The sequence below is a fragment of the Megalobrama amblycephala genome, linkage group LG2 (assembly GCF_018812025.1).
Source record: "Megalobrama amblycephala isolate DHTTF-2021 linkage group LG2, ASM1881202v1, whole genome shotgun sequence".
Taxonomy (NCBI): domain Eukaryota; kingdom Metazoa; phylum Chordata; class Actinopteri; order Cypriniformes; family Xenocyprididae; genus Megalobrama; species Megalobrama amblycephala.
This window is the reverse complement of record NC_063045.1, coordinates 4,919,003-4,991,091: the sequence shown is the minus strand read 5'-3', so window position 1 is coordinate 4,991,091 and position 72,089 is coordinate 4,919,003. Positions and strand designations below refer to the sequence as shown.

General features: G+C 37.6%; 2 protein-coding genes and 1 pseudogene across 18 annotated transcripts; 2 read left to right on the top strand and 1 right to left on the bottom strand.

Moving 5' to 3' along the window:
* Positions 1-15,697: 15,697 nt before the first annotated feature.
* Positions 15,698-59,205, bottom strand: LOC125263253 (NACHT, LRR and PYD domains-containing protein 3-like). 8 transcript variants are annotated; one of them, XM_048182237.1, is made up of 9 exons: positions 59,058-59,205; positions 58,348-58,498; positions 37,806-39,725; positions 29,620-29,793; positions 29,341-29,514; positions 29,062-29,235; positions 25,933-26,106; positions 25,803-25,849; positions 15,698-16,245 (listed from the first exon to the last, which is right to left on the bottom strand). In XM_048182237.1, exons 2-9 carry the CDS (start codon positions 58,476-58,478, stop codon positions 15,698-15,700), a joined length of 3,342 nt encoding a protein of 1,113 aa, XP_048038194.1. In that variant the 5' UTR covers positions 58,479-58,498; positions 59,058-59,205. The 8 variants fall into 8 exon arrangements, 7 of the variants coding, with proteins under 7 accessions (XP_048038194.1, XP_048038196.1, XP_048038195.1 ...); XM_048182239.1 differs by having other exon boundaries at positions 29,620-29,754; XM_048182238.1 differs by having other exon boundaries at positions 58,348-58,483; positions 59,058-59,189.
* On the top strand, positions 33,089-51,198 carry LOC125263254. Of its 10 annotated transcripts, XM_048182246.1 has the most exons (10): positions 33,089-33,364; positions 41,207-41,259; positions 41,833-41,869; positions 45,277-45,302; positions 48,195-48,272; positions 48,579-48,690; positions 49,390-49,515; positions 50,503-50,559; positions 50,646-50,678; positions 50,916-51,194. In XM_048182246.1, the coding sequence occupies exons 4-10, from the start codon at positions 45,288-45,290 to the stop codon at positions 51,011-51,013; spliced, it is 519 nt and encodes a 172-aa protein (XP_048038203.1). In that variant the 5' UTR covers positions 33,089-33,364; positions 41,207-41,259; positions 41,833-41,869; positions 45,277-45,287; the 3' UTR covers positions 51,014-51,194. The 10 variants fall into 10 exon arrangements, 5 of the variants coding, with proteins under 5 accessions (XP_048038203.1, XP_048038202.1, XP_048038204.1 ...); XM_048182247.1 differs by lacking the exons at positions 33,089-33,364; positions 41,207-41,259; positions 41,833-41,869 and adding an exon at positions 42,206-42,924; XM_048182248.1 differs by lacking the exons at positions 33,089-33,364; positions 41,207-41,259; positions 41,833-41,869 and adding an exon at positions 42,935-43,830.
* Positions 59,206-68,442: 9,237 nt separating the features above from the next.
* Positions 68,443-72,089, top strand: part of LOC125262597 — a 9,774-nt pseudogene continuing 6,127 nt past the window's right edge.

The window sequence follows — 72,089 nt, the reverse complement described above, 5'->3', positions numbered from 1 at the left end:
TACCATGTTGTATTGGACAGAACTGTCTAGGAAGAAACCACTAAAATAAAAATTTTTTTGTCCATTTTGGAACTGCCATGCTTCTGTAACAAAGCTCCATCAATACAGATCACTGAAAAATACACACTTTCTATATGGTCATGTCAAACTTCTCCAAATTTCACCTCCACATGAAAATCAAGGGAATTCTGTTATCATCAAAATGGTTTTTTTTTGTGCAGATTCCTATTGAAATGACGGAACTTTCACAGAAAAATGGAAAGTGTGACCTATTTCACAAGACACTGAAAAACAGCTTACTCTTTGTTTTGTGTGGTTCCTCCAAGTCCTTGTCATTCAGCTGCAGTTTTTTATCATTCTTGTCTGTTATAAACAAATGAGCACAACTGAGAAGACTTTCAATATATGCCATATTCAGTAAAAGCATAGAATACTGACTAAATGATTACCAGTAATTGTGTCACATGTATTTAACAAAGATTAACAGGTGAAACAACAACAAAAGAGATCTTTTCACTTCCTTTTCTTCTCAGGATATAAAAATATAATATAACATGTATAGGATATAAAAATAATAAAAAGCATGCAAATCATAAAAGCACTGCATGGAATGCACTCTCTTTACAAGTACAACAATATCAGAAGTTTTCTTAATCCTTTTTCATTTAAATCGTATTACCTTTTGGAGGTTGTTGATTTTTGTGTTGTCCAACTCCAGCAGTGGACTTCTTTGATTTGTCTGGACACATAAATGATTATTCAATAACAACTCCTAAATATCAGCAAGCACACTCATTTTTTTTCTTCCAGTAATATTTAGCCTTTTCTAGCTTTCCCATCGTTCCCTTTCAGACTGTTGTGAATTAAATTATATTAATAATAGTCAGAGTGTTCTCCAATAATGTCAGCAGTAACAGTTTAAACAATCTTTATTGTCCTGTACACTTTCAGAATATGTTGCCCATAATGCTTTGCAAGACTGAGAGCATGCTGGAAGGAGGAGAATAGTGAACGACGCACACATGTGCACTTCACAAGTGAATTCCTTCTTGTATAACACTGCACAAAACTACAATAAACAGCTCTTTTGTTTTTAATTCAAGTGGTCACTGGTCATTATTGCCTGCTAAGCAAAGAAGACAGACTACATACCTGCTGAATTTGAAGGTGAATCTGAAGCATCATTTTCAGTCATTTCTTTCTCGTTCTCAGAGTCTGATCCATCACTGTCCATCAGTACTGTCTCTAGAAAACACAGACACCACACAAACTAAATAATTAGGAAGCAAACTAAATATTTTTTAAACAGCTACATTCAATAAATGTCTATGACCAACAGTGGTGTTCCTGCTGATTGTAACATGGTATTTGAGATTTTTCAATCAGCTTTATTTTTTCATTGGCATCTGCCAAATAAATAAATAATAAATAAAAAAATATGGAAGAAAATGTGTAAATGAGTTTACTTGGTTATTTACTCAGGCTTGTTTTACCTTGTGGATCAATCTGGATCTCATCGAGATTCCTTCCTTTGAATTCAGATAGCTGTCCTCGTTCCATGGCCATAAGAACTTTACTTATCTTGGCCAGCTGTAATGTACCTTCAGGTAGCCGATAGTACTGTCGATGGACCCTGATGTCGTGCCCTAGGAAGTCAGCAAGATCATCCATTTCATTGTCCTTTAAGTTAAGGACCTTGGACATGGTGGCCATGTGCTTCCTCAGTCTTGTGGAGGATAATGCCGCTGGGTGTTCTGCTCCACAGCTTTGAGCGATCTGACGAATAACATCTGATCCTCTGAAGTGACTGAGTGCTTGTGGTCTTCCAAACATGAACATGTTCTCATCGAGCACATCACAGTTATGGCGAGTCCATCGATGTCACCATATCTGGTGTGAGAAGAATGGGGACCTTTCGTCCACGTTTGCCTCTTATTTCAATCCTCTGGAAATACTTGCAAAGTGACTTCTCAAGGTCTGATAAAGCAAGCTCTACATCTGGATGAGTCGAGGAGGTGTCCCTCAATATAAAAGAATTAAGGGACATCTTGGATACCTCTCCTTCCCTTCTACGATTAAAAAGTATCACCTGACAGAGTGTCACCTTCGCAAGTTCTGCCCAGTGCTTGATACTTGGTTCTTCTTCAAGTTTTGTCTGATACTCCTTACTCTGGCTGTCAAGATACTGGTGCATTTTCTTCACATCTTCAGCAAAGGGAAGAAGTTGTGGAGAGTTTCATTTTGCTTCACTCAAATTTTGGAGGGCCTGGGACGACACGCACTCACTCCATTTAGTGTCGCAGATTTGTTTAAAGGCCTGCACATTGCTAAGTGTATTCTTATCACCGGACATCATTGCCTCACATTCAATAACGTTAGCCATCTTTTTGAGGTTATGCCCTAACTTCAGGGCTAAAGATGGAGCTTTGTACGTGCTTGTTTCCTCATTCAAGCCAGCCACACTGTGAACCGCTTCGATGACACGAGGAAAATTAGCCGATGAATTAGAGGCGTTTAAACCCCCTGCACCAAGAACTACAGAAGTAGAACTAGAGGAATATTGGCTTTAATCACTCAAGTTTACCTTTTATAATTAAGTGTTTTATATAAAATGGATGTTCTTATGAAATATTAATAACATTAAAACATCCTAAAGACTTACTTTTACATTTTTAAATGACCGTTCCAGTAAAGATGTTGTGGTGAGGTGTAAGTAAATCAGAGGACACTTAATGTGGGAACTAGAAACTTTTATTTTCAAGTTTCAATTGATGACCTTGCTATTTATGAGTTACTTTAAAATGTCACGCCATCTTAACCATACTTACATATTATTGTAATATCTACTCAAAATACAACAAGTGGATCAATCCACAGCCCACAACAAACTTCAGTGTCCATTTAATTATTCAGTGGTGACCATAACAAGCTGTGTTATTTACAGGAATAACCATTTCTTTACTGTTGGGGATTCAGAGACGTCAAAAACGACAAAACACTTTGAAGGACATCCACTCCAGCTGTCCTCCTGAACCAGCGAGTGTATTAATGTGTGCATCCAGTCGCTCTAAGGCAACACTGTCCAATGAGAAGCGACTTTGAGGAACATCTACTTCCTCTGGCCACTCAAACACTGGTGCCTCCTGCGAGCTTGATTCTGCTGCTGGTGTCTGAAGAACAGTTTCATTTGCTGGTCCAGCTGTTCTGCCAAACATCTCTTCCATTGCAGTGGATTGCTGTCCTTGTTGTTCCAGACAGCCTCGAACAAAAATCTGCATGGGTGTCTGGTGTTGTTCAGTTCTCAGCCCATGGTTGTTCCACTGTCGAGTAAATGCTGATAAATGCCTGTTGATCCTTGGCACATACACAAAGTGAAGAGCCCCTATGTGCATTTCATTGTCTATGTCCAAGATACCTTCAGTCTCCAGGAAGTGGAATAGATTGTAATATACACTGGTCAGCCCCCGCCACGTCACCCCAGAGCCTCTCAATTCTTTGGTTGTGAACACTCCTGCCTCTTATTGCGCTGCCTCTCCCTGAGCCCCTGAAAATGTTCTTCATCACACAGACATCATGGTTTTCTCCTCCATGATCTGTTCTGACCCTAGAAGGCACTCCATACCTGGCCACAGCATTCAAAAAGGAAGTGATTACAGTGCTGCTGCAGTTGATGTTTGAGGCATGGAGAAAGACTATGAGACGACTTTAGCCATCTAAACCACCATGAATGACAATTCTCCATCTAAAACATAAAATAGAAAAAGAGAAAAAAAATAATTTAATTAAAAAAAAAAGTTATTGAAAAGCCTTACAAAAAGTTCATAGTATTTTTGTTTTTATACTATGGAAGTCAATGACTACCAGCATTCTTTTAAATGTATTCTTGTGTGTTCAAAGAAAGGAACTCATTCAGGTGTTGAACAAGTTAAGGGTAAGTAAATGTGATGAATTTCATGAGTGAACTATCCCTTTAACATTTTATCGTCTTTTGCTGTAAAACCAGCCAAATCTTGTTTTTTTCCCCCCAGAAACTCTTTAGTTTACACAGTACTTACAAATCCCTGTCATTGCCACTATAATCATTTTCCTTAGAAAGGGCAGAATCATGAGGTTGACGTTTCCTTTTGCCAGTGACAAACTATGACAGGTTCATCACACACAATCTTGTTTAGTTCATTTTTGAATGGATAAAAACTAGGGCGTGTAATATTGAAAAATTACATAAATATTTTCTGGAGTTTTATTGTTATTTAGATGACATGTTGCTTAGTGTGTTATTGTGCTGGTACCTTGACAAATAATCTAGACACAATAGGGTTGTTATCCAGCAAATTAAACCAAGTAAAAAAAAAGTTAGCAATACGGGGGAAACCGATATCTACCTTATCAATTTGTGGTTGCCATCTAGGTGCCACAGGGAGTTTGGACCAGCAACACTGTACAACCTTCTGTGTGGTCTTTGTGACATGACCCGTAGTGCTGCTGCCCTTGGGTTGATTCGAACCAAGCTCCTGCGTACTGTGCATTTGTACACGAATTCCAGCTGCCCGCAACTGTGCCCTGACACCCTTGATCCCAGATGGTCTTCTCCAGCAACAATGTCTGTGATCAATGCATCGAGGTCAACATCGGTTACTTCAGAATATGCCAGAGAGCGATTCAAACTGAACCTCCTGAAACAAATATGTAAACATAAGTGTTATTGCTTATCAAAGTAATGTTGAACAATTCACTCTAAATGCTCTTTTCATGCATGAAAATAAAAACATAAAACCGAACTTACTTCATGCAGTGTTTGACTGTAGTCAGAGAAACCTGCAGAATCTCTGCTATTGAAGGAAGACTAAAACCACATGACTTCAGGAAATGAAGTTGCTCTCGAGTGATGCTGTAATGGGTGAAGCTCGATCACCACCACAGGTAAGTGGAGCCTGATAACTGGAACTGGCTGCATGCAACAATGACACTATTGTATCCCTATCCTTTGTTTTAGGACACTAGAGGTTATACAATATTAGGCCAAAAGAAAGAAAAGGATTTTAAATGTACCAAGATGTTTAAAGGGTTAGTTCATCCAAAAATTAAAATTCTGTCATTTATTACTCTCCCTCATGTCGTTTCACACCCGTAAAACCTTCGTTAATCTTCAGAACACAAATTAAGATATTTTTGATGAAATCCGATGGCTCAGTGAGGCCTCCATAGGGAGCAATGACATTTCCTCTCTCAAGATCCATTAATGTACTAAAAACATATTTAAATCAGTTCATGTGAGTACATTGGTTCAATATTAATATTATAAAGCGACGAGAATATTTTTGGAGCGCCAAAAAAACAAAATAACGACTTATTTAGTGATGGCCAATTTCAAAACACTGCTTCAGGAAGCTTCGGATCATAAATGAATCAGCGTGTCGAATCAGCTGTTCGGAGCGCCAAAGTCACATGATTTCAGCAGTTTGACACGCGATCCGAACCGCTGATTCAAAACAAAAGATTCAAAACGCTCCGAAGCTTCATGAAGCAGTGTTTTAAAATCACCCATCACTAGATATTGTTTTTTTGAAGCACAAAAATTATTCTTGTCTCTTTATAATATTAAGACAGATCCACTGAACTCACATGAACTGATTCAAATATGTTTTTAGCAGCTTTATCCCTCTATGGTATGCATTATGTTCTAACCATGAAGTATTTTTTCAAATAAGTTTTTATTGCATGAAATAGCTTCAGTTATGAAATCCAAAAAGGATTTTTGAGGGGGAACTTAGGGAAACGTTGTCATATGGCAACTCTGTACCACAATGGAAAACGGTCAAAAAAGTAGTTTTTCTATAAAATTATGATTTTCTTTTGTATTTAAATGCACATTTCTTTTAGAAACTGATAGTTATTTATACATAAATACAACTATACTACAAAAAACACTTTAAAATAAATAAATAAGTGCAATCATATTGTTGATGCAGTTATCTATAAAAAATCCCAATGGGGAAAAGCTGCAGTTCCACTGTGGTACAGAGCTGCCATAAGAAACCTTGATATTTTCTCAATTTACAGTAAAACTCTGTTGGACAAAGTTGATTTGTGATTAAAACTTTATAATCTACTTATCAAAGATGCTGAAAAAAATCCCCTCTGAGAAGAGATGTGTAGAAATTAGTTAAATAGAGCAATTTCTGGAGCACTTCTACAGCGTCTTCAGTGGGAAAGAGAGTGTTTAAGGGACATACAAATGTCATGGGAATTAACAACAGCACATCATTCGCAACTTTAAGGCCTTTTAATTCCCATAGTACAATATATTGTGTTTGTTCTGAATAACAAGGACATGAGTAGAAATGAATTGTGGCCATATGGCAGCTCTGTACCATAGAGGGTTCTGGATCTTGAGAGTTTCAATGGCTTTGCTCTCAATGCAGGCCTCACTGAGCCATCAGATTTCATCAAAAATATTTTAATTTGTGTTCTGAAGATGATCGAAGGTCTTACGGGTGTGGAACAACATGAGGGTGAGTAATTAATGACATTATTTTCATTTTGGGTTCATTTTAACCCTTTAATCTCCTCTAAGTTACACAAATGTGCCAACAGGTGGCAGTATAGCACCAAATATAACTGATGGGGTGCAGCATATATCCACCTTACTGTGTTAGTTCATATTGGGACAGAGAGAGTGAAGATCTCACTTCTTCATGATCTCTTTCATTTGTGTGTGTAAGTAATGAACTTAACTAATGTTAAATGTTTGAATATGATTATTTTGGGTCAAAGTATGTCTGTTATCGTTACGTTCTGCTGGATTCATGATCACAGTTTCACGACTGCAATAGTGTTCGGTGTGATTCTGGACTTATTGTGTATTAAAACTGATATTGATGTCACTGTATAGTGTTCTGTGTGACCTTATTGTGAATCTTTAAGATGCCATTTTAATCATCACAGTTTCAGTGTTCGTTTACTTCACTGTGTCACTCAATGTATATTGATAAGAAATATGAGCTGTGTAAAGATGTGTAGATCATTTAATTCAGTGATAGTGTGTAACCTATTGTGTTTTCTACATTTCTTTGTAGGAAACACACACACACACACACACACACACACACACACACACACACACACACACACTACAAAGATTTCACTATTAAAACCAAGTGATACATTTTCCTCTTTTATTTAAAGAAAAATGTGTGCAATTTTGAGGCTTGATTTGAGGAACAAAATATGGAAAGAAGGCTAGCCTTTTATTTTAAGAGAATTATTTCAGTTATACAGCTTTATTTATTGACACCATTTGAAAGTGAACCTATGCTGGTCCAGGACCAGTTTATGAGCAGCACTTGACCAGCTCAAACCAGTTTCAAATCCTCCCTTAACCAGCAGATGCTGTTTGTTTAAACAGTGTCTGTCACATGATCACTTCAAAACAAACTCATGACTGAGATTGAGAGACAAAGCATTATGATCAAGTTCTGGTGTGAAACTGCACTGATTAAAGCAGAACTAAGCAGGATTTGCGAAGCTCCCCCTGCAGGTTCCTTCAGTGAATCACACTGTCGTAAATGCTCCAAGCGCAGCTCTGGACTACAACGCTCACCAGCGCAGTACACTGTCAATAGTATGTAAATCTTTCAAAAGGAAATGAATACTCAACTTGGACAACAGTCAGGAGCAACACATGCCTTGGCATTAGCTTTGAAATCTTGTATTGGTCTAAAGTGAAGCCAGTCGCTGACGCAATGTAAACAATATTCTGGGAATTTACTATACTATTGAAACTACCGGTTGAACTGCAGTTGTCTCACATAAAGCCCGTACATGACAAATAGAGAAACACTCATCAATCCCACCACTTAGTAACATAGCAGGTGAATTAGCATGCTTGCATCTCTGCGAGCCGATAAGCTAAGTACATGACATAACAGTGGTTATATCTCGAAGAACATGAAATAACAATAGATCTAATGGAAATAGTAAGAAAATAAAGTTGTTTGGCAAAGTTACTTACAAGTTCAACAACATAAAAGCCACGTCAGAATCGGTTTAAAGTCCTTCGCTCTGTTTCAGTTGACGCCATTCCGTTAAAGCTGGTCCAAGGTTGACTCGAGAATGAGCTCTCTCTTGGTCTAGTTCACGTTTTCTCTTCCGAGTATCTTCGGACAATGGTTTCCTCTGTTTTTTAGTGGCTCCGCTATGACTGATGATGAAATACATGTCGTTTTGGTATGATCGAAGTGAGATCATACTGTGTGGGGTCGCTATGTGTACACTCACCTAAAGGATTATTAGGAACACCTGTTCAATTTCTCATTAATACAATTATCTAATCAACCAATCACATGGCAGTTGCTTCAATGCATTTAGGGCATGTATTTATAATGCATTTATTCTCCTGAACTCCAAACTGAATGTCAGAATGGGAAAGAAAGTTGATTTAAGCAATTTTGAGCGTGGCATGGTTGTTGGTGCCAGACGGGCCGGTCTGAGTATTTCACAATCTGCTCAGTTACTGGGATTTTCACGCACAACCATTTCTAGGGTTTACAAAGAATGGTGTGAAAAGGGAAAAACATCCAGTATGCGGCAGTCCTGTGGGCGAAAATGCCTTGTTGATGCTAGAGGTCAGAGGAGAATGGGCCGACTGATTCAAGCTGATAGAAGAGCAACTTTGACTGAAATAACCACTCATTACAACCGAGGTATGCAGCAAAGCATTTGTGAAGCCACAACACGCACAACCTTGAGGCGGATGGGCTACAACAGCAGAAGACCCCACCGGGTACCACTCATCTCCACTACAAATAGGAAAAAGAGGCTACAATTTGCACAAGCTCACCAAAATTGGACAGTTGAAGACTGGAAAAATGTTGCCTGGTCTGATGAGTCTTGATTTCTGTTGAGACATTCAGATGGTAGAGTCAGAATTTGGCGTAAACAGAATGAGAACATGGATCCATCATGCCTTGTTACCACTGTGCAGGCTGGTGGTGGTGGTGTAATGGTGTGGGGGATGTTTTCTTGGCACACTTTAGGCCCCTTAGTGCCAATTGGGCATCGTTTAAATGTCACGGCCTACCTGAGCATTGTTTCTGACCATGCCCATCCCTTTATGACCACCATGTACCCATCCTCTGATGGCTACTTCCAGCAGGATAATGCACCATGTCACAAAGCTCGAATCATTTCAAATTAGTTTCTTGAACATGACAATGAGTTCACTGTACTACAATGGCCCCCACAGTCACCAGATCTCAACCCAATAGAGCATCTTTGGGATGTGGTGGAACGGGAGCTTCGTGCCCTGGATGTGCATCCCACAAATCTCCATCAACTGCAAGATACTATCCTATCAATATGGGCCAACATTTCTAAAGAATCAATGCCACGTAGAATTAAGGCAGTTCTGAAGGCGAAAGGGGGTCAAACACAGTATTAGTATGGTGTTCCTTTAGGTGAGTGTATATTGAATTGCCGTAAAGCATTTTGTCACTCTCGTGTGAACGTGAACATGAGGCGAGATTGTATCGGTTCGCCGCAGCTCAACTTGCAAGTGCTGTATTCTGGTGTAGACGTGCCAGAGGGGGTTAGTGGATGCCTCAAACACACCACTACAAGTCAATTAACCATCGTAAGGACTTTGAAAACTATTTATGAAGGTAAAAAAAGTTACTTAGTTCTGCTTTAATGAGCGTTTGAGATCGTTCCTCATTACTGTTCGACACACACAAGCTTTTAGCAAGTATGACTGCTTTTATATGTCAGATATTAGGATCTTTCTCACAGAAACTTATTCATGAACATGTTTTTATGTGATAAAATGATCTTTCTCAATGACACAGAAAATTTAAGCAGTTTTTTATATCTTGCATTTTATATTTAGTTTGTGTTTTATTTATGGTTACAGTATAAACAAGACAGAATAAAAGCATGTTTGACAACAAAAAATGCTTTATTCATTATGATCTTAACCTGAAAAAGGCAGTACATGTTGTGATTAAGTCATTTTCATTAATAGAAATAAGTGAATTTATTTGTGAGACAAAAAATTAAAAAAGCACATAAGTGTAGAGTTTATGATGTAATTTACAGATGTACAATTTAAGATGGAAATTATTCATGTGACCCTTTAAAAACAAATATTAAATATGAGTAATCTTATTATATTTTTGCTGTTACAACAGTGAACGTTTTCCTACACACTGATATGAATAAAATACTTCAAATGATAATTGAAAGTCAGTCTCGGGTAAACCATCATCCTTAAAACCATCGCCGGCTGAGAAAAGTTAGTTTTTTAAATAAAAATAAAGAAATAAAGCAGAAAGAAGTCGCACTGCAACAATCAAGACACAAGCCATAATCACATCAACTGCAGACACTGTTGAGCAATTTACAGTCAAGAAATGAATTAATACAATTATTATATTTGATTTACTGACAATAGGAATAAAAGTAACATCACAATAAATAAATACACACACACAAGTCAACAACACATGAAACAACGCTTTATTCAAACTTATTGATCTAACAATCACGTGTTTACAGTCCTGCTGCATCTCGACACGTCAGAATCTCACGAGAATCGGTACGTCACCCGGGTAATTCTCGCTACTCTTTTATGATCACTGAGGTTTCTGACACACTTATTCTCTTGCCTACTGCTTTTCTCCTACTATATAGTAGAGAAGTAGATGGTTTCAGACTCTTTCAGTCAGAGTGTCTCAACTCTCATATTTAATGGCTCTGACGAATAGTTGTTCTCACTGTCCAATGACACCGCGTGTTACATTTACAGTGACAGAGGATTGGCTCTTCAGACTGAGGTGAAAGTTGATTGGTTGCTCCACGTGTGTCCTGACCAATGGCGTTTTAAACTCAATTGACAAATGGATAAAGAAAAGCAATTGACCAATGCTTTTTAAAAAGAGATTTAAAATTATTTATTAATGTACTTTTTATTGTTCTATTAATCTATGTTTTAAAACATGAATCAAATAAACAGTTTTAAGTTTGTGTATTTATTCAAACATGTAAAAACGTCCATTAATGTTTGAATGATTAAATTGATGAATTGATTGTTGATGTTATTTTTCAGTGGGTTAGTGGATCTAAATCTGTAAGTGTCACTCCTGCTCCTCATAACGACACCACATGACACAATATACATGAACACTGAGTTCAACATTTATTACAATATTTCAACATTTATTTCATCATGTGATTTTGAGTCATTTGGTCCTCCATACAGTATTGACACAAATACTTCAGCTACAGTCATATTTGCATTATATCTCAGTTAATATCTGTTCAGATCACTTCAGCAAACTGCACATTTTCACGTTTTAGTGAATAAAATAACTGAATTATGATCCATAATAATTCAACAGTAGTTAAAGTAAATATATTTAATGAAGTGAGATGATGAATGTCATATTTGATGATGTCAGAATGATCATATTTCACACGATGATTCATATTCATCATCAATTCATATCTGATTCATGATTGGAGCACAAACACTAGAGGAACATCACATGACTGATGACAGTCACATGTTCTTCATCAATTTATTGTGTCGTGATATTTAAGTATTAATGTAATGAACAGACTCTATAACATCTGATTCATCATCAGCTCAAAGCATTATGGGTAGAGTCTCACTGTCATTGATTCATTATCAGCTCATAGCATTAAGGGTAGAGTCTCTCTGTTCTGATTCATCAAATCAGTTTCACTGATGATCCATAATAAACTCTAAACCCAGGATAGAGCGGTTGACTGAATGTGGTCTGGACTGTGTGGATGAGGCTCTGCTCAAAGCATTATGGGTAGAGTCTCTCTGTTCTGATTCATCAGCTCAAAGCATTATGGGTAGAGTCTCTCTGTTCTGTCTCTGTTCAAAGCATTATGGGTAGAGTCAGCTCATTATGGGTAGAGTTCTGATTCATCATCAGCTCAAAGCATTATGGGTAGAGTCTCTCTGTTCTGATTCATCAACAGCTCAAAGCATTATGGGTAGAGTCTCTCTGTTCATCATCAGCTCAAAGCATTATGGGTAGAGTCTCTCTGTTCTGATTCATCAACAGCTCATTATGGGTGATCATCATCAGCTCAAAGCATTATGGGTAGAGTCTCTCTGTTCTGATTCATCAGCTCAAAGCATTATGGGTAGAGTCTCTCTGTTCTGATTCATCATCAGCTCAAAGCATTATGGGTAGAGTCTCTCTGTTCTGATTCATCATTCAGCTCAAAGCATTATGGGTAGAGTCTCTCTGTTCTGATTCATCAGCTCAAAGCATTATGGGTAGAGTCTCTGTTCTGATTCATCATCGGCTCAAAGCATTATGGGTAGAGTCTCTGTTCTGATTCATCATCGGCTCAAAGCATTATGGGTAGATCTGTTCTGCTCAAAGCATTATGGGTAGAGTCTCTCTGTTCTGATTCATCATTGGCTCAAAGCATTATGGGTAGAGTCTCTGTTCTGATTCATCATTGGCTCAAAGCATTATGGGTAGAGTCTCTCTGTTCTGATTCATCATCGGCTCAAAGCATTATGGGTAGAGTCTCTGTTCTGATTCATTAACAGCTCAAAGCATTATGGGTAGAGTCTCTCTGTTCTGATTCATTAACAGCTCAAAGCATTATGGGTAGAGTCTCTGTTCTGATTCATCATCAGCTCAAAGCATTATGGGTAGAGTCTCTCTGTTCTGATTCATCAACAGCTCAAAGCATTATGGGTAGAGTCTCTGTTCATCAGATTCATCATCAGCTCAAAGCATTATGGGTAGAGTCTCTCTGTTCTGATTCATCATCGGCTCAAAGCATTATGGGTAAGTCTCTGTTCTGTCAGCTCAAAGCATTATGGGTAGAGTCTCTCTGTTCTGATTCATCATCGGCTCAAAGCATTATGGGTAGAGTCTCTGTTCTGATTCATAACAGCTCAAAGCATTATGGGTAGAGTCTCTCTGTTCTGATTCATCATAACAGCTCAAAGCATTATGGGTAGAGTCTCTGTTCTGATTCATCATCAGCTCAAAGCATTATGGGTAGAGTCTCTCTGTTCTGATTCATCATCAAAGCATTATGGGTAGAGCTCAAAGCATTATGGGTAGAGTCTCTCTGTTCTGATTCATCATCGGCTCAAAGCATTATGGGTAGAGTCTCTCTGTTCTGATTCATCATCGGCTCAAAGCATTATGGGTAGAGTCTCTCTGTTCTGATTCATCATCGGCTCAAAGCATTATGGGTAGAGTCTCTCTGTTCTGATTCATCATCGGCTCAAAGCATTATGGGTAGAGTCTCTGTTCTGATTCATTATGGGTAGATCATCATCAGCTCAAAGCATTATGGGTAGAGTCTCTCTGATTCATCATTCAAAGCATTATGGGTGATCATCATCAGCTCAAAGCATTATGGGTAGAGTCTCTCTGTTCTGATTCATTCATCAGCTCAAAGCATTATGGGTAGAGTCTCTCTGTTCTGATTCATGTCAGCTCAAAGCATTATGGGTAGATTCATCATCAGCTCAAAGCATTATGGGTAGAGTCTCTGTTCTGATTCATCGTCAGCTCAAAGCATTATGGGTAGAGTCTAGAGTCTCTCTGTTCTGATTCATCATTGGCTCAAAGCATTATGGGTAGAGTCTCACTGTTCTGATTCATCATCGGCTCAAAGCATTATGGGTAGAGTCTCTGTTCTGATTCATCATTAGCTCAAAGCATTATGGGTAGAGTCTCTGTTCTGATTCATCATTAGCTCAAAGCATTATGGGTAGAGTCTCTCTGTTCAAAGCATTATGGGTGAGTCTCTCTGTTCATCATCAGCTCAAAGCATTATGGGTAGAGTCTCTCTGTTGTGATTCATCATCAGCTCAAAGCATTATGGGTAGAGTCTCTCTGTTCTGATTCATCATCGGCTCAAAGCATTATGGGTAGAGTCTCTCTGTTCTGATTCATCAAAGCATTATGGGTAGATCGGCTCAAAGCATTATGGGTAGAGTCTCTCTGTTCTGATTCATCAACAGCTCAAAGCATTATGGGTAGAGTCTCATATCAGCTCAGAGCATTATGGGTATAGTCTCTCTGTTCTGATTCATCAACAGCTCAAAGCATTATGGGTAGAGTCTCTCTGTTCTGATTCATCATCAGCTCAAAGCATTATGGGTAGAGTCTCTGTTCTGATTCATCATCGGCTCAAAGCATTATGGGTAGAGTCTCTGTTCTGATTCATCATCAGCTCAAAGCATTATGGGTAGAGTCTCTCTGTTCTGATTCATCATCGGCTCAAAGCATTATGGGTAGAGTCTCATCATCAGCTCAAAGCATTATGGGTAGAGTCTCTCTGTTCTGATTCATCAGTCAGCTCAAAGCATTATGGGTAGAGTCTCACTGTTCTGATTCATCATCGGATCAAAGCATTATGGGTAGAGTCTCTCTGTTCTGATTCATCGTCAGCTCAAAGCATTATGGGTAGCGTCTCATCATCAGCTCAAAGCATTATGGGTAGAGTCTCTGTTCTGATTCATCGTCAGCTCAAAGCATTATGGGTAGAGTCTCATTGTTCTGATTCATCATTGGCTCAAAGCATTATGGGTAGAGTCTCACTGTTCTGATTCATCATCGGCTCAAAGCATTATGGGTAGAGTCTCTGTTCTGATTCATCATTAGCTCAAAGCATTATGGGTAGAGTCTCTGTTCTGATTCATCATTAGCTCAAAGCATTATGGGTAGAGTCTCTCTGTTCTGATTCATCATCAGCTCAAAGCATTATGGGTAGAGTCTCTCTGTTGTGATTCATCATCAGCTCAAAGCATTATGGGTAGAGTCTCTCTGTTCTGATTCATCATCGGCTCAAAGCATTATGGGTAGAGTCTCTCTGTTCTGATTCATCATCGGCTCAAAGCATTATGGGTAGAGTCTCTCTGTTCTGATTCATCAACAGCTCAAAGCATTATGGGTAGAGTCTCATCATCAGCTCAAAGCATTATGGGTAGAGTCTCTCTGTTCTGATTCATCAACAGCTCAAAGCATTATGGGTAGAGTCTCTCTGTTCTGATTCATCATTGGCTCAAAGCATTATGGGTAGAGTCTCTGTTCTGATTCATCATCGGCTCAAAGCATTATGGGTAGAGTCTCTCTCTCTGTTCTGATTCATCATCAGCTCAAAGCATTATGGGTAGATCTCATCATTAGCTCAAAGCATTATGGGTAGAGTCTCACTGTTCTGATTCATCATCGGCTCAAAGCATTATGGGTAGAGTCTCTCTGTTCTGATTCATCATCGGCTCAAAGCATTATGGGTAGAGTCTCTCTGTTCTGATTCATCATCAGCTCAAAGCATTATGGGTAGAGTCTCTCTGTTCTGATTCATCATCAGCTCAAAGCATTATGGGTAGAGTCTCATCATCAGCTCAAAGCATTACGGGTAGAGTCTCTCTGTTCTGATTCATCATCAGCTCAAAGCATTATGGGTAGAGTCTCTCTGTTCTGATTCATCATCAGCTCAAAGCATTATGGGTTGAGTCTCTCTGTTCTGATTCATCAACAGCTCAAAGCATTATGGGTAGAGTCTCATCATCAGCTCAAAAGCATTATGGGTAGAGTCTCTCTGTTCTGATTCATCGTCAGCTCAAAGCATTATGGGTAGAGTCTCATCTGTTCTGATTCATCATCGGCTCAAAGCATTATGGGTATCACAGTTTCACTGATGATCCAGTAGGAACCCCAAACCCAGGATAGAGTGGTTGAGTGAATGTGGTCTGGACTGTGTGGATGTGGATCATTGTGTCTCCAGAGACGCTGTAGAAGGACAGAGTTCCTGCACTGTGATCCACATACACTCCTACTCTATAGTGTTTCTGCTTATTCACTGTTCTGCTGATGATGGGCTTTACAGGGAGAACAGTCAGTATGTTATTGTGTATGAATGAGTAACTGTAGGGAGAGCAGGTCAAATTCCAGGACTGATCATTACCTCCAAACACACACTCATCACCCCGTCCCTTCCTGCTGATGCTCTTATATGACACTGATATAAACACACCAACACTGCACTCAATCTCCCAGTAACAGCGTCGATCACTCACACTCTCTCTACACAACACCTGAGGACTCTCATCAAATCTGTCTGGATGATCAGGATACGACTGGAATGTGACAGTGTTAGTAATCACTGTGTTCCTCTCAGACAGACGGAGGCGTTTATTCACTGTGTTCAGATCCAGAGTGATCTGATGGGAATCTGATGGAGATAAAACACATCACAATCAGGAATCATAAATCTGTCCATCTTTTAATCTACACTGTAAACATGATTTCTGCTGCTTGTTAAATGAACTTCATTAAAATGAGTTAAACCACACAATTACTGCACATTCTGTCCTGATTTAATCGAGTAAATCCACTTAAACACGTCAAACTGAAGTTCACTTCATCATTTGTGTTGAACGAACTGAAACTGGGCAGTTCCCAGCATGGTTTGCTCTGGTCTGGATCTATTCCAGAATCTTGAGTTCAGATCTGACGAGTTCATGTAGGATTCGTCTCAGATCTGAACTTGATTTAGGATCTTCTCGTCTCTCACAGAATCTCATCTGTAGTTGTGAATCTTAAAACCTCCATCAGTTTGGTGATCGACTCTCAGGTCTGTTACCAAGAGCAGCTGCTGTGAAGAAACGCTCCAGATTAAAATGGAGGATCAAAACAGCTGTGCTTTAATGAAGTTTTGATCAAAGCCTGTCACTGTATTTCATGAGTCTGTCATTATTCATCAGTGTTTTGTGTCAAAGTGTTCAGAAAGTCTTTCCATCGCTGATCTTCATAGTTCATCATTAACTCTTTCCTGCCAAACACAGAATTTTCCAGGTTTCCATGTTTTCACTGTTACACATCATCTGAATGAGTACAGACTCTGCTTGATTAAAACTCATTTTTAAAACTCGTGATTTTGATCATGAATCATCATCTGTCTGCGTCGATTATCTTTTCATCTTCCAATCTCCAGCGGAACCACTTCAAAATAAAAGTCCCGATAGGAATAATAACTCAAATGGCGGAAAAAAATTTAAAAAACAAAATAAGTACATGATGGATCCGAAATGGTCAATATTCATATTCATGCACTTTTATTAATATTCATTTTTAATCATTTATGGCTAATGATTTATCAGTTTTACTTTTGCTTTCATATATTTATGTACTCATACTTTATAGATTAATTCTTATCATATTTTCAAGGATTTACTTGTTATTGTACCCTTATGGTTATTTTATATTTAAGAGTATGTTATGTTCAATTGTTCTTCAAGTGTTCCAGTGTGACAGCCAGGTCATGCTGACACGTTTGTGGTTAGACATTGGACGCCTGCCAAGTACTGGAGAAGTGATGTTTTTCAGAATTATTGCTCATTTGAATCTGATCAAAATATGTCTGCTGACATTTGCAAAATTCCCTATAGGGGATAAAACAACTATTTTTGACACTGGATCAGTAGATGACGTAATGGGTGAAATTAACCTTTTCTTTTAGAACAAAAACATCAATTTGAGTGGGATGTAAATTTCCCTATATGCTCATGGTACAGTATAAAGCTGACCGGGTCATTAATAATTTGGCTTTTTCCCTCCTTTGCTCTCCTTGGCTCCTACTTCTTGTCTCTTATCTGCAAATGTCTTAATTATTGCTCTTTTTGATCTTCATCTATTAGATACAATACTCTTGATTTTACAATACTCTAAATTTTATTATTAACTATTGACTAATACTTTATGATGGTTATTTTACCTTTTGGTTTTATTAAGTATTTTCATTATCGATTAAAGTTTGCGTGTGAGGCTAAATTTAATTGTAATGAATAAATAATTTTTCATCAACTTTATCTACTGCCTGGATCTCATTTTCACAAGTTTTTGCATCAGTACACAAATAATACTAAAACACACACTTAATTAATACTGATATAGTGTGGGGGGGGGGGGGGGGGGAACTATACTAAATAATGAATTAGTTTTAATAATTAAATAATGATTTTTGTTTCAAATAATACTTAATATGACACCAGTGGGGTTGTGTGTGTTTCTGTCGAGTTAGGATGCTTCTGTAATACACTTTTGGGTTCTGGAAACTGCCATGGCCACCAAACAGGGACAGGATCTGAAGTTAGGACTGATGTAATATGTGTGTTGGATTTTGTGGTTTAAGCTGAATATACCAGCTACGGGCACATTTAATGAGGACAGGGGTCATGTCCTTGAATTAGATTTCATTTTTTCCCAGAAATTCCTAATTGGCACCATGTCCTTAATCCCACAAAATGATTTTACAGACCCTGCGTCCCAATACCCATTTACTAAATAGTGTGTGAGATTAAAGTTTCACCCAAAAATGAAGTTTCTGTCATAACTCTCCCCCATGTCTCCACACCCGTAAGACCTTCATTATCTTGACACAAATTAAGATATTTTTGATGAAGTCTGAGTTAAGACTTATGATTTAAACTCATAAACTGGTTTAAGTTTATGACTGTCCATAGACAGCAATATAATCAACACTCAAGGTCCAGAAAGCACTAAAGACATCATTAAAACAGTCTGTCGAGCGGCTTGATAAATTTGACGTAGAAATGATGAAAGCTCACAGAGATCAACAGAGGCATTAATGTAATATGGTCACGAGTTTATTTTCAGAGAAGAGAGCTTTAGTTTGCATTTCTTTATTAATGACAGTAGAAAGATGAATGTTAAGTGCTTCTTTATATTTCACTGCTGAACTGAAAAAGCCACAAACTAGAGGAGAGGATTGTTTATAAAGTCGTTCAGACATTTCGTTTTCATCACTCTAAGTTCATAGGTGAACCAAGGAAAGGAGTGGATGGACGGGAAGTTCAGTTTTTAATGAGCAAGGTCATCCGATGATCAAATGATTCATTAAGTTAAAGGTCTCATCAGGGGTCAGGAGGTTAATGAGGAAGGAAGAGGGGAAGCAGCAATAGAAACAGAAAAATTATAGCGGTTACAGATTTCAGGTACAGTAAGATACAGTAGTTTTAGTTTTTGCTTTACAAGAGGAAGAGAAAAACCAAAGACAATAAATTTTGACAGAGATGCCCAATTCATGACCCTGAGCACCAACATTGTAAATACCAATAGAACAAAATCAAGAGTATGAGAATGTAAGTGTGTGGGGAAATCAATGTGCTGATGGTATTAGGGATGGGCATTTTTCCAAAATATTGTATTCGAATATTTGGGCTCGTAAAAAACTAATATTCGAATATTCGTTTATTTAAATGAGGTTAAACGAGAAAGACGTTATTGTTTTATATTTCATCAATATTTTGTAACCATTTCTGAACAAGCTTACGTTTAGGCAATATACACAACAAGCTTACATTATGTCTTAAGGTTTTCTTTTAGTTCAAAGCATTAAACAATATGTGTAAACAGAAAATATTAAGAACAAAAGCATTTAATCTCAAGCAGCACGAGCGGGAAAAATACTAATAAAGCAGACAGCGCCAGTTATTGTACAAAACGTACATAATACACTCGAGTCAGTATATGATTATCGTGTTTATATTGTTTCACATGTTCATGTTGGAAAAACAATAATATCCACATGCTCGGGTCAGAAAACAGCCGTGCTGACAGACGTTACAGAGACCCAAAGATAATACATAACTGTATGCTAAGCTAAGTTTCTAACAGTAGCACTGTTTTCTGTTCGTAAATATATCTCCCTCGACGAAACTTAAAGGAAGCATACGTCTCAAAATCATTTTGCTATCAGATAAGTTATCAACTTTGCTCACTCGGGGATATCTTACAGCTGCGCTTACCTGATTTTATGTGCTTTCTCATCATGGTGTTGATATTATGATAACTCGGTTTCATTAATTAATTTGATCAAAAGTAATTCCATTTTGTAAGATCATTTTCATCTAAGTCAGTGGTTCCCAAACTTTTTATCTTGGAGTACCCCCTGAAGGGATTACCATCCTTCTGGTACCCCCTCTCTTCCACTTCGACTGCAGTCACACCTTTGCCATTAAGGGACAATAATTTGCCCCCTAAATTGATTTTCCAGTGCATTTTTTTACCTTTATGAATAACTTTATAAAATAAATAATGTTTTAAATAAAAAATGTTCAATAGAGAAATATGCAATGATGGTAAAACTAAGTAAAACTTTTAAATATTAAACTAAAACTGCCAGTAGGTGGCAGCAAGTCACTGTTTTTATGAGTGAATCATCGAGTCATTCATTCAGTAACGAATGGCTGTGAATGAATCATTGAATCATTGACTCTCACGATTCGTTCAAAGCCGCAGAATTGTTCACGAAACACAGGCGTGTGTTGTAGTTCTGCTGTGGTTTTCGTCAGAACTATTATTTCACTGCAAAATAGAGTAAATACTGAGTACTGTGTTTAAAATGTAGGCTACAATTTTATTTTTTTTGACCTGTTGTATAATAATGTCACGTTTGCAGTCATTGGATATTTGGGAACAATTGCATTCTTGCTCGTTATCATCATTAAATACAAGAACTCACACAAGGTATGTTTTTGTATCGGAGAAAGTTTGAGTCTTAAATCGAAATGAATCCATTATCTGTGTCTGTATTTGTTCATGCGAGTAATGCTAAATCTCCACTTTTACAAAGGTGCATTGTCGAGAACGGCAGTAATTTAGCCGATTTAAGCAGCAGACTGCGCACAATCAATCATATGCATGCTGCTTGTGGATACAGTCATTTTTGACTGCAAATGATGAGGTAATCTGATTAAATGTACTGGATTTACGACATTTTGGCAATTAGAAATACATGCTAGATTTTAATATTATTTTAAGGTAGAATTAAATGAACTACTCAGCATTTTGTTCGCGTACCCCCTATTGTCACCTCACGTACCCCCAGGGGTACGCGTACCCCAGTTTGGGAACCACTGATCTAAGTAATTCCAAACTTTGCGAGGCAGACGACATTATGTGACTATCAAATAAAATAAACTTGTTAAACACGCTCCACAGCGCCACCCGGTGCATTTAGTTATAACTGCGAGTTTTAGTGCTTAGGATTTATAATGGATTCACTGCATTTATGGCCAGCAAAGCAACATAGTAAAATTCAAATAGTATTTTTATTTTTCGAATATTAATTACAGAACGAATATTTGACTATTTGTGCACATCCCTAGATGGGATACATCAAAATAATCCAACACAGACATAAAGTCTTTTTCAGAAGTACAATCAGAATCGACATGTATGTTAAAGTCACCTAGAATTATGATTCTGTCATGCTAGACACATGTGAGAGAGAGAAGTTCAGTCAATTCAGAGAGAAAGTTTGTGTTATACTCTTCTATAAATCAACAGAATCAGAAGTGCAGCAGGGCTTAAATCCTGAGCCTGAACTTTGGAATTCTGAAAATAATTTTCCTTCAAACTCCAAAAAAAAAAAAATCAATATATATATATATATATATATATATATATATATATATATCGGACGAACCGTAGCCGTGATAAACATTTCATATACATCTATTTCTCATGGCCATAAGTTGTGTAAATGTGTAAACAACCTGCGCTACCATAGCAACCTGGAATTATCAGAAATGGACACGACTATAATAATATTTTTTAATTTAGAAAAAGAATTAAGAAATTATTATATTAACATAACATATTATATTGCGCGCAATGTTGCTTAGACAGCATTCAAATGAAGTTTATCAATAAATGTTTAAATGTTGTACATTTTTTTTTTAATCTCATCTAACAGTCTTTTAAATCCATTCACTGATCATTTATTTTTTATTTAAAGGTGCCCTCGAATGAAAAATTGAATTTATCTTGGCATAGTTGAATAACAAGAGTTCAGTACATGGAAAAGACATACACTGAGTTTCAAACCCCATTGCTTCCTCTTTCTTATGTAAATCTCATTTGTTTAAAAGACTTCCGGAAAACACGCGGATCTCAACATAACACCGACTGTTACGTAACAGTCGGGATCATTAATATGTACGCCCCAAATATTTGCATATGCCAGCCCATGTTCGAGCATAAGACAAGGAAAGGCAGTATTAACGTCTGGATCTGTGCACAGACAAGGTAAGCAAGCAAGAACAACAGCGAAAAATGGCAGATGGAGCAATAATAACTGACATGATCCATGATAACATGATATTTTTAGTGATATTTGTAAATTGTGTTTCTAAATGTTTCGTTAGCATGTTGTTAATGTACTGTTAAATGAGGTTAAAGTTACCATTGTTTATTACTGTGTTCACGGAGACAAGAGCAGTCGCTATTTTCTTTTTTAAACACTTGCAGTCTGTATAATTCATAAACACAACTTCATTCTTTATAAATCTCTCCAACAGTGTAGCATTAGCCGTTAGTCACAGAGTATAGCCTCAAACTCACACAGAATCAAACGTTAACATCAAAATAAATACTTTACTCACATAATTCGAAGCATGCACACCGCATGCATGACGAACATCTTGTAAAGATCCATTTGAGGGTTATATTAGCTGTGTGAACTTTGTAAATGCGCTGTAATATAGTCGAGAGCTCGTGAGGCAGGGGGCACACGAATTAAAGGGGCGGCGCGTTGAAAAAATCAGTGTATAGTTAATGATGCCCCAAAATAGGCAGTTAAAAAAATTAATAAAAAAAATCTATGGGGTATTTTGCGCTGAAACTTCACAGACACATTCAGGAGACACCTTAGACTTATATTACATTTTGTGAAAAAGCATTCTTGGGCACCTTTAATGTTTATATTATTATTTGTTACATTTGTACATTTATTTGCTTTATTTTCCCCTTCATTTCCCATATTACTGTAAATGCCCATTCATGGCAATAAAGTTTTGAGTTTATGATTGTTTCTGTAGCCTATTTCTGACTACAGTAGCTTAAATGAGCGTCTGTTTTTTACTTGTAGCCCCTCGTGCCTGTGAAATATTTAGTTTATTACTCGTATATAACCCATGAAAGCTTTATTTATGATTTTATTTTATTTCTGTAGACACACAGGAATTTTACAGGAAGTTCATTTATGGGAATTTATATAGGTTAATAATCATTCCTTAATTCCACCCTTATTTTCATTCTTAATTAAAAATATATTTCATTTCTGAAAATTCCAGTTTGCTATGGTTGCACAGGTTGTTTACATATTTAACTCGTAGCAACGAGAAATAGATGTCGTTCTCCCACCATTTGATCTCGAGGCCACGACTTTACATCACATGGCCACGACAAAATGAACAGAACATGTCCCCTCACGGTCACCGTAGTTTAAAGTCACCTATTGTTATGATTCTGTCATGCTGGTCACATGTGAGAGTGAGAAGTTCAGTCAATTCAGAGAGAAAGTTTGTGTTATACTCTTCTATAAATCAACAGAATCAGAAGTGCAGCAGGACTAGCGAGTTTAAATGATAGACATTCAAAGCTAGAAACATCAATAACATCATATTTGATCATTTTATAATTGTTCTTAAAGAGCACAGCCAGACCACCACCTCTGCCAGTGAGACGAGGTCTTGTCAGAGAACTATATCCAGGTGGGGTTAAAGGTTAAGCTCAATGAAATCATCAGACATTTGCCAGGTTTCAGTTAGAAATAGTAAATCCAGATTTCTCTCAACTATAATGTCATTCAGCAGCGTTCGCTTGCCTGTCAAGCAGCGAGTGTTCAAAAGAGCACAGTTGTGTCTCTGGTTAAAGGGATGGTTCACCCAAAAATGAAAATTACCCCATGATTTACTCACCCTCAAGCCATCCTAGGTGTATATGACATTATTCTCTCAGACGAATACATTCAGAGTTATATTAAATAATGTCCAATGTTTATAATGGGAGTGGATGGTGGCCCAAATTTGAAGCCTAAATAATTGCAAAATAATTGGGGTCGAAGCAGCAGGCAGGCAGCAGGCAGAAAACAATAGTTCATGAAACAATGCAAAGGGTCAGAGATAGGCAGCAATAATCCACAAGAGAGAGAACAGTCCAAGGTCAAACACAGTAATCCAACAAGCGAAAATAGAATGCTCAGAAATGTCAGCCAGGGCAAGAACAAGACTTTGCAACGTGTCTGTGTGAAATGGCCTCTTAAATAGTTCAGGTAACAAGGTGCAGCTGGGCTTGTGATCAGAGCCAGGTACGGGGCTTCTGGGAAATGGAGTGAAAGTCATTATTTCGGTGATGGCGACCTCTGGTGACGATCGGGAGGAACCACAGAGGCCGGATTCATTACACCATCATACGCGCGTTCATGAGAAAGTGGCGTCCCAGCTTATGATGTAAGACATAGGGACGGGAATTTTTCTGAAATATTGTATTAGAATATTTGGGCTCATAAAAAAACTAATATATTCAAATCATTTAAATGACGTTAAAAGAGAAAGACGTTATTTTTTATATTCATCAAGTTTTTGTAATCATTTCTGAACAAGCTTACAATTAGGCAATATACACAACAAGCTTACATTATATCTTAAGCTTTTCTTTTAGTTCAAAGCATTAAACAATATGTGCAAACAAAATATATAAAGAACAAAAATTATTTAAAGCTCAAGCAGCACAAACGGGAAAAACACTAATAACCCAGCAAACACGGGACGTCCCCCGGACGTTGTGAACGTCCATTTAGGTCCGCAGTAGGTCCGCTTTGTAACGTTCGCTGGCAGACGTTCTGAGGACATTCAAGTCCTTGCCAGTTTGCAAAAGTCCTACTGACGTCCCTCATCTGGTATATCCTTAACAACATTTGCAAAAACCAGTCGCCCATGCGTTGCCTTTTATCAACAGACCTGACACCTTTTGCAACTCAGACAAAGGACAAATTAAACTAAACCTATTGGATTTAAAATGGGTCATGTTCCTTAAAAATCCCTTTAAATATGATAATGGATTTTACAGAAACCATGACTGTTTTGTTGTGCAGGTTGATATTATGGTTTTACTGCAAGTAAAAATAGTAGGTCTATTTGAATTCGGGTCATTCTACAGAAACGTCCACTTTTGGTATGACAAAATGTCTTGCAATGTATTTCTTTTTCTAACATTTAGACTACATTATTATATTACACATTGACTTTATGAATACAAATGGCAGCATAATGAATTTTTATATATTTATTTGCATTTATTTAAAGACAGCATGTACCCTTTTTTTTTTTTTGGTCACTGGTTACTTTATTCTCTGGCATTTTAAAACGTGTTTATGAAATATTATTTCTCAATTTTTTTCAGCTCATGCACTAAGAGTTACAGAATAATAATGATAATGCAAAAAATAAGGAGATTGTGTGTGTTTTTTTTCTATCAGGTTAGTTAAAAGTGTGATTGAATGATGTTAAAGGTGCCCTAGAACTTTTTTTTAAAAGATGTAATATAAGTCTAAGGTGTCCCCTGAATGTGTCTGTGAAGTTTCAGCTCAAAATACCCCATAGATTTTTTTTAATTCATTTTTTTAACTGCCTATTTTGGGGCATCATTAAATATGAGCCGATTCATGCTGCGGCCCCTTTAAATCTGGCGCTTTAAAACCACCACTGCTTTGTTCATTCAGAACGCAGAAACAATATTCTCATGTCCCACACATTCGGCCACCTCCAACAGCACATCTTCCACAGGCTCTCCAGCATTCATGACACACCTGATGCTGTGACGGAGTGACAGAGATGACGCCTACACACTCACGTGTGATGCCATCTCAGTGTGTGTGTGTGTGTGTGTGTGTGAGTTTGAGAGAGTGTGTGTTTGTAGACCTACACTTTCGTAGTCCTGCTGTCATCATGACCTCTCCTCCATGATCCACACTATGAACACACAAACACACATTAACGTAGATCTGCATCATTCACACACACGTTCAGTTTGTCATTATTAGTGTTTGACATACTTGAGTATCTGCAGTTTATAGTTTGAATCCTCCAGTTTGAGGTTGAGCAGCTGCACTCCTGATCGTCCTGGGTGATTGTAGCTCAGATCCAGCTCTCTCAGGTGTGAGGGGTTTGAACTCAGAGCTGAAGACACATAACCACAGCCTTCCTCTGTCACCATACAGCCAGACAACCTGCAGACACACACAGATCATCTACAGACACACACAGTCAGATCATCTACAGACACACACAGTCAGATCATCTACAGACACACACACTCAGGTCAGATCATTTACAGACACACACAGTCAGATCATCTACAGACACACACAGGCGGACCATGTTGAAAATCCCTATGAGACTGTTGATGTCACTGAAGCCCCGCCCACTTTGACAACTGCAGCCGGTTGTGACCTGTTGTGCAGTATCCTAAGAGTCATTTACATGGTCCTTCGAGCCAGAGCTGAGTGTTCCAATTGACCAAGATCGATCAATTAGCCAATGCCATGTATCATCTTGTCGACAGTCTATCTTGAGGACTATGAGAGGACACTTCCTAGTTCGAAGCCCTCTCGTACCAGTCCTTCAGTTTCCTCAGCCCCAGTCTAGAGCAGTACCTGATCTTATTCTGAATCTTGTGGCTCTCTCTTACTGGAGATGAAGGAGCTTGTTATGGAATTGGGCCAAAGTGTGAAGCAGATAAATAGTAAAGTTAATTGTATGTGCTCTTCAGGGATCATATGGTCCTGTTGAACTTGATGGTAATTCCATTAGGAGAGAGTTGCATGAATTTTGTGATGCCTCTGAACAAGCTTATGGGTCAGTAGCCTACCTGAGCATTGTAAACCATGAGAGTGAAGTTCTAGTCTCCTCTGTGATGGCACAATCAAGAGTTGCCCCTCCTAAAACAAATTCCATACCTCATCTTGAATTGTGTGCTGTCCTCACCGGGGTTCAGTTAGCAAATTTGTTGCAGAGGGAACTTAATCTGCTTATTCAGCAAACAAAACTGTGGTCTGATTCAATGACTGTCCTCAACTGGACTCATTCTGATTAGGGATGTCGACTTACACAAATTTCCATGATTGATCACTGTTTAAATTAACGATCAATTAATCGATTAATCGCTAACTTTAATACTGCAATATGCGTCTACTGTAGTGGCATATAACCAACATCATGACAGGGTGTGCAAATGCTGCTCAAAACGCCATGTTCCTCAACAAAGAATGACAAGGGATTTTAATCTAAATAAAGGGCTAGTAGGATTGTAAAATGAGTCGATGTGATTAATCATATATTAAATTAAATATTTAATAATCAAATATAACGACTAATACAACCTGTCAACAACGCCGCCTCAGGTGCGTGCTTGTCAGAATGTGTACTGTTGTGAACACACAACGCACTTAAAAATGGCATCTAAACCCAATGAATTCACAACGATTTATTAAAATAGTTTTCTCATTGATGTTATGTAATATGACAGTCCCAATCATAGTCTTTATTAGTTGTGCATTGCTATTTGAGCTGCGTGCGCTGAAGCTGATCAAGGCACGCATTAATTATTAACCAAATGCATCCTATATGAGATAAATCAGATAGCCTATAGATAGGCCTGCACAAAATAAACAAAATATTACAACTTACATTTGCACAAAACAAAAGGCTGTGAATGCGCAAACTTACAGTCATGATGAAGGTGCAACTCTAGCTGTAAAATGGTCCCAAACATAACTCCGGCGCATTTGCTTCTTTTTCCCCGTGTCTGCTTTACATGTTTCGCGGTTGAACAGCATACATGCTCATGAACATGCTTAATTGACGATTGATTAGTTTTATCAATTAAATGTATTATCAACAAATACTCAATCGTCGATTAATCGACGACATCCCTAATTCTGATACATGTCGCTACAGTAATTGTTGCTAATCGCATTACTGAAATCCTAGAACAGGGGTCTCCAAACTCAGTCCTGGAGGGCCACTGTCCTGCAGAGTTTGGGGTTGGAGCTAAACTCTGCAGGACAGTGGCCCTCCAGGACTAAGTTTGGAGACTCCAGTCCTAGAGCACTTTACTCATGAATAATGGCGCTATGTTGACACGAACAGCAATCCAGCTGATGACATCACCAGAGGCAAGAGCCTTACTGATCTAGCCAAGCTTAACCATTGGTGTCAAGGCCCTTCTTTCCTTTATTCTGACCAAGATCAGTGGCCAAGATTCCCTGACAGGATTGAGAACTCAATTGATGCTGCAGAGCTAAGAAAGCCTTTGTTCTGTGGCATCACTAATGCTGAAGAGAACCCTTTGACTTTAAATGTTCAGCAATATGAATCATGTAATGAGCTCACTCTTCTCTTGACAAGACTCAGATTCAACTTCTCCTCTTGCAACAGACCCAAAGAAAGGATTTTGAAAGGAGGTGGAGTTTTTTCCCCATCCTTTCCGAACTGTATGAAAGATTATTTTATAGAAGGTTCGAGTGGTGTGTGTATGGGAGGAAATGGAAACAAGCTGGCATTGTGTGTCCACAGGCGCGGAGCAAGCGTATTCAGTTCATTCCTATGGAAGCTGAGCATCTTCAGGCTCGTGAGAGTGAAGTTCAACATCCATAAGAATGAGTTGAAAACGCTCATTCTGCTCTGCACCGTATACGCACACGCAGCGTCATCTCGCAACTGCGGTTAAAAATAAGCTCAGAATCGATTCTGAAATTCTCAGAATTGATCCAGAATCGTTGAAGAGAGAATCACGATGCATCCATTTTTTTTCTCCCAGCCCTACCCCTTATGCTCCACATTTTGGAGGAATGTGGGTGAGGGAAATCCAATCTATCAAGGCTGCACTTCGAGCTACTTTAGGAAGTTGTAACGGAAGAGGTTCCAACAACTGTATTTGGCAAAGTTGAAGAAATATAGAATTCTAAACCTTTAGGATATGTCTCTTCTAGTGCACATGATTTGGATACTGCTACTCCCAATTTGCTCAATTTTGCCCAATTTGCTGACACACACACACACACACACACACACACACACACACACACACACACACACACACACACACACACAGATCATCTACAGACACACATGAACATTATGGCCATCTGACTGTAAAATATTTCTAATATGTTCTTAAATACCTCAGGATCTGCAGCTGACAGTTTGGACTCTTCAGTCCATCAGAAATGAAGTTGACACCAGAGTCCTGTAGGTCACTGTTATTCAGATCCAGCTCTCTCAGGACAGAGTTTGAGGATTGTAGAGCTGAAGACAAACTGTCACAACACCAAGCAGTGAGATTACAGAGAGCAAGTCTGAAAGAGAGCAGAAGAAACACATCAACAGTCAAATCATCTACAGACACACATGAACATTGTAACCGTCTGACTGTACTTTATCCATTATATGTTCTTAAATACCTCAGGATCTGCAGCTGACAGTTTGGACTCTTCAGTCCATCAGAAATGAAGCTGACACCAGAGTCCTGTAGGTCATTGTTACTCAGATCCAGCTCTCTCAGGACAAAGTTTGAGGATTGTAGAGCTGAAGACACAATTTCACAACGCTGAGCAGTGAGATTACAGCCAGCAAGTCTGAAAGAGAGCAGAAGAAACACATCAACAGTCAAATCATCTACAGACACACATTAACATTGTGACCGTCTGACTGTAGTTTATCCATTATATGTTCTTAAATACCTCAGGATCTGCAGCTGACAGTTTGGACTCTTCAGACCATCAGAAATGAAGCTGACACCAGAGTCCTGTAGGTCATTGTTACTCAGATCCAGCTCTCTCAGGACAGAGTTTGAGGATTGTAGAGCTGAAGACAAACTGTCACAACACTGAGGAGTGAGATTACAGCCAGAAAATCTGGAAGAGATGAAATATTAAAATAAATAAATAAAACAATAAGACATGTACAGTGGGTTTCCAGTTTTCTGGCCTCAGGAACGTAGGATGCCATGATCTGAACACTGAATCACAATACAATGAGCTCCTGAGAGTGCGATAATCTGATCACTTTATCATTCAGATTAATATCTGAAATCAGATGAGCTCCTGACTGTTTCTTCAGAATATTAGAAATTTTGAAAAATGTAGTAAAGTTTTCTGAGGGTATAAAATATAAAAGTTTTGAGAGACTCTCCAGACAGCTGTGCATTTACTTATTTACCATTATTTACTGGATTAAATCGTTATTGCCAAATTGTTAATTTGATAAGTATTTTTATTTTCCCACTATTTGGTGGTTCAGTTGTATTAGTTTGAGTCAATGGTGTTCACAGGCACAGTAACTTGCTTAACACAGTAACTTGTTAGGGGTTGCACGACTAATCGACTTTAATACTCTGCCATGACGCTTTAAACATGACGCCGACTAGTCGCTGGTCATGGCCTATAAAGGGCACAACAGGATCAGAAATCTGTGAAGTCCACATTTATGCTCCATATCAAACAGTTAATGACAAATAAATGCAATCTTCAAGAGCGCTCCACAAGACATGATTGATTATACCATCTGGATTCTCAATATTGATCGGATGAATGTAGAATTAACTAATGTGTTCATATAAATGTAATCTTTACTGTGCTACTTTATCTGTCTGATTTAGAAAGAGCAGAAATCTGTGAGAAATATAATGACCTAAAGACAAAAGAACTGTTGTGAACATGGAGTATGGCACATCATTATTAGTACACATCTGGCTGTCTTTATATAGTTTTAATGTGGGATTGTAAGGGGCGGGTAGAGATGGACTAAATACTCTTCAGACTAACAACATACTGTATTGCAGTAGATGTAAGGATTAAACTATCATATTAAACACAGGCTCTATTTGATTACATTTTGTGCATTTATTATTGTACATTTCTAATAGCTCATTTGTTTATTAATGACATCATCATCGACTAGTTGACATCGACTTGACTTTAATCACATAAATGTCGACTTTTAAAAAAATCTGAAGTCAGTCAACCCCTACTGCATGTTGGGAATGAAACTCTCTGAGAGCTGCTTAAAGCTGCTGTCCGTAACTTTTTTTGGTTAAAAATATTCCAAAATGAATTTTTGAGCAAAGCCATAACCAATCACTGTTCAAAACTATCTCCTTACCTTAGCTTGATTCACAACGGTAAGCTTGTAATAATGTTTTATGATCTGATTGATACTGGTATGAATTCATGGAAAATACGAGTTTGCTGACGTTTGTCTTTGCGTCATTACGTCACGTCAGTAAACAGAAAGGAGTCCTGGCTAGTAGGCTATATGGCGTGTGCGGTGGATACTCCTGTAGCGCATCATTTGTAGCCTCTTCTTACAGCAGCTGGAATGGATTTAAACTTGGGATGGTGGCTTGTAATCCAGAAAGTTCAAAACGACAATCATCACTGACAACTGTGGTAAAAAGTAAAAGACTTCAGACTGCGGAGAGCCAGTAAAAAAGAAAGCGACCGGGCTTGTGCAAAAAGCGAATAAATGTCGGCAGGGCTTTTGAAAGGTGGCGTGACCAAAGGGAGATGGCTATTTTTCTGCTGGACAGGTTAAGACATTTCAATTGTTCACTGGGTAATAAGGTTACAGTAGCACACGTTCTCGCTTAATCCATAGTTATGAATAACGATAATACGAACTACATACACAGTCACGCAAAGTTGATGTTTTTAACATTAACAGTTCCAGTACAAAGTATAATGATTTGCACCATTGACAGCGTGATTTATTGTAAAACTTTTTTTCAGTTTGTCAGAACAAAAGTGGGTGACATGTTACTTCTTCAGATGACATTTTCTGGTGAAACTTCTTATTTTTGGACACATACAAGACGTTGAATCTGTAATTGCGATGTCCACTTACATTATTCTGTGTGCACAAGAAAACTTAAGTTAGATAACATAAGTTAACTTAAAGTTTTTTTTTCCAGTGTTTAATTTTAGTTTTAGTATAACATAATACCATGCATATTTATATTTTTATTTATTTAAAGCAACTAAACCAATGTATATTTGGCATGCAAGGTTTAATGCTATAGAAGTGCAATAGAAGTTTTTCAGAAAGAGTGTTTTCAGCTTGTTTGTTTTGATATAACAATATGGCATGCAGTCGCTTCAAATAATGGCATAAAGCTATTCAAAACATCATTTAGTGTAAATTGTGATCATTGTAATTAATAATCGCAATTACAATTTCAGAGGAATAATCAACGATTATGATTTTTGTCATAATCATGCAGCCCTACTAGACCATGACAAAAACATTAATAATTCTGATAACCTGCAATTCTAATGTAAATTATTTGCTGTTTTGTTTGTATAATCACTCCAGTGAACTAGCTGTTGTTGTGTTTGTATTAATTTTGATGAACACAATAAAGAGTTGGGACATGTGGGCTTTTCTTTGTTCTTTTTACAGAGTTATTTCTAAAACTCAGTGAGATTTACATCACAGTTTAGAGTTCTCTAGAATGAGTGGCCAACTAGTGCTTATTCCTGGGTTTACCATCATTACAAAGTTGCTTGTCACTCAAAAAGAGTATTTGATGGAAGCAAACTGCCAAAATGACTCTTTTCTACTTCCTCCTGATTACTTCTGGAAGCAGAACAGCAGCGGTGAGCAATGAGGAGACGAGGAGAGAGTTGCAATGACATCAGCCGATCAAAACAGACGTCATTTATCATAAACCGAGCGTTTCTGACAGACGGTCACAATGAGGGTGGAGAAATTCATGTTTTGAACATGTTTTGTGCAAAAATATCTAAACATTCTTAAATCAAGATAAATTTACTTCAGGAGAAAAGTGACATAAAGTCTTATTTTCTGAAAAGAAAAAAGTAAAAATTGCCAAAGGGCAATATTCTAAATTGACCTATTTGTTTCCTTTTTTTTTTCCTTTTATTTTTTTGTACTACATTTCTCACAAATCCCAGCAACTTACATTACCATATTTGGTGTACTACATTACCCATAATTCCCTGGTCAAGGTCTATAAATAGACCTCATTTCCTGCCTTTGTTCTTTTGTTTCCGGTTTCGGAGAGGACGCTGGCGCACGTTTGGCTGCCGCTTCTCCTCATTTAGTTTGTTTATTATTTTAATTAATTTTAAACTCTTCTGAATCATCTTAAACTACTTTTTTTTTTTTTTTTTTTTTTTAAATTGTGACTTCTACATATCTACACTGTCTGAGCCAGTGTTTTAAAGTGTTTCCTCCTGGTCTGTCTGCTGCAACCCACCTGCACTGTTTCTGCCTGTTACTGCTGTCTCCGTGTGAGATCAAACGGGTCCCTGGAGTTGCGTCAAGTTCTCCGTATGCAATGGCTGCTTAACAACTCTCGGATGTCATCATGCGACTTCATATGATCATCTGGATTACTGCCGTCTTGATTTTATCAGGAACCAGCGTTAAGCAGTGGACTGAACTTCTGGACTTCACCATGCTGAGGTACTCTCTCTCTGAACTCTTATCACTGAGACACCATGGCCGTCCAAATATCAGCATCATACAAACAGTGCGTTCCATGCAGCTCCTCCGCCGGCCTTGTTATAATCATAGAGGCTCTCGTCAGAGTCGCTCTACTGCCGGTGCTGGAGTCCCTGCACTTTGGTCGAACCGCAGGCGCTCGTTGCGTCGTACTTCTGGTTGCCGTGGAACCGGCCATGGTAACCTACGCTATCCCGAGGTTCTCTCTCAAAAACCCGCTGCGAATGTGTGCTGTAGCACTATGAGACTTGCTCATTTCAACACGAGGTCAATAAACAATAAAACAGCACTTATCACTGACACTATCCTTGACAGGAAAATTGACATTCTTTGTCTCAGTGAAACTTGGCATAAAGATAATGACTATCTTAATTTGAATTTGTGTGCCCCTTCTGGATATAAATACATTGATGTGCCTTGAGCTTCTGGTAAGGGTGGTGGCTTAGCTGCAATATTTGTATCAAATATATCAGTTGATGTTATCGATGCACCTACTGTTTCATCATTTGAATGCCTGGTTTTTAAAGTTAATGGTGCTTCACCTGTTCTTGTGCTGCTCATTTATCGTCCACCAAAACCTAATCCTTTATTTTTTTCTGAGTTTACTGAGCTGCTGACACTACTTAGTCCACTCTGTCCATCTATGGTCTTGACTGGTGATGTCAATTTCCATATTGATAATCCAAACTGTGTCAAAACTGCTACCTTTTTGGATATATTGGATGGTTTTGACTTTAAACAGCATGTTACTTTTCCGACCCATAGGCTGGGCCATATATTGGATGTGGTATGTTCTGCTGGTGTTGGTATCCAATCTTTGGATAGTATTGACATGAATATAAGTGACCATAGACTTATTACTTTTGAGATAAATGTTATGTCTTCACGATCCATTACTGAGCGAACTATCAAATTTCGTAACATCAAGCACATGGACTTCACTCTTTTTTCGACTTCTGTTTCTGGGCTTCCCACAACTAACTCCGTTGAGCACTATAATTCCATGCTATCCTCACTTCTGGATGAGTTCGCACCTGTGCGAGAACGGGTTGTTACTTTTGGGAAACCCTGTCCATGGTTTACCCCAGAATTACGTCTAATGAAAGCTGCCGGTAGGCAATTAGAACGGCAGTACAAAAAATCTGGCCTGATGGTACACAGGCTGCTTTACACTGAACAACAGTCTGCTTACCATTCTGCTTTGAACACTGCACGTAAGAACTATTATTCAAGCATCATCGGTAATGCTGCAACAAATTCTAAATCATTGTTTAAGACTGTTGACAGTCTTCTCAAACCAACTAAGGCTGTTGTTCATTCCTCTGTTGACCAATGTAACAAGTTTCTTCATTATTTCACTGGTAAGATTGAGGGTTTATATAGCTCTGTAAATACCATCACTCCTCTTGAACTAGTCGATATCCAGCCTTCAAATTTTCCAACCACTACCTTCTCTAACTTTGAAACGGTTGGAGATGATTTTATTATAAGTACAGTGAAGTCCATGAACCCTACTACCAGTATTTTAGATCCGGTTCCCTGCTCGGTTATTACGAACTGCCTTGCATCAATCTGCCCTTTTATGACTTCAATTGTGAACTTGTCATTGACTTCTGGAATTGTTCCTCCAGAACTAAAAATAGCTGCCATTACACCAGTCCCTAAGAAGACTGGCTGTGATGTTTCTGATTTATCCAATTACAGGCCGATTTCTAACCTCCCATTCTTGGCTAAAGTTCTTGAGCGTGTTGTGGCTATTCAGTTAAATAATCACCTAGCACTGAACAGTCTCTTTGAACCTTTTCAATCTGGGTTCAGAAGAGGGCACAGTACTGAAACCGCTTTAATTAGAGTCGTAAATGATCTTCTTATCGCAGCAGATTCCGGTGCTTGCAGTATTTTGGTCTTACTAGACCTTAGTGCTGCTTTTGACACTATATGTCACTCTCTTCTCCTTGACAGGCTTGAAAACTGGTTGGGTCTTTCTGGAGCTGTCCTCAACTGGTTCCGGTCTTATTTAACAAATCGTACCCAGTTCGTTGGCTTGGGTAACTACAAATCTGACACCGTGCCTGTTCGACAGGGAGTTCCTCAGGGTTCAGTACTGGGTCCAATATTATTTAACATTTATATGCTTCCGCTTGGGCAGATCATCAGGAAACATGGTCTTGGCTATCACTGCTATGCTGATGATACGCAGATTTACATCACCACGAGTCCTGATGTCCACTGCTCATTAATAGCTTTGCGTGGTTGTTTAGCTGAGATCGGTATCTGGATGCAGAATAACTTCCTGAAGCTGAATGGCTCCAAAACTGAACTGATGCAGATTGGTACAGTGGCAGCTACTCGTAAGGCCGAGCAGATCAGTTTGATTGTTGATTCCAGCACGGTAATCCCCACTTCACAGGTGCGGAATCTTGGTGTCATTTTTGATCCACACTTAACATTTGAAGCACACATAAAACACATCTCTAAAACTGCATTTTTCCACCTGAGAAACATAGCTCGACTTAGACCTTTTCTCTCTTTTGCAGACACAGAAAGGCTTATACATGCCTTCATAACAACTAGGTTAGATTACTGTAATGCCTTGTTCTCTGGCCTTCCAGCTAAATCGTTGAGCAGGCTTCAGTATATACAAAATTCTGCCGCTCGTGTGCTTACTCGTACTTCTCCTCGTGAACACATTACACCGGTTCTTTCACAATTACACTGGCTTCCCATAAATGCGAGAATTGACTTTAAAATTCTTATTTTAACATACAAGGCACTTCATGGGACTGCACCTGAGTATCTTTGCGATCTCATCAGTCCTTATACTCCATCACGCTCTCTTCGCTCTTCTAACTCTCTTTCACTTTACCAGCCTTCACGTAAGCTAAAGACCATGGGGGAAAGAGCCTTTTCATACAAAGCCCCTAAGTTATGGAATGTGCTTCCTCTACCCATCAGAAATGCACCAACGTTGGGTCATTTTAAAAAGTTGATTAAGACACACTTATTTAAGACTGTCTTTCTCTAATGAATTGTATTGCTTTTGTTGTGTTGTTTTGTTTTATTTTATTACTGTAGCGCTTTGGGTTTAAGAAAAGCGCATTACAAATAAAATGTATTATTATTATTATTATTTTGCATTGGTGAGGAGGGGGTGTTTGAATGGACACCCAACTATGTCCTTTGAGTTCTTTAGGATGCGTTAAGTAAGTTTGTTTTTGACAATTGTATGGTTTGAATTTGTTTACTTGAATTACTTGGATTGGGTTTAATAATCATCTTGGATTGAATATGTATTGTTAATGTTTATTTATGAATTGTTTGTTTGAGTCTGATTATCTCTTTGTATGGTTTTAGTGACTAAGGACCATCCTGTTCATCCTATACATCCTGTTCATTCTATCCATCCTGATCATCCTATCCATCCTGTTAATCCTGTCTTATGAACATCTGTCATGTGAATTTGCTCCCTGTATCTTTGTGCTTTGGGTCATCCAAAGAAGTCAAGACTCAAGCATCCTGAACTAAATAAATTAAAGACTGTAAGGATTAGAACTTTTCCAGTGTTTTAATCAGACACACCACCTACAAGTCTCTACAATTCTGACGAACTTTGGATTTTAACATCTAAAATCCAACAGGCAAGAAAAATAATCTTGTTGTCCCTTTAAATTAAGATTATTTTTCTTCCCTCATTGGCAGATATTTTTATGTGTGACTATTTCATGTACATGTGTGACCTGTTGAAATGTAAGGTAAATCTTTTATTTTTACATTTAATGTGGTCTCAATGCTGTCAGAGTAAATGTTTTAGAAAACTAGATCTTTATCACTCATAATATTCCCATTCACAGTAATCCACCTTCTCTATCGTTTCATTTATTTTATGGCATAATCATGCCTCTTTAAATATATAATAATGTAAAACACTGGCTAGTGCTGTACAGTAAAAAGTAAGCACACTTCAAGCACAGCCGTCACTGTAATAGTTCACTGTAACAGCCGTCAAATAGCTGAACATTAAGCATTTATGATGAATAATTACTGAAGATTAAATGTCATAATGATATATGATTATTGCTATTAATATTAGCAGTAATTTATGTCATTTTATCTTCATTCACAAGTGAAAATGTCTCAATTCCAGCTTTACTGATCAATGGTGTCGACCGTCCCTTTGCGCCACCTGGTGGTGATTTCACCAACGAGTTTCACACGTGACTGGGTTGTGTTTACCCGCGGCGGTAACAGGCATTTTAGTGACTATCTACTGTATTAAAGAGGCGTGTCGTGACCCTTTAAGATCCTGTTATTGAGGAGAAAATCTCTCATTTAGGAACATTTATTTTAAAGGTGTCAGATTCATTATTAAATATGATACTTTAGTCAATGATTAAACACTCACAGAGCTTTTCTGCAGTTGATCACAGCTGGTATCAGTCTTCTTCTCCCCTCATCTGATGTGTTGTATTTCATGGGGTTCAGCTCATCCAGCGGCTCCTCTGACATCTGAATCATGTAGTAGATTGTTGAGCAGTGAGACGGAGAGAGTTTCTTCTTTGAGTGTTTGTCTGATTTCACAAACTCCTGAATCTCTCTGGACAGAGACTGATCTTTGACTTCCAGCAGACAGAGGAACAGATTGATGGACGTTTCAGTGGAGAGAACTCTATATTCATCTTTGATCATCTTTTTAATATACTGTGTGATTTCTCTGATGCTCTCTGAGCTGTTCTCTGTGTGTGTCAGTAGATCCTGTAAGACTCTCTGATTGGACTCCAGTGAGACGCCCAGCAGGAACCGCAGGAACAGATCCAGTTGTCCATTCTCACTCCTGAGGGCTTTATTTACTGCTGATGTTAGTAGAGAATACAGAGAGTCTTTATAAGATCTGTAAACTCTGAGTTCATCCAGTGGTTTCTTGTTCTTGATCACATGGTAGTAAAACACATAGAAAGCAGCGAGAAACTCCTGAAAGCTCAGATGAATGAAGCTGTAGACTTTCCTCTGATGAATCACAGATTCCTCCTTAAAGATCTCAGTGCAAATCCCAGAATACACTGAGGCGTCAGTGACGTCTATGCCGCTCTCTCTCAGGTCCTCCTCATAGAACATCACATTGCCCTTCATCAGCTGATTGAAAGCCACTTCAGCAAGTTTCACAATCACTTCTCTGTTGGACTGCAGCAGTTTCTCTGGATCTCTCTCTTCATACTTCTGATTCCTCATGTTGATCTGAATCAGCAGGAAGTGGATGTACATTTCAGTCAGAGTTTGAGGGATTTCTGCACTCAGATCTTCTTTCAGGAGCTTCTGAAGCACAGTGGATGAGATCCAGCAGAAGACGGGTATGTGGCACATGATGTGGAGGCTTCTTGCTCTTCTGATGTGTGAGATGATTCTGCTGGCTTGATGCTCATCACTGATTCTCTTCCTGAAATATTCCTCCTTCTGAGGGTCATTGAATCCCTGAATCTCTGTCAGACGGTTGATGTATTTGGAGGGGATCTGATTGGATGCTGCTGGTCTGGAGGTGATCCAGATGAGAGCAGAGGGAAGCAGCTCTCCTGTCATGAGATTTGACATCAACACACCCACTGATGAAGTCTCTGTCACTTCAGAAACTTTCTCTGACATCAACACACCCACTGATGAAGTCTCAGTCACATCAGAAACTGATGAAGACTCGGTCACATCAGAAACTTTCTGAGCGTTTGAAAACATCAGTGTGATTCTGCTTTCATCCAGACCATCAAAGATGAACACAACTTTACTCTCCTCATAAATCTTTGAGTCCAGATCTTGAAGTTCAGGATGAAAGTCCAGCAGAAGTCTGTGAAGACTGTACTGATGATCTCGGATCAAGTTCAGCTCTCGAAATGGAAGCACAAACATGAAATCTACATCCTGATTGGTTTTTCCCTCAGCCCAGTCCAGAATGAACTTCTGCACAGAGACGGTTTTTCCGATTCCAGCGATGCCTTTAGTAAGAACAGTCTTGATCTGGTGTTTCTCCTCACATCCTGGTTCAGCTGAGGCTTTAAAGATGTCATTGCAGTAGATTGGAGTATCTTGTGAGTGTTGTGTTCTGGCTGTTTTCTCCATCTGGAAAACCTCATGTTCTTCATTCACTCCTTCACTCTCTCCCTCTATGATGTAGAGCTGTGTGTAGATCCTGTTCAGGAGGGTTTCATTCTCCTGGAGGTTCAGTCCCTCAAATAATCTCTCATACTTGTTCTTCATGCTGGTTTTGAGCTGGTCTTTGACTCTCTGGAGTTCATCATCTACTGCTTGAGGAGAATCCTGGTCTCCAGTCTGATCATCTCTGATTAGAAACAAAATGCAAACATAAAAACATGTTCATCAATAAATCATGCAAGGAACAGCAACACATTTAAGAGAGAGGTGTCAGTTTAACAGACTCCTGTTATATTCCACATATTTACATTAAACTTTAACATATTTTCTGGAATTTAAGTCACATTTTCTATCATCTGAAATGTGCTGCATCTTATATTTGTCTGTTTTGGACTCTTATGTAGAAGTTTTGGTCTCTCAGATTCCTGTCCTAGTTTTGTCTTCATTACTTGGACTTTAAAAGACACTTAATATTCAGAAATATTATTTGATGTGACGGCACTGAAACTATCAGAAGAGAACAAAACATGAACTGAACAGCTGAATAATGACACGACTGTCTTCTGTAGACCCAGCTAACAAGGAACGTTCCCAGAACATTCACTAACGTTCTTTAAAAGTTGTGTGAATGTTAGTACAAAACGTTATTAAAATAATGTTTTTAGAACGTCCTTATAATGTTATTAACGTTCTTTTAACTATTAGAGAAAACGTTCTTAGAACAACGTTCTCGGAACGTCCTTACAATGTTATTAGTACTTTCTGAATGTTGTCATAATGTTACCATAAAACGTTCTGGGAACAACGTTCTTGCAACATCTTTAGGACGTTATTTGTACTTGATGAACGTTCTCATAATGTTGAGAGAAAACGTTATTAGAACAACATTCTCAGAACGTCCTTATAATGTTATTAGTACTTTCTGAATGTTGTCATAATGTTATCATAAAACGTTCTGGGAACAACATTCTTGCAACATCTTTAGGACGTTATTTGTACTTGATGAACGTTCTCATAATGTTGAGAGAAACTTGAGGGATGCAATGAAAAATTAGCAAATGTGTCTTTCCTTAACTATTTCTTCTTATGTATACACACACACTTTAATAAACAGATTTTGCCATACTAGCAGTATTATAGTTTTCATTAATATTTTGAATTCAATTTAATTTTTTTACATTTTCTGCTTTCATTATAATTTTATAGTTTTTGCCATTTTTATAACTTTTTGTTGTTTTTATTAATTTTTATTTCAGTTCAGTACATCAGGTTAATTAAACTAAATAACTGGTTAATTTCAATTAAAAATAAGAAAAATGCAAGTTTTATTTTATGTCAGATAACCTTTATTTATTTCAAGTAATGGTTTCATGGTTTTAGTGTTTGTTAAATATAATATTGATAGTAAAATCTTTTTATTTTTAATATGCGTCAATAACATATATCCTTAGTATTTCCAATTCCTTCCTGTGATGGGGCATCCCAGACAGAAGCTACAATAGTTTACTTTAAATTAAATTAAATATAATTTAAATTTAAATTAGATTAAATAAGTTTGTGTAACCAAATAATAACCGGAGTGGTAATTGGACACATTGAGTGACTTTTACTCATACACGAAATGCACCGGGAATCTTATTTTGAAATGTCTATGCTTTATTGTTGCAGGCTGCGCAATATCCAATCGAAGGCAGTTGATTAGTCATCAGTGAAGAAACCCGGTGAGAACAGATTGCGCGCTCACTGACATAATTCTCTGTCATAAACAACAAAGTGCAGATATGATGTATGTAAGAAATTCATTTATGCGATGCAGACAGATTAATTGAATATAACGGGTGTTTTTGTCTATTTGGTACTATTTGAGAGAGAGCCGCGAAAACCCTTGATTTCGCGCCGTGCAGTCACGTGGTTCATTTAGCACCAATCAGCGCTGTCAATCATTTTGAATGGGTTTAAGTAGGATATAGACCTAGAATACAGCAAAATAATAACGCGCACAGTGTGAATCATATCGTATTGATTACTACTTTGACGACATTTACAGTAGCATATATTTTTATTATTAATATTACGATTGAATTAAAATTATTTTGACATTTATAGACGCAATATTTTTAGAAAAGGTAATAACGGAATAAGGAACAGCAGAGAGACTACATTTCACTTTAGTGCAGGTTGACTGTGAGATGTTTACAGTTGAAAAATGTTTTCATTATTTGGAATAAAAGTTTAAGTTATGTTGTGAGAGTGGCATTGTTGAGTTTTATGACATTCTTTTTTCTCTGTTTCAGAATACTGTTTCATGAACATTCCTTACTGCATTTTGAGGTAAGAGTTTAATTAGTAACATGGCCATGCTTTTAAAAAAAAAAATGCATATTTGAGTTGTTGATAAAAAAAAATGACCAGGATCATAGAAACTATTAAAATAAAAACTATGTTTTGTTAATACCACAAATAATTAAGACTTTTTGACATAACTCGGCCTCAAGAAAAATACATTCTTGAGATAAATTCCTAACATTATATTCTACATATTTATTAAATATATAATTAATATTTAACATACAAAGAAGTAATGCATTTTTTTCATGTTTCCAAAAAATGTGGAACATTTAAACATTTTTACAAATAAAAATTGCAAAGCGCACAGTGAAACCAAAAATCTTATACAGGGTGTCCGCGGGATCTTAAAAAGTATTAAAAGTTGATGAATCCATTTTGGGAAAATTAAGGCCCTTAAAAGGTATTAAAAAGTCTTAATCACGATTTTATGAGGTATTAAATTTTGTTCAAGCTTTGTCAAAAGAGTTTGACTCCAAAAAGTATTCATGAATATATTTATTTTCATCCCCATAATAACTATTAAAAAACAACGGCATGCTCGGTCAGAGATTGGCTCAGGGTGCGCGCGCCGTCTACGGGTGACGTCACGTATTTTGCGAAATGCGCGGTTAGGTGATGTCTGATGTGTCGCCCTCCACACGTCGTGAAACAGACTCCGAAATGGGGAAATGTAAATTTGCGGACTCCTGGTTGGAGAAGGATGAATTTAAACAATGGCTGAAGCCTGTAGCTGAAAACAACCGTGAGGCTTACTGTACATATTGTAAAAAGAAGATCAACGCTGTCAAGTCCCACATGTACGGTGCTAGCCACAAGGCCGCCGTTGGCCGCAGATAGCAGTCGCAGCTGTCCATCGCCAGTTTCTGTGCTCCAACAGCGACACCAATACCTAACACGACAGCTGAACTTGTCAAAACAGCTACGACAGCGACCTCTGCCCCATCATCGGCCGACATCAGGGTGGCTATGGGCGGCACATCGACAATGCACACGGAGGTTATCTGGTGTCTCAATACTGCAGTGAAAAATACTGTCTGGTATGTTCTTATTGTTGTTATGCTTTCGTAAATCTGAACAACAAATAGTTGAATTTCTAATAATTATTTACATAACATAGTACAATTTAATAGTTAAAGGTTTGTTGCTGATCAGAACTTGAAGTGCGATGAGGTCTTAAAATATTTTGAGAAGGTCTTCAAAAAGTCTTAAAAAGGTATTGATATTAACTTCAGGATTCCTGCATATACCCTGTTATAACACCTTAATGATTACAGCTTCACTGATTTCCAATAGCAGAGCAGATAAAGAATATTCTTAACTATATGAACAAAGTTCGATTTCATTTTTTTTTTTTTTTTTTTGTTATATCTTCCTACCTTATGTTTTAAAATGTCTTTCTGGCATTGACTGAAATAACACCCACAGCCATAGTAGCCTAATAAACATTTTGCAACCTATGTTACTCTGTCATTTTTCTTTGACCACACTGTGCACCTGCTGATCACTGATACATGCTGTTCTTAATCACAAATGAGCTACAAATACAAATTTGTTTAATCCAAAATTACTTATTTAGAAATAGCATGTGGTATTTATTTGGCTAATATTTACAAAACAAGAATTTAAGAAAACACCATTAGCAGATTAACAGGTTTATTTCAGTTAAATTGCATTCAATTTGATCAATTAATAAAAGAACTGAAATCAATAGTTGAGTTGCTGCTTATCATCATGGGACAACTGTTCAAAACGACAACTGCACAAAAATTATAAAGTGTTACGACACCAGTTTAAGCATAAATTCGCGCCACTAAATTATATTTATTTATATAAAAAATCCACTCTACGCGCATGTCCGGGAAAAGCTCCGCCCAATGAAACCGAAAAAAATCTCAGAAATATCTTGTCGCCATTTTATGAGGGTTGCGGTGGATTGGTTGATGGTAGGTCCAGGTGATCTTTTAAATATCTTTGATTACTTCGATGCTTGTCTCAGAATACCAATCTAAATGTATGGCATATTGTAGATGAAAATCATTTGCACTATATGCCATACATTTACCAGCGTTCAAACTGCATCGCAAACTTGTGTGGTTGGAACAACAGCTCTTGAGCTGTGGTTAGAAGTTTCTTGTTTTTATGGCATGTGCACTTAATAAATCGTTATCTTGAGCAAAATAAGCAAGCTGAAATTAATTGTACAATGTATATGTTTTATTTCGAATATATACAAATGTCATTTACATATTTTAGTTTGTCAAGTGATTTAAACCACCGTTTTTGAATAGTGCGCAGTCTGCGCAAGTGCTCTAGGCCTATGGTGCGGTCGATCGCGATACCAGTCAATCGCAAAGACAATGCTGGTAGATCGCACACAATTATAATAAATGCTTTTGTTCCATTTTAATAAAAAGAAATATAACGATGCCCTTTTTTATCCTTTTAGTTTCTGTCTGACTTGCATTTGACTAATACATTTTTACCAGGCAAGATTTTTGTTTATTCAGTTGCCATGACAACTAGCCGGAGAACAGAGCGCGAAGTCGGCTTCCTCCAAATATGCACGAAACAAACAGCCGTCTCTGAAGTGAGCGTGCACGTATTGAGCAGACGATTTTCATGAACACATCCACGATCTCTTTCATGTTCTGTATTTTCGCACATAGATCTTTGTTAGTGATAATTAAGGAAGTCGGGAAAAGCATCCTCCTCCTTGTACTTAATAATGAACTGCTTGAACAGCCGACCATCGCACGTGCTCCGTCAGTGTTGATTGACACCAGTTTAGACATTGGCAGCTGTGTTTTGTCGACAAATATTATGTAAAACTGTCCGATTCTATTCAGTGCAAGTCATCAGAATAAGGTAAATGCCCTGGCTAATCTAATCTGTTGTGCTATAAGTATTTTAGTATTAAAATTGAAAATTGTTCAAATTGAATATCAACAATGAACATTTATTTTTATTTTCCTGAATTCCATGTAGAGATTCATGCAGTAGTAGCAACAAGCATTTGAAATTAAACTGTTTTTTGGGGGTGGGGTTGGTAGATCTCATTTAGTTGATCATTTTAAAAGTAGATCATCATGCAAAAAAGTGTGGGCACCCCTGGCCTATAGTATGTTTGTCTACAATAAATAAATCTATTGTACTGTCAAACATTTAATTTAATTTGTTGTTGTTCTATTCATCATATTGTTTGTAATTGCCTTCTTTGTTCTTATATTTGAGAGAGAGGAGAGAGGTACTTATATATTTAACATAATTGGTAGAGGACTAAGATTTATTTATAAAAATAAGATTATCTTGATATTGAGTGTAATGGCATTGACACAGAGCATTCAAAGGAGCACTGCATGTTAATAATTTCTCTTTATTCTCATCCACAGGAACACTGAAGATGGAATCTGAAATGGTATGTTGATGACTTCTTTGTTTCTTTATGTGAGTGAAGTTATTAGCCATGTCTGCAAAGCAGAAATACAACACACTCTGGAAAAGAGTGAAAAGAGATCAGGAGAAATCTCATGTAGAGGACATAGAGATACAAACGAGCTCTACTAGTCTGGAGCTCTTTAGTGAGCCCCTTCAGCAAACACAGCCCATTGAGGGAACACAGAGTGAATCTGAGAGTGATGTTGAAATGCAGGGGGCTCATGCAAATTATGATTCAAATTCTGATGATGCAGACTTAGATGACACACCATCTTTAGGAGTTAGACTTGCACAGTGGGCCAATGAATTTCAGGTCAAACATAATGCAGTGGATGGCCTTCTTAAAATTCTTGGTGAACATCACCCAGCGCTCCCAAAAACCGCAAGGACGTTGCTTGGAACATGTGAAAATGTGACCTTAGACACAAAATCTGGGATGCAGTACTACTACTTTGGATGTAAAGAACAGCTGTGTGGGTATTTAAAAATTTACCCCAGCGATGTTGTCACCCAGTTAGACTGTCTGGACATTTCTTTGAATATTGATGGTTTACCACTATTCAAAAGTAGCAATCAGTCACTGTGGCCAGTTTTGTGCAAAATCAATTTGGCTCCTTCCACTGTCTTTCCTCTTGCTCTCTGTTTTGGTGCGTCTAAGCCTACAAATCTCGATTTTTTTGACAGATGTAGCGCATGACCTCAGGGATATTTTGCTGGATGGGTTAGAGACTGACAGTGGTCTTTTACGAGTTCATCTGCGCTGTATCAGTTGTGATGCACCTGCAAAGGCACTTGTTAAATGCACAAAGCAATATTCAGGCTATTTTGGTTGTGATAAGTGCACACAGAAAGGCTTCTGGGATGGCAGGCGGGTTATATACCCAGAGACAACTAATCTTACTCTGAGAACAGATGTGTCTTTCCGCGAGCAGCTTCAGGAGGAGCACCACCGATCATCTGGGGTGTCTCCATTTTGCATGCTCCCATTAGACATGATTTAGCAATTTCCTGCAGATTACATGCATCAGTGCTGTCTTGGAGTGATGCGAAAACTGATTGTTTTGTGGTTGCGTGGAAATCTTAGAACCAGATTATCTTCTGGCCAAGTAAGGGAGATCAGTTCCAGGCTTCTTGGTTTGAGACCATTCATGCCAGACCTTTTTGCAAGGAAGCCACGTGGCCTAGAAGACATTGACCGGTGGAAAGCTACTGAACTGCGACAGTTTGCGCTTTACACAGGCAAAATTGTGCTGAAAGGTGTTCTCTCTGATGAACTCTATGAACATTTTATGCTGTTCACTGTGGCTTTGGCCATCCTAGTGTGCCCACAACTAGTGAAACAGTACACCTCTTTTGCATCAGATCTGTTGGTTCACTTTGTAGAGGAAGGCAGAAAGTTGTATGGGGATGAGTTCCTTGTGTACAATGTGCACTCTATGGTTCACCTTGCTTCTGATGCACATGCATACGGTGGGCTAGATGAGTGTAGTGCTTTTCCCTTTGAAAATTACCTGCACCAGCTGAAGAGGCTAGTACGCTCAGGTAGAAACCCTCTGTCACAAATTATAAGACGTCTTGGTGAAATTGACAAGCACAGAGAGGAACTGAATAACAAGCCTGCAGCTGTGTTGAAAACACAAAAACCAAACAATGTCTTTGTTCTCAGTGACTTACAGTGTTGTGAGGTCGTTTCTGTGGTAGATGCTACAGGGAAAGTGGATAGAATGGTGCTTTGTCGTGTTTATGACAACCCTGAGCCGCTATTCATGCAGCCTTGTGACTCCAGGTTAATTGGTGCTTATAAGGCCCAAGTGAGGCACACCAGAATGAAACAATTGTCTCAAAGGCTATTGGTCAGAAAGGCATTTTTAATTGCTGACTACTTTAACGATGTCTTTAATACCTTTCTGGACTTTGAATGATGGTAAATACATTGCTTTCTATGGAGGATTAAAAAAAACTTGGATTTCATCAAAAATATTCATTTGTGTTGTGAAGATGAAAAAAGAACTGACAGGGTTGGAATGACACAAGGGTGAGTAATTACTGACAAATTTCATTTTTTGGTGAATTAACCCTTTAAGCAGTGTTGTTTTGCAGTTTTCACCATGGTCACCATATTAGTGCATGAGAGATATTTAAGACCAATAGCAAGGTTGGTATGTTTAGCTAATAATAACCAAACAAAGATATGGTTTAGGTTTGTAGTGGAAAAAAACAACCTGACTCAAAGTGGAGACTGGTTGCTTTGTGTTAGGGGATGCTATGCCTCCATATTGTGTCAAAATCACATCTTGGTTTTGATTGGACTAGGTTTTCTCTTACTGTTTTTGGTCTGTTGCTCAAGCAAAACTGTCATGTGGCTTCAGAAGATTTGGGATAGTGTACACTTTAATGGAGTATTTTATGGTATTTTTTTTCCTCTTCTCCCCACCTTATTTTGTGGCTGAAAGCAGTCAGGAGTATTCTTCAAATTATCTATTTATATATAACATAGAAGAAGGTCATGAAGCATGAGGGATCTTAAATGATGATAATGTTTTTCAAAAATGTTTTGATTTTGTAATTACTTAATTGGTAAATGATGAATTGCGGAAATATGGTTTGTAAACTGTCAAGGGGACAGAATGCGAGGACTTGTCTGTATAACAGAATGTTAACCGAAGTTAATGTTAAGAGTGGAACATAGGTAGTATGCTATAAGGAACTAGGGCCATTGAGCTAAATACTTATGTATATATTTGTGTGTTTATGTGCAGTATCTGAGTTATCGAGGGTTTGGAGCCAAAGGGGTTTGAAGTGCAGAATCAGATCACTTCAATTGCGCTCATGCCCCTTTTGCTCCAAACCCTCAGTATGGTTTCTCTTTCAGAGATATGCAGTGATTAAGTTCCCCCAGGACAACACAGTTGATGTAGTGCCTTCCAACTGGCTTGAAGTAACAAAAGAGGTATTTTCAATTTGTAGTATATCCGAGTAGCTTAAAGGAATAGTTCACACAAAAATGAAAATTCTGTCATCATTTGTTCCAAACTTGTATAAATTTCTTTGTTTTGCTAAACACAAAGGAATATATTTTAAAGAATGTTTGTAACCAAACAGTTGTTTGGGACCATTGACTTCCATAGTAGGAAAAAAACATATTATGGAATTCAGTGGTGCCCCAACAGTTTTTGAGAACAACCTTTACTAAAACTAACTTTTTTTCAGCTACTGTCTATTTTGGAGGCTTGACATGTTGATCTGCTCTCAACAGGCTATATATTGCTACTGGCCAAGAAAAAACTTTACTGCCAAAGCAAAGAGAAGAGACACTCCAGATACTACCTTCTGGTCAAAACATGTTGCAGTGGTTATGGTGTATGCAGGTATTTAGCATGTATTTAAATCAGTTCACTTCAGAATTAAAATTTCCTGATAATTTAGTCTCCCCCATGTCATCCAAGATGTTTATGTCTTTCTTCAGTCGAAAAGAAATTATGGTTTGAGAAAAACATTTCTATAATTTTTCTCCATATAGTGGACTTCACTGGGCTTCAACGGGTTGAAGGTCCAAATGTCAGTTTCAGTGCAGCTTCAAAGAGCTCTACATGATCCCAGACGAGGAATAAGAGTCTTACGTAGCAAAACAATCTGTTATTTTCGAACTTTAAACTTTTTAACCACAAATGCTTGTTTTGCACTCTGCGATCCGACACACATTACATAATCATGTTGTAAAGGTCACACATGCAGAAGTACAGCGGTAGGGCAAAAAAAACCCCATCTCATTTTCTCCTCCAAATTTAAAATCATCAGAAATCATAGTTTTCCTTTTTTGTAAAGGCCGTTTGACTTAGTCTTAGTCTTTGACATTCACTTTGTAAACACTGGATCGGTACTTCCGATGGTTTCTCTAGATAAGACTCTTATTCCTCTTGATCATGTAGAGCTCTTTGAAGCTGCACTGAAACTGACATTTGGACCTTCAACCCGTTGAACCCCAGTGAAGTCCACTATATGGAGAAAAAGATATTTGGAAGAATGTTTGTATCCAAGGTGATCTTGCTATCTCGCTATCTTTCCAGATAGCTATGAGGAAGCCAGACTGAAGGCCAACCAGGCCACAGTGACATCAAACCTGGAGAGCGATGAGGAACCTTCACGGAGACCAGTACGACCTCCAGCTAGATATAGGAGACAGCTGGATAGTGGCAAATACTTTTATGAAAATTTGACAAAAGAGAATTGAAATAGTTTTTGTAAGGTTGATTTCACACTAAAACACCTAACATTAAAATAAAAACATAAAATTAAAAAAAAACAATTTATTAATGGTTATTTTTAGAACTCAAAGCAATTTTGTAAGCTTGTTGATTTGGTTCAGGAGGAAGTGTAAAAAGTGGTTGCTGCCAGTCTTACTCAGTGACTAACAATGCTGTCCTTTTTACACATACTAGTCCACTAGTCCTTTTTACACATACAGTTTCTACTGGTAAATGAACTAGGTGCACAAGATGGCACCGGTGAGCTGCGGCGACGCAACTCTGTGCATGGTTACTTCCGCTGGTGCCCTTCTGGTCTTAGCGACGCTTGTATTTGGTGCTGGAAGAAACTTAAATATGAAACTTGGCTAGATATAATAGATTTTTTTAATTAAAGAGAAGATGGTGGTCTATCAGAGATGAAAGAAATCCTTGTTATATTATTGTGTAACGTTACCTCTGTGTGGAAATTCAATGAGATACACAGAGATACGCGATCTTTGACTTTTAATCTTTCTCCTGTTGATTATGCGGTTCAGGCTCAGCAGAGATCCACGGATCTCTTTATCCACACAAAACACTCAAAGCACCGTTAATCTATTCTAACCCATGCATGCATGCATTTAAATGCCATTGGCTCATGTGATTGTACTATATATCTTTGTTGTTTTTAAGTGATATAACAGATTCTATAAACAACTATAGGAGATCATTTTCGGCTTTCCCCGGCACTCTGCACCAGCATAAAGCAAAACAGGAAGTGTATATGCGTACACTCACTGATCGAAAATCCAAAATGGCGGCCTCGTGCAACTAGTCCATTACCTTTAAGAGATCATGTGTGAACAGGCCCTTCATTCCAAAAATACTGGTAAAATGGTTCTGGCATTACTAATATAAGATGTTATAACACTACCATTGGATATTGTTAACTAGGTGATGATGAAGACTCCCCACCACCACCAAAGACACGCATTTTAAGCACACCTAAATGTGAGTTAATTGTTTAAAATCTTTTAGCTACCTCATTACATAACTGTGTTTAGTTTTCAATTTAAGAGTTTTTAATTTTGTTTCAGTTACCCCAAGAAAAGAATATTTTGGAGAAAGGTGTAAGTTTACTGGTTCTTTCTTGTTGGCAAACACAATCAGAGAAGACAGAGAATCCTTTGATAATACAGCATTGTCATGACATTTTTGTCACTTACTTAGCTTGTCAATAAATACTTATTTCAAGCTGTGGCAACCACCCAACAAAGTGAAAGCTACACCACCATTTATATTTTAATAATAAAAAAGCATCCCTGAATAATTGCCAGGAAACACATTTTTGGAATCTTGTTTTTCAGGTCATCTAAGTGTACAAGAACCAGAAACTGCCATGTCTGACAGGGAAACTCAACATGAAGGTGGGATAAAATATTTAAATGATTATAGAATGACTTGAATGACTATTGTGACTTGAAAATACGCATGTGCACCCCTGGAAAAAAGTTTAAGCTCAGAAAGTTTCTTCGCATTTAGCCCTATTATAGGCTATTCACATTCTTTACTGTGGTAAAGTAGAAAAAACACCGTAGGACAGAAACCTTTTTGCTTGCACGTCAATTTCTATTTAACACAGTTTGTGCTCGTTATTAGACTTTATAAGGCCCATCAAGTTTATTTGTATAGTGCGTTTCACACAAGTTGGTGATTTTTACTTTCGCTTTCTCTGACTGCACAAAATCAAACATAGCCTGAATGTCTTGCCCCTGCGGAGAATAAAATTTGTTCTTCAGACCTTTTACGACCTTTTATAAGTGTCAGTTGCTTGTAACATCAGGAGAAAACATGAAGATATTATTAAAGCGAAATGGTCTCTTTCCTGCTCGTGTCCCACATCCCTCTGAAATAATCCCTCTAATAACGGGACTTTGGCTATATGACGCATCTTTTGTGTGGGAATAAAAACCGGACCATCTTAGGACCAGCATAGGACCAGCTCAAACCAGCATACCAGCTTCAAAACCTACTTTACCAGCATATGCTCGTTTTTTTCAACAGTACAAAATGGATGTTTGAGTATTTATTTGTTTAATAGTAATTTATTTTATTTTTTTATTTTTATTTCAAAATTTATTTCATTGAGGTCACCTATAAATACACACAAACATACACACACGCTTCAAATCATATTTAATGTTTTTAAAATAGACTACATAAAAATAGTAAAATAGTTCCAACAGATTTTGCTGTGGTACTGAAATTGGTACCGAGAACCGTAAAATATTCATGGTATCGGTACCGACTACTGGAATTTTGGTACCGTGACAACACTACTTTAACCCATGGTAATATATTAGGAGCTTGTAAAAAAAAATATAATATATTCATAAACTTGATATTGTATTTTTTCTTTTTCAGCTNAGACGTGGTGGTGCACATGTGGCAAATGCCAACCATTGCCAACAGAGGAAGAATCTCAATGCTGCCACGACTGGACCATTTCAATCCCGCCATTAGAATCAGTCGGTGAGTCCCTGTTTCCATCTCGCTGCATTACCAGACAAAATGGATTTCCACCGTTACTAAGTAACAGCGTCGCACACCGGACGCGAAGCTCAGCACCGCGCCACGTCTTTAAAATTCGAACGCATTGTTTTCTATGAATGTACACACCGGCGGCGACATTCGGCGCCTGTCCACGGTGCCCAGCTACGACTCAAAATCCTGCCGCGCCACAGAGCGTCACGTACATTGTTTTACATTAAATGTATATTATATTTCTCTCAAATCGTCGTTAATGTACATACTGACTTCACCCTGTGCTGCAAGATACATTAGTTTTACACTTTAACAGCTTGAATAAAGTCTAAAAATGTATAAACATAGCCATTTTCCATGTACACTAACCTCAGTGCGAAATATTAAAGCATATGTAACGTTTCCCTGTTGACGTAAAACACTCCCATTGTGCAGCTCTTCTATCAGGAGTCGAGTCAAAATTGAGCTCGCGCGTATATAATGTGCGCGTCCGGTGTGCGACCCCCTTTAGAGGTGTTTTTGTTCTGATGGAGAAGGGTATGACAGTCTGATGGCACTGACAACACAGGATGGAAGAACCATTAGTTGTTTTACCTTTTTTGTAAACGGCGTTTGACTTACCGTGTGTCTCAGTCAGCTCCCTAGTTCAGTAGTCACGGCACTGATCAGGGAATCAGCCACATTCACTTTCATGATATATATATGATAGACACGACCTAGGGAACTAGGGAGCTGATTGAGACGCAGGGTTAGTATTTGCACATTCAAGTTGTAAACACCGACTCATACTTCCACCTATGTCAAGCGTGACCTTTTTAACGTAATTGCGTATTACGTGACGTCACGAACGCGCATCCCAGAACAGAGCAAGCGAGCATTTGTGCTTATAAAACGTAAACTTTTTAAATTTTTTTTAAATGACCGATCATTTCGCTAGATAAGACCCTTATTCATAGTCTGGTATCGTTTAAAGCCCTTTGAAGCTGCATTGAAACTGTCATTTGGACCTTGAACCGTCTGGTGCCCATTCAAGCCCATTATAAGGAGAAAAATCCTGGAATGTTTTCATCAAAAACCTTAATTTCTTTTCGACTGAAGAAAGAAGGACATGGACATCTTGGATGACATGGGGGTGAGTAAATTACCAGCAAAAGTTTATTTAAAAGTGAACTAATCCTTTAAGGACACTGTTTTAAATGGATGTTGGGGCACGAGTTTAGTATGAAGCCTCATTTACATAAATAATTCTTTAGCAAACAAATGTTACTTCACAAAGTTGAAAACATTTGGATTCTTTCCTGAATGAGGATTTTTTTTGGATTCAGTTGCTTTAAATAAATATTTATTTAATGCTAATGGTATTCAGAACAGAACAAGACTGTAGGCATGTGACGGTATCAGATTTTCATGTTGCGATAAATTGTTGAAGCTTTTATCACGGTATACGGTATTATCACAATATTGAAATAAGTTGCAAAAAAAAGTGTTGTCATAGTATAACAGGTTTTAAGAACTCTTTTTGTAATAACAAAAATAACTGAATGTTTAAATACAATAATACAATACACAAAAAATATATAGAGTCAAATTTTCAAACAGATTAAAGTGCAAAAGAATTAGGCTATAAAGAACAACAGGAAACACTTTACAATAAGGTCACATTATTTAATGCATTAACTAAGATTGAGCAACAGCTACATTTGTTACAGAAAGTAGTATTTTTTTGTTAATGTTAGTTACAACTGATCATTGTTAGTTTTATCTCAGGTCCATTAAATAAGTTCTTTTGATTTTAGTAATGTTATTAAACAGTAACTAAGAAATTAACATTAACTAAGAATAATTAATGCTTTATACGTATTTTTCATCGTCAGTTTGGTAATAATTAACATGTTAACCAATGAAGCCGTATTATGAGTTTTCAGTGATCTGGGGCCTCATGTATAAAACTTTACACCTATCATCCTACAAGTGTGTATGAATAAAAGCAAGATTTATAAAACCATGTGTACACTCTTTAAAATGCAGTCAGCATAAGATTGTGCACACATTCATGTCCACCCCATCTCCTCTCCCAAATAAACATACATGAAAATCCCTCACCTTTAGGCGAAATTCGCCGTTTTGAAACCAAAATAGGTGACCTACGTTAATCGTGTAGATTCGATGAGAATTTTTTTGGGGTGAGGGGGGGTATTTATATTCAGTGAACTGCGAACAGGTGTGCGTGCCAGAAGGGAGCGTGAGATTCAGTGAACTGCAAACTGCGTTTCAGTGAATTGCGAACAGGTGCGCGTACCAGAAAAGTTTCCCGCTCGATCCTCCTTCCACTCCCGCCGTTTGACTGATGAACAGTAGGCTACAGTAATCGCGGTACTTCTGACTCCTGAAGGTAAACAGCCTGGGCTCGATGTGGAAAGGTGAAATATTGTATTGAGTTAACCTAATCCTCTGGATTCGATGATCACACAGATCGCATGGATTATCTTAAAATACTTTTTACATTTATGTTCCCTCAGATAAGAGGAAGACATCATTCAGCCATGCAAATTATAAAATGCTCAAGTAATGCTGAACAATAAATCTTAATAAATTTGAAATCGCTATGGCTTAGTGATTATGAAAGTGCTGTGATTTGTGTATGACTGATCAGCTATTCGATAAGCGCGAGTCTGGAGAAACAGGCGTACATTTATTAATTCTCAGTGTTGAGCAACGTAGCCTGCATGTGTTACGTTATTGTGTTAATAATAACTAAAGTACCTAATTGTTACATATTTATTTTGTATGAAAACTTGCGCGTTAGTTACTTATGGATTAAAAAGTACCATTGTATCAGTGCTGCGCGAGCTCTCTCTCACAAACACGGACACGCGCACACAGACATAAGATAATTGTAAAACGAAAATTGACAGACTAAGTTTAAATGTTTTTTTCTGTCAAAATGTCAGAAAGCATTTTGTATTATCCATCCGTGTTTTTAAAATTAGTTAAATGACGGACGTTTTACTGTTAATTACATAACATTGTATTGGCTGTCAATCATGATGGAAGAGTAGACAAGTTAAGTTACAGCATGTCCACCATCTCTTGTGGGGGTTATGCATTAAGCTGTTTGTGGTGCCCTTAACACATTGTGCCTCATATACTGTAAATGTTAGACCCAGTGACAGGCTGGCATGAATTGGCTTGCATAATAGTAAGGAGGCCATAATAATTTTTGACTCATGGCTGAAGTTAAGTTTCCCCAGCTCTCCCCAGGTTGGCAAAAAAAGCATCTCAAAATGCATCAGATTGATGCTTTAAAATATGGAATATTTACATTTTTCTTACGGGGGAGCATGCCCCTGGACCCCCCTAGAGAGGTAATATCCTTCTCACCTTTTTCACCCCTGACCCGTTTTCATGCCTGAATAAAGCTTACAACACCTAAGTGAAAGTTTTCATTTAATTATTATCATTCTTTTTTCACTGGCTAAGTAGTAATTTAAATGGTGTTAAACAAATCAAACTTATGCAATTTTGACTATAATGTAAACATATAGAGGATGTTTTTATAAATTTGAATGGAAATAGATAGGCCTGATTAAATTATTGTCTGACTCAGCAAACTCAGCAAAGTCGCAGACGCATAACACACAATTACTTTCATTAAATGTAATGAGACCTTAGTAGCGCTGTTACCGCTCTCTCCTATAAAATGCACCTCATATTTATTGCTTTTGGTGACATAAACTTAATTAAATCTGCATATAGCCCAGGAACCGTAGATCGGATTTATCAGTTTTGCGAAAAGAGAGAAAACCTGCACTTAACCTTTTCACTGGCATTTTGTTTTCATAGTTAGACAGATATTGTGATGTATCATTATAGGATTGTCTTGCAATATATAGATTATCGTAGAATCGTGATATAATTGTTATTGTGAGGCATGTATCGTATTGTGAGGTACCCCATGAGTCCCAACCCTACTGTTTACCTGTATTTAGCAAATGTTAAATCGAGGTGTAAATAGGGATGTTAAAGTTAAAGATGTCATGACATATGGTCTTCACAACATTTTTACTGAAGTTCCACTAAACCAAGTTGTTGTAAATTTCTTTTTAGAGGCTTGTCAAAGGATGCATCCGAAGATGCCAGTTAAGGTGTTTGAGGAATGCATCGCAGAAACACTCAAGTATGCTCCTCATCGTGATTCAAGAGTGAGTAACATTCCAGAATTATTGCATGTTTTCTTTACCCTTTTTACCCTTAACATTTGGAAGCTACCTTTGAATCTTGTGTGATTTAATACTTAGGCCGGGTTCACACCGCACGCGTCAGCAGAGCGTAAGCAGTGCATATTTTTGTCGGTGCCCATGTTAACAGATGAGAGCGTTCACACCGCACACAGAGGCTGCACGGCAGTGCATTGCTGAGCAGAAGCAGCAGTGCCACGATCGTTTTGGCACTAACGCTCAATTAAAGTGAAAGTACACCTTGGACAAAATAAATATGATTTCACACAAAAAGTGCTCAAAATGCACAGAATAAGCATATCTAGAGTGTTTTAACAAGTTTTTAACAGAGTTTGCTGTCTTGTAAACATGTGCAATGGATAACACAAGGCTTTTATTTATTTTTATTTAATGTTTATATGCGCGTTGTACACGTTGCATGTTAAACTTTCAAGACTATCAAGTTTAAATGACCAACATATAAAAACAAATTTATAGCTGTCTTTGTAATGAAATGCTCTCTTTATGCAGCTTGGAGCTGCTGTGACGCTGCACAAACGCTTCCAGTGTGAATACTCTCTGCAGCTGCAGTTCACGCTCACGCGCCACTGACACTTGCGGTGTGAACCTGGCCTTATAGTTCACATTTATAGTACTTAAGTAGGCTTAATAACTTAAGGGTTAACTTGTATGGAGTAGCCACACTGTTATTATTGAATGCTTATGAAATAATAACAATTAGTAACATCAGTCAATCTGTTCACTTTACAGACGGAGCATGAAGAGACTGGAGCTTCTATTCTGGCATCCACCCCCACACACACTCCTGTTCACACTGATTAAGCTTACAAGCTTAAATGTTTTTAAATGAGTATTTGTTTCTATTGTTTCTCTAATTTGAAATGTTGTTATATTTTCAACTTTTTTAAGTGCAGTTACAGTTGGTTGTGTATGATTTTAATAAAAAAAAATAATAATGAATAAATGAATGGTTCAGGGACATTATTCTAACCATAACATAACATTTTAACATACATTTTTACGTTCTTGAAATGTTCCAGATAAACTTTGAGTGTTGTATTGTTAATAAAATTTAGTTGGAAAGAATGTTGCAGGAACATTATGCTAACCTTAAAATAATGTTTTGCTAACATTTAAAAAAACTGGACATTTTAACGTTCATGGAACGTTACAAATAAATGTTCTGGGAACGTATTGATGGTAAAATTTAGGTGGAAAGAACGTTGCAGGAATGTTATGCTAACCTTAAAATAACGTTTTGCTAACATTAAAAAAACTGGACATTTTAACGTTCTTGGAACGTTACAAATAAACGTTATGAGAACGTTGTATTGATGGTAAAATTTAGGTGGAAAGAACGTTGCAGGAACGTTTTGCTAACCTTAAAATAACGTTTTGCTAACATTTAAAAAAACTGGACATTTTAATGTTCTTGGAACGTTATAAATAAACGTTCTTGGAACGTTACAAATAAACCTTGGAACATTACAAATAAACGTTCTTGGAACGTTGTATTGATGGTAAAATTTTAGGTGGAAAGAACGTTGCAGGAATGTTATACTAATCTTAAGATAACGTTCCAGCAACGTTAAGCAAACTGGACATTTCCACGTTTGTAGAACATTTCAAATAACGTTCCCACAACCAAAACAGAACGTTAGGAAAACGTTCTCGGAACATAACTTTGTTTGCTGGGGAGCTGCTTTATAGTTGTAATAATAAAATATGACTTATGCACAGAGTTAACTTTTCTGTATTTTTCCCTCTCAACAATGTAATTTTTCACCCGTTGTGACTTACAGTCAGCTGTGATTTATTTTCTGGAAAATACTGTTACTGTTTCCATGACAACTCAAAATTCTGCTTTCTGCTCAGACCTGTACATATTTGAACATTTCATCATATTTATCTTGCTATATAAGTAAACACTGACATTGTATATTGATTTTCTTATAAATAAGTGTCTCAATCTAGTTTCACTACAGCAGGAAACTCACTAAATAATGGTGATAATCACCTGGGGTCAGAGGTCACTGTTCCATCACTGAAGTTAAGAGGAGGAGGCATGGATTGATTGCTCTTCAGAGACACACGGCTGGGATCTGGAGATGAAGATCTCTTTCTCTTCCTCGTCTCAAAGTCTGACATCTTCCCTGTATATGGAAACACTGGGAACATTACATTAATATTACATTTCTGCATTTAGCAGATGCTTTAAAGTAATTTACAGTGTGCTCATTTCAGCACATATCCCAGTGAACAACATGTGCTCTAAGAATGTCTTGATACTAAGTTAAGAAAACATTGTTTCTAAATATTCTTCTTAATAATGATCAAAATGTTTCTTAGTTAGATGAACACTAAAGGAATATTTCATTTGATCATTCTGTAAACATTAAGGGAATGTTACTTTTGAATGTTTTCTGAATGTCCTGATAAAGTAGAAGTTAAAAAGAGACATTCATCTAACATTTGACACTAACATAACTTTCATTATATCACCATCTAACAGATAACAAACCATCTATTAAAGTTACTGGAAAGACGTTTATTTATGAGTTTGAGAGAACATTAGTCTTGTTTTTCAGAATCAGCTGCTTCCATTTTATGGTCGTCAGTGTTTGTTGTCGTCAGTGAACAAGAGTGTGTCACGATCATATAAACACACAGAACAACATCATATAACAACATGACACGATATTAAATAAAGCTGATAACTGAACTTACCGTCAAACTCACTGATGTTCGTTCAGCACCGACACTTCAAGCTCGAGTCAAAACGAAACAGAAACAAACATATCGCAGTGTAGCGCTCAGATCCGTTGGAAAACAGAGTTGGGATACTCCCAATGACTCCCATAGGAACTTTGGAATGCGGAAGGAAAGCGTGTCGTGGAGCAGCCGATAGTTCCAAACACTGATAGTTCCAGCGCTGAACCCAATCATTTTCAGTGATTCTGAAGTTCGCTCGCTGGTAAATTGACGAAATTACTGCATTTGTATCATTTGAACCCATTACCTGATATATACACACACACATATACTGGTTTTTGTTAATTAAGAAGACTATTTTTTCAAACCAGTTTTTTGCAACACTAAACAGTCACCCCTTTCCACTTGTGCTAGAAAGATGTAATACATCTTTAAAAAATCCTATTTGAGCTATACAACACAAATCTCACTTCAAAATGTGAATAAACACATCAGAACTCAAAATACAAGAACCTGACACCATGCTGTATTAAGAGAACAAACCATAATAAGGTAATTAGCTCCGCCCATGACACAAATAGTAATTAACAGGGCCAACTTTAGTTGTCAGGACCATGGCCATACACACACACAAACATGTAAACTCTGTGTATTAAAGGGTCAAACATGGATAAATGGAACATTTAACAGACAAGTATTAGAGCAACATAATCCATACTATTTGTGAATAGAAATTAAAATTAATCTAGTTCTAGAAAAAAAAAAAAAGAGTTGTTATATTTCCTAATTAAACTTGGCTAAGATGATCCCTGTCCAGGAAACTACCCCATAATGTTTATGCATGTTTATAATGTACAACAAAAAAGATGTACAACAAACAAATAATGTACTATCAAAAAAGTTTGAATTGTTCGTAAAAAGAAAATTGCCCTTTTGGACTATATATAGTCTATTACAGTACTTTCTTGCTTTCGGACCGCCAGTCGCAGCCGTTTTGTGGAGAGCTGAATGAGAAGAGTGCATTGCAGTAGAGAGCAGATTAAAGTCAAGGCAGTAAACAGGGTAAACAGCATTGAGGTAAACAAAAGCCTCCTAAGTGAAAACTCTGTAACACTAAAGATGACTTGCTGGTGGCTCATGATGACTCGATGGCCCTACTGTTTAAGTTGATTTTCAATAAAGCAGAGTTGATTTTTCGCTTCTGCGTCCTCTATGTTTGCAAAATGCTCAGGTAAGCCACGGGCTAGTTGGTTAAATTTACCCAGCAAGGATTTTTGCTTATACTAAACTAAATTTAAGGTTTGTTTTTCAGCAAAACCACAATGTACAGTCAGATCACAACACCTGATATATAGTTTATGGCACGATTTGCGTGAAATATGATTGCCTACATGTGTATACTCTTTAAAAAAATAATTAAAACTGGATTGAAGTGTGATCCAGTGACGTACGAAGTGCGGAACTTTCCATTTTAGAGGCCACCTATCATACAGTTTCTGCCTCCACGTTTTAAATTACCACTTTATTTTCTGTGAACAGCACTTTTCAGGAATGAACGGAGGTAAGAAATTTAAGACCTGGATAAATTTAATTTAAGACCTAGGACTTAAAAAAAAAAAAAAAAACCTTTTTAAAAAACTTAAACTTCACTTTCTGAATTTTAGACTTTTCAGTATTTACAGTTCCCGCGGAGTCTTAAAAAGAAAATGTCACATCACATGGCATGGCAAAGTGATTGAAAGCAATGAGACAGAGGAGCAATCTGAATTATAGCGCTGTAGAGATACTGGACCCTTGGGCCAGACCTCACCAGACACACCTCACATGGCTGTAATCACAAGTGTATAAAGGAATTAGTTTATAAAGGATGTAGATGAGTACAATCAGGAGAGAGGAAAGACAGTCTTCAGTTCCCTTTGTGAAATGTTTTAATGAAGATGAAAATGCTCCGGTTTCAAAATCAATGTGGATATTTAAATAAAACAATTCCGGTAAATCCACAGGCAGACAGCAACAAAACTGCAGGTATAACAAAAACCGGACAGAAAATGAGAACTAAAGAGGAGCTTAAATGGTAACTGATTAGTGGCTGGAAAAGGACAAAAAAGGAACACCGGAAACAGAACTTAACAGGCAAACTAAACCAAATTAGAACTAAATGGACTGTGTGGAGATGACATCACTGGTGGACAATTCATCACATTTCCATATTATAGCTAGGATTATTTTTTCTTTTCAAAGTCACACCACGATTTCTTACGAAGTCTCTTATGTTTAGAATAGAGCGACCAGCCAGAGCAGGATCTTCTGCCTCCTTGCATTGCTGGCATTCAATCATAGTGGCCAGTTTTCCTTTTTTGACGTGTTCGCCAAAATGTCTCATGACCGCGGCAACCCTTTATGGGAGACCATTGATGCTTTTTTGCTTTTGCTTTCCAGAGGAACTAGAAAAAGACAAAGAAATCAATGAAAACAAACTCAACTTTTAAACTAGATAAACCTTCACACTGACTCCACCAAAAGATGTTTCTCTACAGGTGCAGCATCAGCATAGTGTTCTTCACATCATCTCCACACTTTGACTACTATCCAACTGCCATAAGCAGAATCTTGACTCATCACTTAACGTTCCTCAGTGTTCATGTTCGAGCCCATGTGTTGCCAAACCAGCCCAAATGGGCATGTTATTACAGTTTTTGGTGACAGAATGAAAAACCATTTTTACCTTGTCTTAGTCAAGTCAAGTCACATTTATTTATATAGCCCCTTTTACAATGCAAATTGTGTCAAAGCAGCTTTACAGTCACAGTTGGTGAAAATTGTAAATTCAAAAAAAGTAAATTCAATATTGATTAATTATTGATTTAAAGGGATACTCCACCGTTTTTTCATATTAAACTATGTTATTCCCTTAACTAAGACGAGTTGATACATACCTCTCTCGTCTCAGTGCGTGCACTAAATCGCTCTGTCTTGCGGCGAAACTTTGTTAGCACTTAGCTTAGCCCAGTTCATTCAATAGGGGCCAAGCAGAGAAGCTACCAAACACCTCCACGTTTTCCCTATTTAAATACAGTTACTCGAGTAGTGTAACTCGACCTAGGACGGTGACACAAAACAAAACGTTGCGCTTTTCTAAGCGTGTAAAATGGATAACTATATTGTATGGCGGAATACCATAGCAACTGTTCGGGAGCACTTTGACTTGGCGCAGTAATATCTTCACTCGTGAAAAGTCCTCTCACCGGCCCCCGCTCCCTCTCCTCCTCCCTCTCATTTCCATCAATAGAACCAACGTGACCTGCACCAGTAGTAATAGTTTGAGCAGAGTTGACAAAGTATCAGAAGAAAGTTGATGATAACCAAAAATTGTTTATTTACAAGCAAACCCTGGAGAGAGTTATGAAATTTAAATATCTAGGAATTTGGATGGATGAAAAATGTACATGGAAATATCATATTAATCACATTGAAACTAAATGTAAAAAAGTCATAAATATGATGAGAATGATTACTGGACATAGCTGGGGAGCAGATAAACAATCTTTAATGGATATATATATAGCATTAATCAGGTCAGTTATAGATTATGGCTGTATAGTATATAGCACAGCATGCCAAACAAATTTAACAAAGATAAATAGAATTCAGTTTAGAGCACTGAGAATGGTCATAGGTGCTATTAAAACAACTCCAACAAGTGCTATACTGGTAGAGACAAAAGAAGCCCCACTTACATTAAGATTCATTAAACTGGCATTGACATATAGGGTTAGGTTGCTAGGGAGTAGTAATAATCCAGCAATGTCAGTATTAAATGATTGTTGGGAATATCAAACAAAGGCTAAAGGGTTTGGATGGAACATACATCATTTAGCAGAACAGTACGGCATTAAAGAGTTAGAGTTTAGTCCTGCAATAGTTCTGAGTGAAGTTCCTCCCTGGATGCTTCCAATGCCAGAAGTCAGCATAGAACTATTGAAAGAAAAAAGAGAATACTCAGATGAACAGAGTTTTGCATGGTATAGTGAAAGATATTTGTCTTCTTCATTTTATGGTTTTATTAATATCTACACAGATGGATCAAAAGATCAAAATGGTCATTGTGGTGTAGGAATTTATATACCTGAATTTAAAAAAGGTCTGAAGTATAGACTAAATAATTTCCTTTCAGTATATTCAATTGAAATGATTGGTATAATAACAGTGCGGCGACCAGGGCGGGCGAGAGCCGTGAGGGAACGGCGCGAGGCCGGTGGCGCGAGTGTTAATGAGCTTCACCTGGGAGGCGCACCGGCCTTGAGTCCCTCACGGAGGAGCTCCGGGAGCATAAAAGGAGGAGCGACTACAGTGAAGGACGAGAGAGGACCAGGCCTGGACTTTACGTTATGTTTTATTATGTTTGTGTGGCCGGAAGACGTCCGCGAGGGTCTGCCGGCATTACTTTCGTTTTGTTTGTTTATTTTGAGATTAAAGTTTTGTTCAATGTTCGCCGGTTCCCGCCTCCTTCTTCCCATATCTACTAACCTCGTTACAAACAGCATTAAGGTGGATAGAAGAGATAAAACCATTAAAATCGCTAATATGCTCAGATTCAATGGCTGTAATGCAGAGCTTAGAAAGTGGAGTTTCAGTCAGAGATGATCTAATAGTAGAGGTTAGAAATATACTGTTAAATATTCAAAGCCTAGGAATAACAGTTCAGTTCTGTTGGGTTCCAGCACATATTGGAATTAGAGGTAATGAAAAGGCAGATGATTTAGCTAAAAAGGCACTAAAAAATAAAGAAATAGAAATTAATGTTCCAATAGGGAAAGGAGAAGCGAAAACTAAAATTAAATTTGAAATAACAAAGAAATGGCAACAGGAAGGGGAAGCAGAAACTAAGGCTAGGCAATATTACAATTTTCAGAAACAGGTTGGTGGGAAAAGAATTAATATGAAAAACAGGAAGGAAGAAATAGTATACTCAAGATTAAGAATGGGACATACAGGACTGAATGCAACACTGAAGATGATAGGAAAAGGAAATGGTTTATGTACAGAATGTCAAACACAGGAAGATGTAAAACATGTTTTATTTAGATGTGGAAGGTACAGTGAGCAGAGACAAAGATGGAAAGAAATGGACGATAGCATTGAGGATATTCTTGGGGAACAAGGAATGCAAAGCGAAAGAATTAGAAACTTATTTATTTTCCTTAAAGACAGTGATTTAATAAAAAGAATATAAAAGTATTATTATTATTATTATTATTTTTATTTTATTTTTTTTTGTTGCCTCATTTTGATTGAATAACCAAAGGTTTACTGCAACACTCTACACACTCCTGTACAGTAGGTGGCGGTATGCAACACATAAACGATGCAACCTGCCAAAAAACTAAAAGAAGAAGAAGACGTCATAAGACTGCGTCGCGCTCCTGCATCTACTGTGATTCTGCTGAAGAAAGGTTTGTTTTAAGAATTTAATCGGTTTTAATCGACAGAAACAGTTTTAATATTTTTCAAGCGATGTGAAATACTTTTATTTACTATTTATAATGTAACATTATGATTCTTTATCTAACTGTAATGAAGAATATTTGTGTGCGTAAAACTCATATCCACTGATGAGAAACAGTAAACCTGCGTCTCATTTCTCTCTCTATAAATCATAAATCAGTTTATCATGAACACGAGTTCAGTCTCTGGAGAGTCATGATGGAGAAACTGAACTTTTCAACTCCGAGTCAATTGAATCAAATACTTTGAGAAATGATTCAGTGAATCACGACTCGTGCTGCTCAAACAGTGAACATGAACGAGAACAACAAACACTAACAAACTAATCATGTTTTCATCAAAGAGTAATCATTTAAATATAATCTATAATTCATTAAATACTAAATGTAGATCATAAATGCCTGAAATATGAAGTTTATTAATTTGTAGTGTTAGTTTTGAGTGTTTTTTTGTTGTCTAAACAGGTCATGGAAGACTTTTAACTGTTAATTATTCTCTTCTTACAGATGGCTTGTATTAAAGAGGAGACTGAAGACATGAACATTGAGTTTAATAAAGAAGAGACTGAATACATAAAGATTGAAGAAACATTCAGTGTAAAACATGAAGAAACTGAGGAACAAACAGGTTGGTTTTATTCTCACAGCTGAACTCAGTCATTTGATCATTATTAAAATGTCCAGCTCTACAGAAATAGAGAATATACAGAAGTATAATCTTACAGAGAATATTACTGAATCCATTCATTCCAGCATAATATCATTCAGGTATAAATTCCTGTTTAATTGATCATGAAATGGTTTAATTAAGGTTTGCTCATGCTGAATGAATTTCCAGTTTCAAATGATTATTAAACAGCAGCACAAACTCTGTGAAATCAGCAGCCCTTCAGACGCACTCAGTGTCTGAATTCACTCAGAGTCGTTTCATTCAAGTGGACTTACTGTAGAGCAAGAGTTAGGGATTGATTTAGGGCTGGTTACTTGTAATTAAGCATTATTAACTCATTACTATAGTGAGTAAATGTAGTAATGTGTAACTACATCACTTTAAAATTCAGTGTTTCCATTAAATGTGACCCCGGACCACAAAACTGTCAGTCACACGGGTATATTTGTATAATAGCCAACAATACACTGTATGAGTCAAAATTATGCCAAAAAAGCATTAGGATATTAAGTAAAGCTCATGTTCTATTAAGATATTTTGTCTGCTATTTTAGTCTGTTATATTCAAACTAATCATGTATGAGTGGACTCTCTCTCTCTCTCTCTCTCTCTCTCTCTCGATGCACTGATCACATGTTGTATTTCTGCACAGACACATGTACATTCACGTTGTTTTCACACATTCAGGATAATGTTTGGATTTGTCCTGTGTATGTTTCTGTGTACTTCAGTAAATATGCAGGTCAAGACAGGTTTTTTTTTTTAGGTTTTTTGTTATCTCCATGTGGTCCTGTTCAGTATTGTAACTTGACTGGTCTAAAATGTAAACAAGCTCTTTTCTGTTACATACACTATACACTGTGGATTCTCAAACGTGTTTTTTTTGTTCGGGTGCTTTAGTGTACATAAATGTATGAATTATTTGGACTTATTTGGTTATTTGGTGTCCTTTTGGAGTCTGCAAGTGTCCTCTTTTTGAAAAGACCTAAATTTACCTTAAAAAGCTGAAAAATACAGTTTTGTGAGAATCACACTTCAATCTGATGTATGCTTAATTTCACGATAAGTGTGAGATTAATCGTGATTAATTGCAATTAAAATTGAATCTACTGACAGCCATAATTTTGATGTTAAATCCACTATTGTATTATATATATAATTGTTCTAAACACAGTATTTAGTTCAATTACATCAGAAGTAACTGTAATTAAATTACAGAAAAAATAGGAGTAATGGATAATTTGACATGGTTTAGTGTAAGATTTTTGCCCATCTTTTGGAAAATGCAGTTTTAAATCACTTACCAGTAAATGCTCCACTATTTGCTATTTGACTGACTGAAAGACATTTTCACAAGTATTGTTCAGTTGGATTTATATCTAAATATTATAAAAATCACAATTATAACAATAAAAGCTACTTTGTCAAAGTTTAGTATTTTTTGTAATAAAAATCAGTTTTATATATTTTTACATTATGATGAGACCCTACTTAGAAAATGGAAAAAAATAATCCTCAAAATCGACATTTTTTGAGAAACAAAAAAATTGCTAAACTTTAATTTAAAAAAAAAATGTTATTGTCATAATTGTGACTTCATAATATTGACAATAACATTTTTTTTTATCACTATTCTGCAGAGTTTAGCTCCATCCCTGATCAAACACACTTGGGGAAAAAATTAGCCCAACCCTAAAATGTAACAGTAAAGGCTGATTTATATTTCTGTGTCACACCTATACCGGAGCCTCTGCACAGTAGTCTATACGTCTGGTCTCTGCGCTCCCAAAACCTAATCAACATAAAGCTGTAAACATGGTAATAAAATTCCAGCCTCCAGTCTCCCAGTCTCCACAAGTGTCCAGTCAGTCAGTAGCTGTGTCTCATTTCATTTAATTTCAAAGGCTGCATCCTTAAGAGGACAAATCCTGTGAAGGATGCGGTATATGGAGTGTCCTTAGCCAGAATAAAACAAGACGTCCTTCGTAGGACACACAGGCAGGAAAGGAAACAGGAAGTATATCGTTGCTATGCCAACATATTCACAGCAGCCTTGTTGCGCTCTCAGCAAATGAATGAAAATTATTAATGAATTTGTATGTAATTTGAAAAGAAAATGTACTTGTTTTATTTTTTATTTTGATTGCTTGAGGAACTGGCTTATGTACAACAGATATCTGTTACAGAGACAAAGGAGGATAGGAAGAACAAAGTTTAACCCTTTGAGCGGTACGGTCCCACATATAGGATTTTTATTTCTGTGCCCCTGGGCGTACGGTCCCACATATGGGATTTCGAACGTTCAACAACGTCACATAACTGCCAGATTCAAACTGCTCTTTCGCGCTCTGGCTGAGAGACGGACGCGCACAGCTCTTATCATATATCACAACTATCACAACTATGTTTTCAGCCACATAATGTTTCTTTTAAGGTTTCAGACGTTTAAATACGCATAAGCACCATTAAAGCAATATATTTAGAGTTTTTAAAATACACACTGATGTCAGACATCAGTGGAAGGAGCATTAACAATCCATTCATATACAATTTGCCGATATTTATTCATATCAGACACACATAATGGGCCTAAGTAACTACAAAGTTTACTCTATTATTCTTCCAGTTCACCAGCCACTTACTTGCTTATATTTTGGGAGAAAATGATGAATTCACCTGCTGTAAATCCGACTGACAGAACTCTGCGAACTGCGGGGCAAACTAAGATGGCGGCGCCCATCTCGCATTATAGATCAAGATAAAGATCATTTATAAAGGCTTTTAAACGACAAAACACACACACTTACACATATTTGAGGATTGGAATATCAGATAGTTGATGACATGGTAAGCAAGTTTGTGAATATTTTAAATAAACAAGGAAAAACAAAATAATAGCGATCCACCTGTCATACAGTTTTATTGTGGCTGCGCTCAGCGCTCGGGACACGCAAGACATGTCGCTATGGAAACATTAAAGGCAAACGTTCTAAAATAACGGTCGCCTTAAAAAAACTCACTCTGGGGGGACAGTTAGAATATTTTAAACTCACGCTCGAAAGGGTTAAAACAAAAACAAGCATGAAACTACTTACATTTAAACACATCTTCGCTTGTATGTACATTTGCAGACGCCGCAATTTATTTATTTATTTTTTATCAAATAAATGACGGTTGATAACAGCGACGCAAAGGATTGTGGGCTATCTGCAGCAGTGAAGGATACACCTCATGCATCCTCCGAATTCCTGCGAAAGAAGGATGCATTCAAAGGTCGCGTTCGGAGAGTCCTACTTACTTTTCTGAAATGATACAGCCTCAATGACGTATGCAACCTTCGAATGTGACCTCCGGAGGATGCACAGCTTCTCTCTCAGCCACTTCCTTTTTCCTGGTGGCTTTATCTGGTCTCCCCATGTCAATTACTGCAATGAAACACAGGTGTTTATCATTTGCACTTGACCACTGCTCGTCTCCTGCCTCTCTCTCCTGCTGCTGAACCACGCCCCCCTTGACACACACTCGCTCTTCTCCGATTGCTCCACACCAATCTTTTGACCCGAGGGAGGGATTCTAACAGACCAATCACAGCGCTTGTGGTCTGTGTAGAATTGACGTGTTGTTACATTATAGCACAGAGATGTTGCACATCAGGCTACATTGTAGGCTACGCGTGGTACTCGTAGCCTACACTGTACCTACAGCGTACACGTGACGCAGAAATATAAATCGTCCTTAAGTCTTCAGGAATGCATGAAAATTACAGGCAGGTGTATTTGATTAGGGATGAAAGACAGTGGTCCTCCAGTACCAAATCTGCCCATCCCTGATCCATAGGATTGGATAGGATAGGATAGGGTATAGAACATACATGTTGTTCATTTTAATGCTTTAAATGTCTAAATTGTTTTATGTCTATTTTTGTCCTAGACCTAATGTCACTGAAAGAAGGGAGTCATGAACCTAATGAAAGGGAAGAAGAGAAAAAACATTATGATAAACATCATGATCTCATGAATGGGGAAAGATCGACACAGGTTTCCTCACAAAAAAGAGCTCAAAAGACAGGAACTAAGAGTTTCACACACAAAAAACACCTTAAAGTCCACATGAGAATTCATACTGGAGAGAAGCATTTCACCTGCCAGCAATGTGGACAGATTTTCAGACATAAAGGAAGCCTTAAATACCACATGAGAATTCACACTGGAGAGAAACCTTTCACCTGCCAACAGTGTGGAAAGAGTTTCACACGTGAAGAAAACCTTATAGTCCACATGAGAATTCACACTGGAGAAAAGCCATATATCTGCCAACAATGTGGAAAGAGTTTCAGTCAAAAGGGAAGCCTTAAAGACCACATGAAAATTCACACTGGAGAAAAGCTATTCACCTGCTAACAATGTGGACAAAGATTCAGACATAAAGGAAGCCTTAAAATCCACATGAGAATCCATACTAAAGAAAAGCCTTTCACCTGCAAACAATGTGGAAAGAGTTTCAGTCATAAAGGAAGCCTTATAGGCCACATGAGAATTCACACTGGAGAGAAGCCTTACACCTGCCTACAGTGTGGAAAGAGTTTCACACATGAAGAAAACCTTAAAGTCCACATGAGAGTTCACACTGGAGAAAAGCCATATATCTGCCAACAATGTGGACAGAGTTTCAGTCAAAAGGGAATAATAGCGGCATCCAATAGCCACATAGAGGCTAAGTAGTGGGCTCGTGACTCGTTCGCACTTGGTCATCTTAACATCAAAGGAAGACGAAGATCTAACTTGCCTTTTGGTTTTATTCAAGCACGTAAAAACATGACTTGACAAGCACTGAATACGGTCAACAGAAAGTTGGCTCCCGCTACTCGCCCCTTCCAACAACTAACAATCAATCCCACAGAGGAAATAATAAAGAAAACGTAAGTGATCACCTGTGCCCACGTGATTGTGAATAACCAATGAGAAATAAAGAATTAACGCTCTTACATTCCGGCCCCATGATTATTACAAACAAAAGATAATAATCATCATCAACAATTAACAACAACAATAAATACATATAAATTGTACAACATACAAATCATTTACAAATATACAAATATACTTATATGTGTGTGTATGCAATTGTCCATGTAAAAAATGATTTTCTTCTTAGTCCAATTCTTAAGTCATGTCAGTCAAAAAGGGTCCAAAAAATGTGTCTTTAAGTCAGTCATCATATCCGTGTCAGTATGTCCGTACGTCATTGAGCGCTCAACAAAAAAATCAATTACAGTCTTCTTCAGATTCAAGAAGTAGACAAATCTTGGTGACCGGTCTGTCTAGGCAGTTGTACTTTGTTTTAATCCTAACTTGGCGAATCAATCCCTTTTTATCTGGTGTAGTATGAATAATTTTACCCATAATCCATGAGTTTCGAGGGGCAGCATCATTGACAATAAGTACAACATCCCCTACTTGAAAGTTTCTTCTCTTTACAAGCCATTTCTGCCGTTCCTGTAGCTGAGGTAGATATTCCTTTAGCCATCTCCTCCAAAACAGGTCGGCCATGTACTGTACTTGTCGCCATCTACGACGAACATATATGTCCTCCTTCTGAAATAAACCAGGGGGTAAAGATGGTTGGGTTTTCAGGAGTAGCAGATGGTTGGGTGTTAGAGCCTCTAGATCATTGGAATCCATGGATGATCTGGTTATAGGACGGCCATTGATAATTGACTCCACCTCGCACAAAAGCGTATGAAGACCCTCTTCATCTATACTCTGCCCTCTCAAGATAGAATTCATAACTTTCCTCACTGACCGAATCATCCTCTCCCAGACGCCTCCGTGATGAGATCCTGTCGGAGGATTAAATATCCATTTGATACTCTTCTGGATTAGAACATCATTGATCTTATCATGGTTCCAGTTTTTTATGGCTTCTCTTAATTCTCGTTCAGCTCCAACAAAGTTGGTTCCGTTATCCGAACGTAACTCTGATACTTGACCACGTCGTGCTATGAACCGTCGCAAAGCGTGAATAAAAGAATCTGTATCTAATGATGCAACCACTTCGATATGTATGGCTCTTATAGTCAAACAAGTAAATATGACTCCATATCGCTTCACAGTACTTCGTCCACGTTTGATCTCAAATGGGCCGAAACAATCAACTCCAACTCGAGTGAATGGTGGTTCATCCGGTAAGACTCTACTCAAAGGTAAATTTGCCATCTGCTGGCAACCCATTGTTCCTTGAAATCGTTTGCAGATTACACATCTGGACAGAACTCTACGTATGGCTGAACTTGCTCCTGGTATCCAATATCGTTGACGTAGCTCAGCCAGCATGTAATTTCGTCCACTGTGTCCAACCTCATTGTGGATATGCCTTAAGAGTAGCTCAGAAATATGCAGATCCTTTGACAGTATTATTGGATGCTTCGATTCTTCAGGCATGACTGCATTATCCAGACGTCCATACATTCTTATCACACCTGCCTCCAGTATTGGATTGAGACAATACAGAGGACTGCTCCGCTTGACTTCTTCACCTCTCTGTAAAGATATCAATTCCTCTGGGAACCTCATCCTTTGAGAAAAGCGCACAATCTCCATTTCACTTTGGTCCAGCTCATCCACTGAAAGATAGCCTTCGCACATGCTGGATCGTAGTTTACGCATTTTTTCATCAATGATAACCTTCAGTGGTTGATTAAATTTAGTACAATCAAGAGTTTCCTTCAGTTGTTTTCTCTTTTTACTTAGAGCTAAAAGAATTCTCTTTAGCCTAAGGATCCAGGCCACAGCCTTCCTCAAATGTGTCCATGATGAATAATGATTGACAAGCTGGGACACTGCATCATCTCCCTCCTCAGTTTGAACCAGTAGTG

What these genes read in the sequence shown, in the direction of transcription:
- LOC125263254 (XM_048182245.1), top strand. Translation starts at nt 48,054, where the DNA reads ATGTATATATTTGTGTGTTTATGTGCAGTATCTGAGTTATCGAGGGTT. An exon ending in GGCTTGAAGTAACAAAAGAG is followed by an intron (nt 48,273 to 48,578) that starts GTATTTTCAATT and finishes TGCTCTCAACAG; the next exon opens with GCTATATATTGCTACTGGCC. An exon ending in AGTGGTTATGGTGTATGCAG is followed by an intron (nt 48,691 to 49,389) that starts GTATTTAGCATG and finishes CTATCTTTCCAG; the next exon opens with ATAGCTATGAGGAAGCCAGA.
- LOC125263253 (XM_048182237.1), bottom strand. Translation starts at nt 58,478, where the DNA reads ATGTCAGACTTTGAGACGAGGAAGAGAAAGAGATCTTCATCTCCAGAT. An exon ending in TGTCAGCTGCAGATCCTGAG is followed by an intron (nt 26,107 to 29,061) that starts GTATTTAAGAAC and finishes GTGTGTCTGCAG; the next exon opens with GTTGTCTGGCTGTATGGTGA. An exon ending in GACAGCAGGACTACGAAAGT is followed by an intron (nt 16,246 to 25,802) that starts GTAGGTCTACAA and finishes TATCTCCATCAG; the next exon opens with ATTCCCATCAGATCACTCTG.